General features: G+C 54.7%; 3 protein-coding genes and 1 non-coding gene across 4 annotated transcripts in view; 2 read left to right on the top strand and 2 right to left on the bottom strand.

Annotated features, from left to right (window-relative positions):
• Nucleotides 1–2802: 2802 nt before the first annotated feature.
• Nucleotides 2803–11924, top strand: NOP53 (NOP53 ribosome biogenesis factor). The gene is made up of 13 exons (XM_038381845.2): nucleotides 2803–3101; nucleotides 4226–4290; nucleotides 5082–5166; nucleotides 5549–5760; nucleotides 6673–6743; nucleotides 6852–6947; nucleotides 7264–7368; nucleotides 8076–8240; nucleotides 9035–9210; nucleotides 9662–9728; nucleotides 10981–11057; nucleotides 11534–11590; nucleotides 11855–11924. The coding sequence occupies exons 1-13, from the start codon at nucleotides 2818–2820 to the stop codon at nucleotides 11859–11861; spliced, it is 1467 nt and encodes a 488-aa protein (XP_038237773.2). The 5' UTR covers nucleotides 2803–2817; the 3' UTR covers nucleotides 11862–11924.
• Nucleotides 11925–15026: 3102 nt separating this feature from the next.
• On the bottom strand, nucleotides 15027–21363 carry LOC119847530 (gap junction delta-2 protein-like). The gene is made up of 2 exons (XM_038382400.2): nucleotides 20979–21363; nucleotides 15027–16248 (listed from the first exon to the last, which is right to left on the bottom strand). Exons 1-2 carry the CDS (start codon nucleotides 21047–21049, stop codon nucleotides 15429–15431), a joined length of 891 nt encoding a protein of 296 aa, XP_038238328.1. The 5' UTR covers nucleotides 21050–21363; the 3' UTR covers nucleotides 15027–15428.
• Nucleotides 21364–34626: 13263 nt separating this feature from the next.
• Nucleotides 34627–42344, bottom strand: LOC119846854 (thyroid transcription factor 1-like). Its single transcript, XM_038381050.2, has 2 exons — nucleotides 41444–42344; nucleotides 34627–36895 (listed from the first exon to the last, which is right to left on the bottom strand). Exons 1-2 carry the CDS (start codon nucleotides 41691–41693, stop codon nucleotides 36348–36350), a joined length of 798 nt encoding a protein of 265 aa, XP_038236978.1. The 5' UTR covers nucleotides 41694–42344; the 3' UTR covers nucleotides 34627–36347.
• Nucleotides 42345–48661: 6317 nt separating this feature from the next.
• Nucleotides 48662–55980, top strand: part of LOC119847390 — a 16397-nt gene continuing 9078 nt past the window's right edge. The window contains exons 1-6 of the transcript XR_006276713.1: nucleotides 48662–48805; nucleotides 50736–50760; nucleotides 51317–51370; nucleotides 52325–52399; nucleotides 53913–54032; nucleotides 55286–55980. The exon at nucleotides 55286–55980 is cut by the window's right edge and continues 110 nt beyond it. This is a non-coding gene — a transcript (uncharacterized LOC119847390). The remainder of the gene's footprint in view (nucleotides 48806–50735; nucleotides 50761–51316; nucleotides 51371–52324; nucleotides 52400–53912; nucleotides 54033–55285) is intronic.

The raw sequence follows: 55980 nt of genomic DNA, 5'->3' as shown, positions 1-55980 counted from the left end.
CCATCCACCCTGGTATCCTGCCTCCCCTCACTGGATCGGCCCATCAATCCGAACCCCCTGGCAGAACTAGACCTCCTGTGCCCTTAATGCCCAAAGCACCAGGCAGAGGGGGATGTGGGGGGGGGCAGGGGGTGGCTGCGCATTGTGGGCAGATTCTCAGCCCCCAGGTGGGGTCCCCAGGAGCCAGAGGGGGGTGGGAGTGGTAGGCTGCTCCCCGGCTCCCAATCTACCATCCACTGGGAGGTGTGTAGACCCCGGCCCATGCCTCTGGGAGGAGGCAGATCCCGGGTGGATCCTGAGCGGGACGAGGCTGGGCTGGGGGACGGACGAGCCTGCAGCCCCGATGGCTGGGAGCTGCCGCAGGAACAGACTGTCCCGCACAGCTAGTGCTCCCGGGGGGTATTCGACTCCCTCCTCACCTTTGCACCGCAGGGTGGAGCCAGCGTCTCTGGCCGGTGACTCACCCCCCTGGGTGGCTGCCAGGACCCCGGAGCCCTGGCCAAGGGAAACTTGCATTCCTCAGCGTGGCTTGGGAAAGATGGGAGGGCCGGGCCGGCAGGGAGTGCAGGGGTGTCCATGCAGTGGAAAGTGTGTGTGTGTGTGTGTGTGTGTGTGTGTGTGTGTGGTGGGGGGATTGGAAACCCTCTATCCCCACCCCAGGACCCTGGCAGCGACTCCCTTGGGTGCCAGTGGGGGATGGAGGCTGAAGCCAAGAGGCACCTCTGGTCCCTTTAGCCCCCCTGAGTTCCCTCCAGCATGGCCACGTTCCCAGCCTTGCTCAGTCAGGGCACTTCGCCCTCCCCCGGGATCTCAAAGCCCTGGGCACACACAGGTTGTGCCCCATGGGCCCTGAGCCCCAGATAAAGGGTGCCAGGTTGGAGGAGAAAATGAGACACAGAGAAAGGGAAGGGGGGGTCTTGTCCAAGGACCCACGGATAGAAGCAGAGCTGTGAAGGGAACCCAGGAATCTTGGCTCCCAGCCCCCCACCGCCGCCCTGCTCTAACCACTAGACATCATTCCCCTCCCTGAGCTGGGGATAGAGCCCAGGAGCCCTGTGCTTTAGCCACAGCTCCATCATTCTTTCCCTTCAGACCTGGTTCTCTGGATTTTCCACCCCAATATTTACAGTTTTCAAGAGCCCTGTGTGGATGTGAAACACAAGTGGGGGGGAGGAGGGCAGCCCTGCCCTTCCATGCCACCCACATGCACCCACCCCAGTGCTGGCAGATGCAGGCCCCAGTGGGGAGAAGGGCCCACCCTGGCTTTGGGAAACATCTGTGGGTGAAGCCAGGACAAGCGTCAGCTTGTTAAAGGAAGCTGTGGGGGGTGTGTGTGGATCCACTGCTTCTAACGAGGCTGAGCAGTGTGTGTGTAGGTGCGCATATGTGTTTTCTGTGTGTGTGTGTGTCTGTCCTTGTGCTGGGTTTTGCATGTGTATTTTGTGTGCTTGTGGTTTGTGTGTCTATATGCTGTTTTGCGTGTGCCTATTTTGTGTATGTGCATGTTTTTTGTGAATGTATGTTATGTATGTGTTTTGTGTTTGTATGTTGCATATGTGTGCATATGTTGTGTTTGTGTGTGCATGTTATGTTGTGTATATGCTTTGTGTGTGTGCATGTTGTGTGGGTGTGTGTGCATGTTCTGGCTGGACCAGCCGGAAGTAGTTTTGTGTGTGTGTGTGTGTGTGTGAGAGTGTGGGTGTGTGTGCATGTGTGTGTGTGTGCGTGTGTTTTCTGTTACTACCTGCAACCCTGACCCCATCGTGTGCAGCCAGGCGGTTCTGCGGGGGGACCCCCTTGTCTGGTTTTTACACACACCCCGCACATGCCCTCCAGCTCCCGGGCCCACGTAGCGTCACCCCACCCGCCTCACAACTACATGGCACACAGCGCCCGCTTGCCTTGCCAGAGACACGGCACCCGTCAGGCAGACGGGAATCGCCCCCCGGGGCTGCACTGGAGTTACACTGGGCTAGTGAGAAGGGAATCCGAGCCAGTGGCTCCAAGGGAGTGACTCTGGCTGCTTGACACCAGGGCGAGAGAAGAATCAGGCCTGACTCTGTGTGTTGGCGGCGTGGGGGGGAGGATCCTCCTCTTTTCATTTCCAAAAGTGGAAAATCTCCCATGAAAACGGTTCGACCATTAACGAGGGGCAGGAAAAATATGATCACAGCCCCTGGCAGGGCCCCACCCAAAGCCCAGCCCTGGGAGACCGGCACGAGTCGGGTGGTCCTGCCCCCTCGTGGCTGACCAGAGAGTCATTGTGAAGTTGTCCTGCATTTACACTGAGAACGGAACCCGGATTTACAACGGGAAATCTGTGCGCGGAGGTGGGGGGGTCTGGATTTGCACCCAGGAATCTGGGGTATTAATCTGGATTCCCACCAGGGAATCTGGGGGTGAATCTGAATTTACACCCGGGAATCTGGATGCTCACCGGGAAATGTAGGGAGGGGTGTGAAACTGGATTTATTCCCATGTAACTGGGAAGGGGATCAGGCTGGGAGGTGCAATGACAGACCCATTATTCCCCGCCCTAGTCCAGATGTTCCTAGCCCCAGCCCCACATCTGCCCCCTGCGCAGCCTGCCGGGTCTCTTGAGCGGCCCCAGAGGTGGGTTTGGGTGTCGAATCTGCTGATTCCAATACCACTCCAGCGACCAAAAAATTAATCGCCCCTTAGTCCGGGTGAGGGGGCGGTGGTGCCATGGGAGGCGGGGAGTTTTTTTTATTATTGATTGATTGATTGATTGACGGAGTGTGGAATCTGCTGATGAAACCCCCCCGCCGGCGCGCTCTCTCTTTCTCCTATACCAAGATGGCGGGGCCAGCGGGAAGTAATGTAACCGGCACTTCCGGCCCGGCGTTTCCTTCCTTTACCAAGATGGCGGCGCCCACGGAGCCTCGCGGCGGCGCGGCCGCCTCCGGCTTCCTGGGCTTCCGGGCTGGGTCCCGCGATCCCGGCGCCCCCGGCAAGCGGCGGGTCCGGGGCAGCCGCAACCGGAAGAAGAGCTGGAAGCGATGGCGGGGGCCCGAGGCCCAGCTGGGCCGGGAGCTGGGCGCCTTCCTGGAGGACGTGGGGCTGCAGCAGCGCGCGGCCGGGTGAGGGGCGATGGGGGGGCCGCCGGGGGGGAGCCCGGGGGGGCGATGGGAAGGGGCGGGCGTTATGGGGGTGGTGGGGAGGGACTTTGGAGGAAGCGGGGAGCGAGGGGGGTGGGAGTGAGGGACATGGGGGGGCTGGAGAAGGGGCTCGGAGGGGGAGTCGGGGGGGCTCGGAGGGGGGCTGGAGAAGGGGCTCGGAGGGGGAGTCGGGGGGGCTCGGAGGGGGGCTGGAGAAGGGGCTCGGAGGGGGAGTCGGGGGGGCTCGGAGGGGGGGCTGGAGAAGGGGCTCGGGGGGGCTCGGAGGGGGGGCTGGAGAAGGGGCTCGGAGGGGGAGTCGGGGGGGCTCGGAGGGGGGCTGGAGAAGGGACTCGGAGGGCTTGGGCAGGGCGGGGGTACTGGGAGAAAGCAGAGGAGGGGGGGCTGGAAAGGGGGCAGGTTGGGGGCATTGGGGCAGAGGCAGGAGGAAGTTGGGGCCCTGGGAAGGGAAGAGAATTGGTGGCCCCTGGTGGGGAGAGGGGCTGGAGGGAAACGGGGATGATGGGGGATGAGTATGTGGGGCATGGGGAGGCCTTGTTGGGGAGCTGGGGGGGTTCTGTAAGAGAGGGGATGATAAGGTGCTGGTGGGGGATGTGAGGGGACCCTGGGAAGGGTCATGGGATAGGAGGCTACATGGAGCGGGGAAGCCTGGGGGCTGGAGAACATCTCATAGGTTTGGGGGTTGGGGTGATGGAGAAACTGGGGGCAAAGGGGGGTGGGAGACCTCGAGGATCCTCATAGCTGCCCGGGGGGGCAGAGAGGACCTCATGGAGTGAATTTAGGGTGGGAGGCTGCTGGGTTAGGGCTGGAGGAGTGTCAAGCGGGTCCAGAAGTGGGGGGGTAGAACTGGGGAGGGCCTAGAGAGAGGAGTAGAATTTGGGGAGGAGAAAATGGGGGGCTGGCAAGGGAAAAGTTGATGGGGGACCCTTGGGAATCAGGTCTGAGGATGAGGAAGGGGAGCTGTGAGGTGGGTGGGCACCTACGGTTTGAACGGGGGGGGGCCCTGGACCTGCTGAGGGCATTGAGGCTCCCTTGGTCCCTCCCCCGTGTGTGAGAGTAATGGGGCGTCTCTCCCCTTCGCTCCCCAGGGGCCTGGTGGCCGAGAAGCCGGACGAGAGCCTCTTCTTCCTGGACACGGGGAGTGAGGAGAAAGGTGAGGGAGTGGGGGGGGGAGATAGCTTGTGCTGTGGGGGTCCCTGAGCTTTGGGGCAGAAGGGCAGCGCCCCCCCATCAGAGAACCAGTGTGGGGGACTCCCTTGGAGTCCAGTGGCTGCCTCAGCAGAGGGGCTTAGCTTCTGTTCTGCTGCTTTGGGGGGGTCCCTGCGGGACAAGGCTGAGTCCCACTTGGGTGGGGGGACCAGTCCTGGGCGGAGATGCAGCTTCTTTCCCTGGAGGCCTGGGGTTCAAGTCCCAGCTGGGCCACTGCCTGCTGGGGTAACCCTGAGCAGATCCCCGTGTCTGTGTGCCTCAGTTTCCCCATCTGTATCAGTCAGGGGCTGCATGCAGTGCCTGGCACTGATCTCCAATGAGATCTCTAGGTGCTACCGTAACCCTCCCCTCTAGCATGTGGCAGCAGCGGGCCGAGGCCTTCCGAAGCGACATGTGATTTCACGGGGTGCCTTAGAGGGAAGCTGAATTGCAGAGCTGGGGGGTTCAGCGCAGCCTGAATGTCAAGCCCCTTAAGACATCTGGAATCAGGGGGCCCCCCCAAATCACGAGCAGCTTCAGGAAGCCTTGCCGCGGGTCGGCAAGCCAGGCCAAACACCTGGGTTGGCACGTCCCATTCCTTGTGGACGTGGTGGGAGCCGCTTGCGGGCTTTGGCGACGCAATACCCAGGGGTGGGGGGGGGGGGGCAACCATCCCTTTTGGGGCATCCTTGCATCTCCGGGGTGCTGCAGAGCAAGTGGCCATACGTCCATCCGTGTCTCCCCTCCTCGCCCCAGACCGGAAGCTGAACCAAGGCAAAGAGAAGCCCTTGCGGATAGACCTCATCCTGCAGCCGGATTCCAAGGTGCCTGCTCCCAAAGAGTGAGTGTCCTGCCCGCAGCGGGGCTGGTGGGATCGTATCGGTGGCTCCCCGTCTCTCCCATGTGTGGACGGAAGCGCGCCAGGGAGCCGTCCCTGCTGGGATCGTGGGTGGTTCTCTGCCTGGGGGACCTTGGGCACGTCTCTGCCTCAGTTTCCCCATTGGTAAAACTGGGATAATAGCAATGCAGAAGTGGGGTGCTGGGTTTGGAAGAGGAGTGGAGTCCAGTGGATTAGAGCCGGGGGGCAGAAAGCCATGACGCCTGGGTTCTATCCCTGACAGTGGGAGGGGAGTGGGATGTAGATCTCTCACCGAGAGAGGCCAAGCCCCCCTGCTGGCCCAGAGGCCTGAGCCGCCCTCATCCTGTCTCCCTCCCCTTGGCAGCATTTTGGCCCACCAGGTCCCCAACGGGAAGAAGCTGAAGCGGAAGCAGCAGCTGCAGGAGAAACTGGCAGAGCGGGGTGTGGTGCCCCGAGAGCAGCGCCTCCTCCAGGCCCGGCTGCAGAAAGCACGGCCAGCAAGAGCAGAGGCTGCACACGGCCAGGGTGCGGGGGCCGAGCTGCCTGGGGGCTTCTACGACATCTGGTCAGATGCAAGTAAGCGGGGAACCTCTGTGGCAGGGGAGTAGGGTCTAGTGGTTAGAGCAGGGGGGGCTGGGAGCCAGGACTCCTGGGTTTCTCCCCAGCTCTGGGAGGGGAGTGGGGTCTAGTGGTTAGAACAGAGGGGTGGGAGCCAGGACTCCTGGGTTCTAGCCTGAAGTCAGCCCAGATTCATGGTTTCCCTTCTTTGGGGGTGACTTTGGCTAAGCTCAGCACAACCGCTGAGCTGTGAGATGTCCCCCGGCTGACTCTGGCCTGTGGCAGAGGGTGCAGCTGTGGGGTGGGGTTGGGGGGGGTTCTGTTCTGTACCCGGGGACCCTCCATTGTGCAGTGCTCCCACTGGGGCCCAGGCCTGGCTGCTGCAGGCACCTGCTTGCTGGGGGTTTGTCCGAGACCCAGGAAACTCACTGCACAAATGGAACCACCCCCCATACTTGGAGGGCTGCTGCTGATCTCCCTGAGTGGCCTAGACTCGTGTCCCTTGCCTGGCTGGAATGCTCCCCAGACCTCATCAGAGCTGTGAGTACCGCCAGAGGGGAACATGGGGGCCCCTCCCCAGGTGTCTCTGGATCTCCTTGAACTCAAAGCATGGTACAGACCCGGCTCCCCCTAGAGAAGGAGGTGTCACCCCAGCTGCCCCCTGCGTTAACTACTAGACTCCCCTCCCAGAGCTAGGATAGAACCCAGGCGTCCTGGCTCCCAGCCCCCACCACTGCTCTACCCTACTCCACTGCCATAGGCTGGGAGTAGAACCCTGGAGTCCTGGCGCTGTCCCCAGCCTCGCCTCTAACCACTAAACAACACAGAATCCAGGCGTCCTGATGCCCCCCACTCTGACCCCTAGGCCCCGCCATCTCCGTGGGTGGTACCGTTGTGGGGCTGGTGGTAACAGTGCCACTCTCCCTGCAGACCCGCTCGACCGGCCGCTGGCTGGGCAGGACGCTTGGTTCCTGGAGCAGACCAAGAAGCAGAGAGTGCGGGTGAGTGCTGGGTCCCTTCCGGGGGTGGGCACGGACCCCCTGGACACATGGCGTCGTGCACGGGGCGCCAGGCCCTTCCCTCCTGGCTCACCTGCGTTCTCTCCTCAGCGCCCCGCCAGGCTGGAGAAGAAGCCGTCGGAGCTGCCAGCCGTGGAAGTGATCCCTGCGGGGGGGTCCTACAACCCCACGTTCCAGGCACACCAGGTAGGGGGCAGGGGTGTGCCCTGGCTGAGCCCCCCCCCCCATGCCCCACACACACACCCCTGGCTCAGCCTGCTCTCGGAGCATTTGCAGCAGTGCATGCTGGGAATGGAGCGGCGGTGGGGGTGGGATTTGCGGCCCCACTCTGGACTGGGGGGCAGCTTTCCTGCCCCATGGTGATTAGGGCTGCGGGGAGGGCTATGTGGGGGGGTCCCAGAACTCTGCTGAGCTGGGGGTGCTTGGGGGGGGTGTCCCAGGGCCCTGCTGAGCTGGGGGTGAATGAGGGGCTGTTCCCGCTGACCCCTGTGTCTCCCCCCAGGCGCTGCTGCTCCAGGCCCACGAGGTGGAGCTCCGGCGGCAGAAGGCCGAGGAGAAGCTGGAGAGGCAGCTGCGTTTCCCCACGGTGGCCGAGGCCCCCACCCAGGTGAGAACCAGGCGGCCGGGAGCCCCTGGGGGGGCAGGCAATGCTGAGCGGGCTTGGGGGCCCCCCAGGCTGTGGGCGGAGAGGGGACATGACCTGGGAGTCGGGAGGCTCAGGGGCACGTGCCCTGCCCTCCCCCTGTCCTTGGCTGGCTGCTTCCCCGCCCCCACCCACCCGATCCCGCTATTTTTAGCCTGTAGGGAATCGCTTTAAGGGGATGGGCCGGCCCGCAGGACACTGTCAGTAATGCCACCCCTGCGCCAGGGAACCCCCAGGCTCTGCCCGGGGAGGGCGTGGGAGGGGCCCTGCCCTTCCCATCTCACTGCGGGTGGCCCCGGATGCCCTGCGGGCCCAGCAGTGCCAGTCGCTGAATGCCACATTCCCCACCCCCGTAATGCCCCCAGGGTCTAGCAGCCTTGGCAGCTCGGGATCAAGCGAATCCCCAACCCCTGCAAAGCTCTCTAGAGAACTCGGGTGTTTCAGCTCGTCCCCTTGCAGCAGTGGGGCACCTCACTCACTCACTCACACACACCCCGGGGTGGCTCCCATGTGATAGTGATGAATTTTCCCCAAATAGAACCCAGGAGTCCTGGCTCCTTCCCCCTCCCCAGCCCCACTCTAACCCCTAGGCCCTGCTCCCCTTCTGGCGATGGGGCCAGAGCCCTGTGTGTCTGTCCCTGTCTCACGGCCGTTGCTCGCTCTGCCTGCAGGAGACGGCCTTCCGGGAGCAGTGCGAGGGGCTGCTCGAGGAGTCGGCTGACGAGGGGGGTGACGAAGAGGCGCCCGATGAGCCCGGGGCCCCCCCACCTGTGGCCCCCCTGCGCGAGAAGAAAACTGAGCAGCAGCGCAGACGGGAGAAGGAAGCCAAATTCCTGGTGCCTAATTCCCCTTTGCTTGCGCGGGGGGATGGGTAATCCAGCCCAGTCAATAGCGACTGGCTGATGGCAGCTGGCCGGTGCCCTCTGGCCACAATCCCATGGGGCGGGGTGTCCAGGACGAGCCCCCCTGCCATTGTCTGGGGATATCCCGGGGCCCCCTTACCCTGTGCTGGGATCCCCCTGGGTTTGCAGATCGCCCTTGAGAAGCGGCGGGGTAGCAAGCAGCGTGTCTGCAGCCTCTTGGGCCCCGTGCCAGAGCGAGCTTCACTCGGTGCGGCAGCGCGGGGCCATCTGCTGCGCCCAGCCACCGCCATCTGCTCCCCGCGCTGGCTCAGCCCCAAAGCCAACGGGGGGGCTGGCTCCAACCCCCACGCTGGGGTCCCCCTCTCGGGGCGGGGGCCAGGGAATGAGTGCCCGGGAAGGGCAGCACTGGTGGCTGGAGGAGCCAGGACTCCTGCGTTCTCTCCTCAGCCTTGGGAGGGGAGCAGAGGGGCTGGGATCCAGAACTCCTGGGTTCTATCCCCAGCTCAGGGAAAGGAGTGGGGTCTAGTGGTTAGAGGGGGCGGGCTGGGGCCAGGACTCCTGGTTTCTATCCCCAGCTCCGGGAGGGGAGTGGGGTCTAGTGGTTAGAGGGGGAGGGCTGGGAGCCAGGACTCCCGGGTTCTCTTCCAGCTCAGGGAGGGGAGTGGGGCCCAGTGGTTAGAGCAGAGGGTAGGGCCAGGCTGTGGGGGCTGCTGCCAGGGGGTGAGGGGCAGCACCACGCCGGATCTGACCCACTTGGGTCCCTGCAGGAGGCCCGGCGGCTGGGCGAGAAGGCGGCGCGGTGCCGGCGGCAGGAGCTCTTCCAGCTCCGCTCCATCCGGCTGCAGGTGAAGCGGCGCGAGGCCGAGCTGCTGCGCCGGAGGCGGGCGCGGCTGGCGAAGAGACGGGCTGAGGCCACCAAGCCCCGGCGGCTGGGCAGGCTCAAGTGAGCAGCGAGGGGCCTGTCCCTCTGAGCGTGGCGGGCACTTAGGCACGACTCTGGGGGGGGCGACTTCCCGAGTGCTGGATCCCTGGGGACCCGGGAGGGGAGCAGGCTGTAATGGGGGGTGAAGGGATGGCTAAAGGGGGGTGCAGTACAGGGGTACAACAGGGAGCTGGGAGGGGTGGGAACTAGGGGTGCCGGTATAAAGGGAACCACGGGATGCAGGAAGCTGGAGGTGCTGGGCCCAGGGAGGAAGGAGGTGCTGGGAACCGGGGGTGCTGGGCAGGGTACGAAGAGGGTCCTGGGGTAAAGCGGGTGCAGGGAGCTGGCACATAAAGGGGACTCCGAGGGGGGCTGTTTCTGGGTGGGGGAGGCGTTCTGTTTTCAGGGTAAGCACATGGGGGGGCTGCTCCTCTTCTAACCTCCCCCCACCCCTGGGGTCTCTCTCCGGCAGGTATGAAGACCCCGACCTGGAGGTGCAACTGAGCACGGAGCTGGCCGAGTCCCTGCGGACGCTCAAGGTGGGTGCATGCACCAGCGGCCATCTCCCTGGTGCCAGGGCTGCTGTTGGTGCGGCCGGGGTTCGGTGTTTTGGGGGGCAGAGCTGACACTGGTGCCCCGTGATGAGACCCATCCTTGCGCTACGAGGATTCGCAGCAGTGCATGCTGGGAATGTGAAGGTCACCCGGGGTTTCCCGGGCCCTGCCCAGTGGGGAAGGACCTGGGGACTGAGGGCATCAGATGTAGCCCCCTTCTCGTCCTGTGCGCACCGACAGACAGGCCAGCCACCCAATCGGCAGCAGGTGCCGCCTCCCATCAGTTCGGTCCCAGCCTCCGACGGGCCAGTACCACGTGCCCCCCCCCAGTGGATTGCCCACAGAGGCAATTCCCGCCTGACCATCGTGGCTGGCAGCTGCCCCCTGCCCTGGAGCATGAGAGTTTATAGCCCGTGATCCAATGAGGGGTGCCCACGGATGCCCCCGTTAACATGGCAACAGCTCATCCCCCTCCCTCCCCTGGCCACATTCCCCCACTTTAATTCCATGTCTGTGTCGGCACCTGTGGGCCCCGGCGCAGATCCAGGGCTGGGATTTCACCCAGCTGGCACCGTGCCGAGGCCTGACACTGCTGGGTGAGTCTGGGAGCTGCTGCAGGGTCTAGAGACCTCTGTGGCACCCCATTCCCCCATCTCTGCACCCCCTCCTTGCTCTGTCTCTAGCACTGCCCTCCTACACAATACTTCTGCGACTGGGGGGGCCCTACCGATGCCCCCGGGGGCGCCCAGGGCACAGTGTCCCCTGCTCTTGTTCGCCAGGTGTAGCTCGGGGGACTCAGCTGATGGTGGGACAGGAACCAGCTTCCTCTCTGCCCTGTTGGGGCGCCCCCCCAATCTGGGGCAATGGGAGAGGGGGTGCAGCCTCCCAGCTGTGGGGTGGTCCCAGCTGCCCCCAGGGCAGGGATGGGGCTGATGGAGTGGCAGCTTAGCACTCTAATTCTTCCGCGGGGCCATCTGCTGCCTCTGTCCCCCCATCTGGCTGCTCTGAGGGTCCCCCCTGCCCCCCCAAGCGCTGCCTCTTGAAGCTCAGTGGGGGGGGGGTCTCTGCAGAGTTGGGGCCACGACGTCCTGGCCCAGCACTGAGATTCAGGGCCGAGCGCCTGAGGCCAGGGTGAGGGGCGGCTGGTAAATGGGAGCGAGTAGATTACCCTCCCCATAGCCAGAGCACCGACTGAACCCCCCCCGGCTCTGACCAGCTTTGCCCGTCTCTCGCTCAGCCCGAGGGCAGCGTCCTGCGTGACCGCTTCAAGAGCCTGCAGAAGAGAAACCTGATCGAGCCCAGGGAGCGAGCCAAGTGAGTGGGGGGGGGCGCCCCACGCAGGCCTGGGGGGCCCCACAGCCCCAGGCAGCAGCTCTGCCAGGGGGGAGGTTGGCAGGAGAATCCGAATCCAAGTGTGCCCTGGGTGGGGGGATCTCTGCCCGTTGGTTGGGGCAGGGCAGGGCAGGGCTGATGCTCTGGGACGGTTCGGGCAGCATGGGCGTTGCTAGCCGTGAGCAGTGCGTTGAGGTGCTGGACCCAGCACTGGGAGAGGGGGGCACAGGCTCCCCCAACCCATCCCCCTCCCCCATGGGTTTCCAAATCAGGCTCTGGCATGGGGCAGGGTGGGGGGTGTTTCAGGGTTCTGGGGAGCAGAGCGGGCAGGGGAGGATCAGGCAGGGCTCATCCTGAGTCCCTCCCCCTGGTTGGTGGGTTTATTTGAGGGGCCTGTACCCCATTCCTTGTGGCTGGGATCTAACCCCCCTTTCCCCATTGCCCCCCCCCCCCACCAGGTTCAAGAGGAAATACCGTTTGAAATACGTGGAGAAGAGGGCCTTCCGCGAAGTCACGTAAGTAGGGGGTTCCTGGGGGGACTCACGGGCTGGGGCAGTGGGGGATGGGGGCACTGGGTGGAGATGGGGGGTGGGTGGGGTGTGTCCAGTCTAGCAGGGTGCATGGGACCGGTGCTGGCTCCTCCCCCTGGGGTTACCCCCCATTCTGGGGATAAAGAGTTCGGTCTCTGGGATTTCACCAGCAGCAGATTCCCTGAATGCCCTGTTCCTGCCCCCCACCCCTGGCTGCACCCCATAACCGCCCTCTGCTTTGTGTTGCAGGTTGTAGCACTGACCCCAGTGCCGGCTGTTTGTACTGACAATCTTATTAAAGCCCTGGGCATCTCCTGTCGCTCCAGCTCTTCATTTCCTGCACGGGCCCCAGCACCCCCCATGTCCTGCCCCAAATCCCCTCCCCCCTGCGGGGCCTGGCCCTGCCCCGAACTCCCATTGCTGGGCACCTGCCAAGGGTTAGTGGCATAAGGCTGGGGTCTCGGCCCTCCCTTGGCCGTGTTAGAAGCAGTGTTACTCGGGGGGGGGGGGGGCAGGCTGCCTGGTTTTGGCGTGGCTGTGATCCAGGGCTGGACGGCGGCTGCCCGCTGGCACCACAGGGCTGGCAGTTGCAGGGCGCCAGCGCTGTGATTTGATGGGCATGGTTTAGCAACATCTGGCTTCTTTTCAGAATGGCGTCTTCCCCCCGTCCCCCTCCCAGCTGCTGGGGATGCCAGCTTGGCTCACAGTTTCCACCGCGGCATCTGCCAGCTCCTCTCTGCCCTTCCCAGCCAGCACCTCTGGGAAGGGAGTGGGGGCTGGGAGCCAGGACTCTGGGGTCCTCTCCCTGGCTCTGCCGCTGAGTGGACCCTTCTGGCCCAGCTCCAGCGCTGTAGGGACTCCCTTGAGAACCCAGGAGTCCTGGCTGTTAGGGAGCCCCCATCCTCACTGGCTTTCTGCCTCAGTTTCCCCTATCATGCTACCAGTCTGTTCCGTGGAGCTGGGGCCCTCCCCTGGCCAGGGGATGGTGGCTGAAGATTTCTAGCTTTGGTGGGTCTGTTGCTGCCAGGGGTGACCCTGCCCCCCCATGCTGCCCCCTGCACTGGTGAGGGACTCTGCCTGGCCAGCAGCTCCCCTCCCGGTGCCTGCTGCGGCTGGCTCTGGGGGATGTGCTGACTCAGCGTCGCGGCTCCCATGCATAATTCAGGCCACCTAATGCAGTTTCTCTGTCGTGGGCTGGGGCCTCCTCCCAACCGCCTCCGAAATCGAAACCGCCCCAGCCTGCTTTGGCTCTCAGCGGGCCTGGTGACCCTGGGTGCCAGGCCCTGCTCTGCCTCGAGGCCCATCTCACCCCACCCAGCGCTGGCTAGCCCCCATGCTCTGGGCAGGGGTCGGCGTGGCTGCAGGGTGGGGTCCCCTGGAGTCAGGGGACAGAGCCCCATGCACCAGTGCAGTGCCCAGGCAGCCTGGCAGGCTGGGGTCTCGTTTCTGCGTGGGGCAGCTCCCCCTGGGCTGAGGAGGGAGGACGTTCCCCTGCTGCTGGGGGGAGACTATGGGACACTCAGATGCCAGAGTGGGGCACGTGTCCTGGCCAAGTGCACAGATCAGAAAAGAGGTGATGGGAACTGAACTCAGGAATCCTGGCTCCTAGCCCCCCCCCCGCTCTAACCATTGGACCCCACTCCTCTCCCAGAGCTGGGGAACAGCCCAGGAGTCCTGGCTCCCAGCCCCTTCCCCGCTTCCTGGTGCCCTGCTCTTCCCATGCTCCATTAATAGAGGTGTGACTGGGAACTAGGTGTCGCCTCCTTGGTGCTAACGAACAAGGGGGGGAGGAGAGATGCTGTTGCCAGAGTGCCAGGTCCCTGCTCACGTGGCACTTCCCCCCCCCCCATGATCCCAGCACAAGGGGCACTGTGGGATCTCAATGGGGGGCAGGTGCTGGGACCACCCATCTGGCTGCATCTACCTCCCCCCCCCTTCTGGGCCTGGGAAGGGCTGTGGCCTGGTCACCCCTGCCCTTGCCCCCTTTCTGCCTCCAGTCCGCATGGGATTTATACCCTCTGCCCCCACCAGCTGTTCCTCCCACCACCAGGGCTCACCCATGTCTGTCCCTACTGGGGGCCAGGTGCTGACCATTGGGTGGGATCGTGGTTTGAATGGGGCCTGCCGGGAATGGGGCTCTGGGGTGTGACAGACCCCAGTGGGCACAGCCACAGCACACACAACCCGCCGACAACACCCCAGCGGGCACAACCCACCGACAACACCCCAGCGGGCACAGCCACGGCACGCACAACCCGACGACAACACCCCAGCGGGCACGGCCGTGCCACTATTCACAACCCAGCACCAGCCGACGGCAGCCCACGGGCTGTTCGGGTTTGGGGGGGAGGGAGCATGGGGCTGTCACGGGGCGGCTGGGCGTCAGTGCTGGGCTCACGTAGGAATCGCTAGGGGGTTGTTCCCCTTTGGGCCCCTTTCTCCCCCCCTCTCAGGCCGAGCCATGGGGGGTGTGGGTGGTGTTGTTTTGTTCAATAAGCCGGAGCTTCAGGGCAGCGAGGGGCTTAAGAGGTGAAAGTGCTGTGGGGGGGGGATGGGAGAGGATTACTAAAGGGAGGGCACAGAGCTGGGAGGGGGGACTGGGAGCTAAGACTGCCGGGTTCTGTCCCCAGCTCTGGGAGAGGAGTGGGGGCTAGTGGTTGGGGGGGCTGGGAGCCAGGACTCCTGGGTTCTGTCCCCAGCTCTGGGAGGGGAGGGATCTCTTAGGGTTGGGGGGCGGGGTGGGCAGGGAACTAGGACGCCTGGGTTCTATCCCTGGCCCTGCTAGGTGATCTTGACCATGTTTTGCCCCCAATCTGTGGCTCAGTTTCTCTCTCTGTAAACGGGAATGATGATAACGTGGCTGGGGGGGGGGACTGCAGCCTTCATGGTGCTTTGAGATCAGTGCTGGTGAAGGGGTGGGCCATTATCTACAGGGGCTGGTTCTCCCCCCCCCCCCCCCCAATGCAAAGTGCCCAGGGCCTGGGGCGGGGATGGGGGGATGTGGCCAGATGGTCACAGCCCAGAGCAGCTTAAGGGCTGAAATCCCAACGGGGCGGGGGGTTCCTGGGACCGGCAGCAGGTGCTGAGCCAGAACCAGCCTCCGGCACCTCTCCCAGCCAGCCAGGCATGGCCGATGGGATTTTTTTTGGGGGGACTACCCCCTTTGCAGTCCCATCTCCCAGCTACAATCCCCCTGTCTCTTAGCGGGGGGGGGGCTGGCAGTAGGGAGCCGTCCACCCAGGGACATTTTGCCCCATTTCTCTGCAGCCTGTCTGCCTCCCCCAAGTGAGACGGGCCAGGCCGGACTGCCAGGGGAGAGCCCCCGCTTGCTCCCTGCAGCCCCCACCCCATCTACCACCCAGCTTATTTCCAAATGATTAAAAATTGCATCTGCTCATCAGTTTCTTTTTTTATTTCCAGCCCAAGGGCTAAGAAAAAGCAGGGAGCCGTGATCTACCCCCCCGCCCCTACTCCCTGCAGAAACATAACCTGCCCCCCCATTTATTCCCCACCCCTGGCCTATCCCAGGGCTGGAAAAGGCTGATGGGGTGGGGGGTGAGTTCCAGGAACCCTCCCCCCTGTTTGCACCATGTTGGAAGACTCCAAAGAACAATAAATAACTTTCGTATTTTTAAAATGTCTTGGAGCTGGGAGCTCCTCCCTCCCCCCCCCCGCCCCAGGCTGGATCTGGGGGGTGGGAGGTCCATGTCTCCATTCAGCCCTTGGAGCAAACCTGCGGCGCCGCCCCCCCCCCGGTCCGGAGGGGGCACGGATCGCGACGCACCCGCTGGCGTTTGCATTGCAAAGCGGCCGCCCCCGGGGCTCAGACGTAGGCGGACTCGCTGGACTGGGTCCGCCCCAGCGGTGGCACCTGGGCCAGGGCCGAGAGGTCCTTCTTGCGCACCTCGCAGAGCGACTTGCGCCGGGCCTGCACGCCCCGCATGGCCGCCTTGATCTTGCGCCAGCCCAGGTGGTTGAGCTCGGCCAGGTTGAGCAGCACGCAGATCCCGCTCACGGCGAACATGAAGACCAGGAAGACGGTCTTCTCGGTGGGCCGGGAGACGTAGCACTCCACCTCCTTGACGCAGGGGTAGCGGTCGCACTCGAAGATGGCCGGCACGTTGAAGCCGTACAGGAAGTACTGGCCCGCCAGGAAGCCGATCTCCAGCGCGTTGCGGAAGACCACCTGGATGATGTAGAAGCGGGAGATGCCCTCCTGCCGCTTGACCTTGGCGCTCTTGGGCGGCCGCCGGGGGGTGCTGGGCAGCTCCTTGACCTCCAGGCAGTCGGGTTCCTCCTTGGCCGAGCCCTCGGGGTTGTGCACCAGGATCCCGTTGACGCTCCGCGCCTTCCGGGCGTCCTTCTCCAGCAGCGGGTAGAGGAAGGAGTAGCGCCGGTCCCGCTGCTTGGCCGACTGGTGGACCGAGTAGGTGATGAAGCAGAGGCTGGGCGTGCAGACCAGGATGATCTGGAAGACCCAGTAGCGGATGTGGGAGATGGGGAAGGCCTTGTCGTAGCAGGCCTGGTTGCAGCCGGGCTGCAGGGTGTTGCACATGAACATGGTCTGCTCGTCCTCGTACACCGTCTCGCCCACGATGGCCACGATCAGGATCCGGAAGATGACAACCACCGTCAGCAGGATCCTGCGGGGGGAGGAGAGGGGAGGGACCCAGCTGCGTGCGGCGAGGGGAGCAGGCCCCGCTCCGCCGGGAGCCCAGGGTGCGGGGGGGGGGGGTTTGTGGCAGGCAGGACACCTAGGTTCTTTCCCCAGTGCTGGGAAGGGAGTGGGGTCTAGTGGTTAGAGCGGGGGAGACTGAGAGTCAGGACTCCTGGGTTCTATCCCTGTCTCCAAAAGGGCACTGGTGGCTAGTGGTTAGAGAAGGGGGGATCTGGGCTCCAGGACTCCTGAGTCCTATTTCTAGCTCTGTCATTCTCTTGCTGTAAAATCTCAGGCCAAAGTCCTTTCTCCCCCCACGCCTCAGTTTCCCCATGTATAATGGGGTGCCTAATGCTTACTCATCTCCCATCCAGTGCATGAAATTCCCTCAGTATTTACACCCTCTGCCCGCCAGATCTCTTGCCCCAGAGGTGGGGGAGGCAGGGTCTCTATAATGCCTGGGGATAAACAGCTGGGGGTGACTGTCCAGGGCACCAGAAAGTTTAGCAGCGCTGGGTGATTAAAGCCAGCAGCCCGGCCTCCTCTACACAGCCCAGCTGTGCTAATGGGGGGCCCTGTTGCCCCCCACTGTGGAGCTGCTAGCCCTATGCCTGTCACATGGGGAGATGGGGCAGAACTCATGGGCAGGGGAGTGAATTGAAGTGGGCCCGAATTGCTGGGGGCAGGGGAGAATCAAGGGCTGGGTTGTGTGGGGGTGACAGCTCCAGCAGCAGGGTTCACAATCCCCCAACCCAATAAAGAGGATGAGGGGACAACACTAGCCCCCAACCCCCCCAGGGCTGGGCAGGGGGGCATTCAGCCATCACCAGTCAGACCCCAAGCTCCTGGCGGCATTTCAAAAATCTCTTCTGTTTTGGGGGGGTCTGAGAGAGGATTGCTGATCTTTGCAGGTTGGCAAGACTGTGGGAGCTGCATTCCGGGGGAAGGGAGTCAGGACCCCTGGGTTCTATCCCAGCTCGGGGAGCGGAGGGGAGTGGTGTCTAGTGGTTAGAGCAGGGGAATGCGGGGCGCTAGGACGCCTGGGGTTCTATCTATCCCAGCTTTAGCAGGGTGTTTGATGCACTTGACCTTTTGCCCAGCTGCCGGAGTGGGGAGAAGGGCCAGCACCTCTCGGTCCCTGATTCTCGGTGGCTTTCCCTGGGGCCTTTCACGCCCAACCCTACACCCTTAGAATGCAGCTATCTCTGGGGTGGAGCGCCTCAGCCAGCAAACCCCAGCAGGCGAGGGGTTAACTCCATCAGGAAGACAAAGCCCACCCCAGGCGGGGATCTGACTCTGTGGAGCCAGAGACACCCCCTCCACATGCCCACCAGCCGGGGGGGCAACGCATGCAAACCCCATAGGGCTGAAACCAGCATCCTCCTGGCCTTTAGGCGATGGGGCAGCAGCCTCGTCTGCGTCCCCTCCCTCGGCACCGCTCACGATCTCACCCGGGGGGCTGGCAATGAAACACCCGGTGTGCTCCACCAGAACCGGTCTCCCCTTGGGCCGGGCGCTGCCCAGACCCCGGCCAAGATCAGGGCCCCGTCAGGCCGGGCATCGCAGACCAAGCAGGAGACAGTCCCTGCCCCAAAGAGCTCACCATCTGAATAAAGGGCAGATCTGTCTCCCACATTACAGCTGGGGAAACTGAGGCCCAGAGCGAAGCAGGGACTTGCCCAAGAAATCAGGGCAGAGCAGGGATTAGAGCCCAGAGAATTAACCCCACGGTCGTGCCCTTCTGGGCCACTGACCTGCTGCTTTGGCAGCCAGGAGAGCTGGTCCACCATATCCCCACCGCCCCAGCTGCCTAGGGCCCTGCCTGGAATGAGAGCCTCATGCCTGTCAGGGGATCGATCCTCACAGCCCCTGAAAGACAAGCCTGCTAGACCCATAGTACAGACAGGGAAACTGAGTCAAGGATTTCCACAAGGCCACCCAGGAACATAGTCACAAGTTGGGGATAGAACCCAGGAGTCCTGGCTCTCAGCTTCCCTGCTCTAATCACTAGACTCCTCTCCCCCACAATACATCACCCCCAAGGACCCTTTAATGGAAGCTGATGAGTCAGATGATGGGCATATGCTTCCATGTGGGCCCCTCCCTCCCTGGAAGCCCCCAGGGCCTGCACCAGCCCAGTGACTTTGGGCAATGGGCCCCCACCGGGCCCCTGCCAGACGCCATGCGCTGGATTCTGCCCTGACGCAGGCTGGGGCCACCTGCTGCACCCCACTCCAACCAGCCCCGCACCTGCCCCCATGGCCCAGCCCTGGACCCAGTGGAGAGGAATTGAGTGCTGCCGAGAGCAGCGTTACTGGACGGCCGGGCATCAGGGCTGTGCCTGGTGGTGGGGAGGAGCGCAGGAGGCCTGGCTTCCATGCCCAGTGCTGCCACAGACCCCCCGAGTCACCTCAGGCGGCTCGCCCAAGCTCTGTGCCTCAGTTTCCCCAGCTGTAAAATGGGTATAAATCCCTCCTTGGTCTGCTTGGGTGGGGAGTGCTATGGGGCAGGGGGATGGGGCCTATGCCCCACACCGCCACTGAGAGGGTCCATTAGGAGGCGCCAGGGAGCAGGGATTGATTAATCAGCTACGAGGTGCAGCTGGGCCGGCGCCGGGAGGGGCCTGTATAAAGCCAGGGAGCTGGCAGCCGAAGGAGGCTGCAGGGAAGACCTGGGCTCCCCTGCCAGCGGGATTTTGATCTCCCCCGGGAAGGGGGAACCCCGGAGACAGCTGGCCAGAGGGCTGAGTCCCCAAGAGGAGGCTGCGGCTCCGGGAGCGAGGGGTCCACGGGGCGGCACGGGCTGCCCGATCAGAGCTAATCCCCAGAGCATGCAGGAGACAGCGTCACCTGCGGTGAGTGGACCCCGTGACGGGCAGGGCCTGTCTCGGCCGGGGGTCCGTGTGGCGTGACGGGGGGCCCCCCTGGTGTCAGCCAGGGGTCTGTGTGGCGCCCACCCCGATGCCCCGCAAGCTGGGATGACGGGTTGTTGCAGCACATGTCAGGGGACCCCCGGGCTGCTCATGCCCCCTTTGATCTGGAGGCCGTTTGTCCTGCCCTGAGGCCAAACCCGCCTGGCCGCCCGCGAGCATCAGCTGGGAACTGTAGGCTGGGGAGTGAGGCTGGGGTCCCACCCTGCTGTGTCCCGCTCAGGAACCCCTCCGCATCCGAACCCTCCTGCTCATCTCGGCCCCGATCCTGCTTCGCTCGGCCGAGGGGCCCTAAAACACAGTATGTGCCCAGCCCGGGTTCCCAGCCTGCCCACATGGTCCGGAACATGCAGCCAACCAGAGCCTGGGACCAGACCTGATAGTGTGATCCTGACACGGGGGTCAGTCCCTGCTGGGGAACGGCCCCCCCCCCGACATGAGATGGGTGCCCCCAGGAATCTCACAGCCTGGAGTCAGCGTCCCCCACCATCCGTCCATCCTCCCCTGTCCCTCTCTCTCCTCCCGTCCTGGAACTGAGCGCCCAGCTCCGCCCGTCCCCTCTGCCCCTTCCCCGTCCAGAGCCGCCCCCTCTTGGGGGCGGCCTCCTCCCGGCCCTACTGCCTTGGTGGCTTTGTGCCAGAGCTGGAGGTTGCTCCCCCCTCCCAGGCAGCCGGCCCCGTTTTCCCTGACTGACCTCTAGGGTCAGGCTGGTGCATCTGCCCCCAGGGCCTGCGGTTCTCCCCAGCTGTGCCGGCCTGTGCGGGAGGAGACGGGCAGGGAGGGGACAGCGAGCGCAAGCAGCTGGCTGGTTCCCCCAGCACTGATCCGCAGCCCCACGGGAGGGCAGCTACTGGCTCCTTCATTGCCACCTGGCGGAGGGGTTGCCGGGTCGGAACAGGGCCCCTGGAGCCCCCCCACAGATTGCCCCATATGCCCCCCCACACACACACACACACCCCACCGCAGTGCAGGATGGGTGCTGGGTTTGTTCTGCACATGGATAGCACCTCCCTCGGCCGGGATCCCACAGCACGCAGTCTGCCAACCTCCCATCCCGTAGATCCGGGGCTGAACCCGCATTCTACAGAGGGGGAAACTGAGGCAGAATGAGGGTATGGGACTTGCTAAAGATCACTTGGGAAGGCTGTGTCCGGAATAGAACCTGGATCTTGCCTCCAGTCCCTCAGCTCTAACCACTAGCCCTGCTCCCCTCCCAGAGCAGGGAGAGAACCCAGGAGTCCTGGCTCCCCTCCCACTCCAAAACTCCTGCATCCTGCTATAACCATCAGACCCACTGGGTAATTTGGGCACATTCCTGTCCTGCTGCTACAGCTGGCAACCCTGGCCCCAGCTCCTTGCAAGGGGCCAGTACCCCGCCCGCCCCCCCCGGCGGCCAGCCCCCAAAGCCGGAGGGAGCACAGGTGCTGGAACTCAGGGTGCTTCCACATGCCTTGGCTTGACCCGGTTTCCATAAAACAAAGGATTTACCGTTCGGTTCAATGGCTCTCAGCACCCCCACGACACAAACTGTTCCAGCCCCCCTGGGAGGGTGCATGTGCCCCCGGCTCCCCTGTGGCCAGCATCCGCTCCAGAGCTGGAGGGTGCACGGGACCAGCCCCCCGCCCCTCAGAGCTGGAGGGCGCACGGGGCCAGACCCCCCCACCAGAGCTGGAGGGCGCACGGGGCCAGCCCCCCCCACCGGAGCCGGAGGACGCACGGGGTCAGACCCCACCCCAGAGCTGGAGGGCGCACGGGGCCAGACCCCCGGGCCCCCCCGCCCCGCGCACCTGCCGATCATCGTCGAGTGCTGCTGCACAGCGGCCTCCAGCAACCTTTCCAGGATCGTCCACTCGCCCATCGCGGCGGGGCGCCGGGGGCTGCCCGCATCCAGCAGCGGGGAGACCCCGGGCCGCTCCCCGGCCCCGTCAGCTGCGGGGACCCCGGCGTCCGGGCCCGCGCCGGGCAGCCCAGGCCATGGGAGCGGGGCTGGGGCGAGCCCGGCGCCCGCTGCGCGCTGCCACCTGCGCCCCTTTCAAGGACGCCGGGCGGGAGGCGGCGGGATTAGCGCGCTGGCCCCCCCGCCCCCGGAGCGGGATGAGCGGGAGCCCCGGCGGGGGGGGCCCGGGGCGGCCGGCGGGCAAAGGAAAGTTTATTTATTTCCTTTCGGGGGAGCGACGTGTGAATGCGCCGAGGCACACACACGCTGCAACAATGCACAGATACCTACACCCAGAACACGTATGGCAACGACACACACACACACTGCAACAATGCACACATACACCCATAACACATATTGCAACAATGCCCAGATACATACATCCATAACACACATTGCAACAACACACACACACTGCAACAATGCACAGATACCTACACCCAGAACACGTTTGGCAACAACACACACACACACTGCAACAATGCACACATACACCCATAACACACATTGCAACAATGCACAGATACCTACACCCAGAACACGTATGGCAACGACACACACACACACTGCAACAATGCACACATACACCCATAACACATATTGCAACAATGCCCAGATACATATACCCATAACACACATTGCACACACACTGCAACAATGCACAGATACCTACACCCAGAACACGTTTGGCAACAACACACACACACACTGCAACAATGCACACATACACCCAGAACACATATTGCAACAATGCCCAGATACATATACCCATAACACACATTGCACACACGCTGCAACAATGCACAGATACCTACACCCAGAACACGTATGGCAACGACACACACACACACTGCAACAATGCACACATACACCCATAACACATATTGCAACAATGCCCAGATACATATACCCATAACACACATTGCAACAACACACACACACTGCAACAATGCACAGATACCTACACCCAGAACACGTATTGCAACAACACACATACACACTGCAACAATGCACACATACACCCATAACACACATTGCAACAATGCACAGATACCTACACCCAGAACACGTATGGCAACGACACACACACACACTGCAACAATGCACACATACACCCATAACACATATTGCAACAATGCCCAGATACATATACCCATAACACACATTGCACACACACTGCAACAATGCACAGATACCTACACCCAGAACACGTATGGCAACGACACACACACACACTGCAACAATGCACACATACACCCATAACACATATTGCAACAATGCCCAGATACATATACCCATAACACACATTGCACACACACTGCAACAATGCACAGATACCTACACCCAGAACACGTATGGCAACAACACACACACACACTGCAACAATGCACACATACACCCATAACACATATTGCAACAATGCCCAGATACATATACCCATAACACACATTGCACACACACTGCAACAATGCACAGATACCTACACCCAGAACACGTATGGCAACGACACACACACACACTGCAACAATGCACACATACACCCATAACACATATTGCAACAATGCCCAGATACATATACCCATAACACACATTGCACACACACTGCAACAATGCACAGATACCTACACCCAGAACACGTTTGGCAACGACACACACACACACTGCAACAATGCACACATACACCCATAACACATATTGCAACAATGCCCAGATACATATACCCATAACACACATTGCACACACACTGCAACAATGCACAGATACCTACACCCAGAACACGTTTGGCAACAACACACACACACACTGCAATAATGCACACATACACCCATAACACATATTGCAACAATGCCCAGATACATACATCCATAACACACATTGCAACAACACACACACACTGCAACAATGCACAGATACCTACACCCAGAACACGTATGGCAACAACACACACACACACTGCAACAATGCACACATACACCCATAACACATATTGCAACAATGCCCAGATACATATACCCATAACACACATTGCACACACACTGCAACAATGCACAGATACCTACACCCAGAACACGTTTGGCAACAACACACACACACTGCAACAATGCACACATACACCCATAACACATATTGCCACAATGCTCAGATACATACATCCATAACACACATTGCAACAACACACACACACTGCAACAATGCACAGATACCTACACCCAGAACACGTATGGCAACAACACACACACACACTGCAACAATGCACACATACACCCATAACACATATTGCAACAATGCCCAGATACATACATCCATAACACACATTGCAACAACACACACACTGCAACAATGCACAGATGCCTACACCCAGAACACGTATGGCAACAACACACACACACACTGCAACAATGCACACATACACCCATAACACATATTGCAACAATGCCCAGATACATATACCCATAACACACATTGCAACAACCACACACACTGCAACAATGCACAGATACATACACCCATAACACGTATTGCAACAACACACATACACACTGCAACAATGCATAAAGACACACACATTGCAACAACACACACATTGCAACAATGCATACAGACACCTACGCTGCAACAATGCACAGATACATACACCCATAATACATATTGCAACGGTGTATACAGACACACACACACATTGCAACAGCATGCACATATTGCAACAGTGCACAGACACACACATTACAATGTACACACGTTGCAACAATGCACACACATTGCAACAATGCCCAAAGACACACACATTACAACACACATACATTGGAACAGCACACACATTGCAACAATACAGATACATACAGCCATAACACACATTGCATCCACAATGCACACAGACACATGCACATTACAACAATGCACACATACACTGCAACAACATATACACATTACAACAATATACAGATACATTTGCCCATCACACACATTACAACAACACACACAAATGCACACATTGCAGCAACACACACATTGCAACAAATATTCACACATCACAACACACATAAACACAAATACACATCCCAACTATGTGCGCACACACATACACGCTCACAAATTGCAGCACTAAACACATGCCATAACAATGCGCACACACACACAAATCACAGTGCAACATACACATCACAACAATGCACCCACACCCAGCTGTGAAGAACTTTCCAGCATCAGATGATGAGCCTGGGTGAGGACAGATTTTGAGATTGGTTTGTTTTTTCCTATACACACACATTGCCGTGTTGCAGTATTTCCACAAACAGCCATGAACGGGAATGCATGGCAGGTTTGTGTATTGGTGTGTTGAAGTGTCTCTGCTGGCACACGCATACACACAGGTGTATTGCAGTATTTCAGTGCCGTCTCTCACACACACTCCCATGTGCTGCAGTGTTTCTGTGCCTGCACACACCTACTTTGCTGGGTTGCAATAGGCACACACACACTGGATGTGTTACAGTATCCCTTTACATACACATACACACACACACACACACACTTTTCTCTAATGCCCTAGTGCAAGGGCTGTTCTCAGCTCCCATTCCCCCTGAGGGTCAGTAGCAGGGGGCTGGGGGTCAGGTCTGAAGGGCACCAGCAGAGCTGGGGGTGGGAGGCAGGGCCTGTCAGCCAGGGAGCGGCTCCATGATGAGGGCAGAGAGGGAAACTGAGGCACAGGGCGGGACAGTGACTCGCCCGAAATAGAGCCCAGAAGTCCCTAGTCCTGGTCCGGCACTACACCGCACTGTCTGACGGACAGCTGTCTGTCAATCTGTGTGTCTGTCTCATGCTCATCCCACAAGGAGCCGGGATGGGGCATTTCTGTTCTAGGGGGAGGTTCATAGGATGAGCCCCCAGACTGGGGAGATGATTATTGGGGGGCCAGTTATTGGCGGTGGGGGGAGGGCTGTGGCTTCTGCTGATGCTGGCAGAGCCCCAGGCTCACGTCCCTTGCTGCCCCCACCGGCGACGTCTGTCCCCGGGCGATCCCAGCCTGTGCACCCCACGCCTCCCTCCGCCAGAGCCCCAAGGAGCCGCCCGCAGCAGTGGGACAAAGGCAGGGGCTGGCTAAGAGTAGGCACCCTTATATGCCCCCCCATAGTGATGCCCCAGCAGTGCAGAGCAGTGGGGTTCGGGGTGATCGAAGTGGGGGGTTGGTTTAGGTTCGGCTCTGACCTCCTGCATGTTTTTGGAGGGTAGATTTGCCCCTCCCCCCCCGCAGGGTTGGGTATTTTTGCAGCATCTACTACAAAGCAGCCCAGGGTAGGTTCAGGGTTGAGTGATAAGCACTTCCTCACCCCCACCTAATGGCCACACCGGGTATTGCAAGACCTGTCTCTAGCAGCTGGGAGTTGGTTAATTAAGCAGGTTCGCTAATTACCCCAGCGTGGTTGGTTATTGAACGGTGCTGGAGCTCCTGCAAACTGTCCCGGTTGGCACCGCACGGCCGTGGGCTGTGGCATGAATCTCCACCGTGCCAGACTGCCCTCCCCCGCGTGGTGCTTAGCATGGGGACAGGGCTTCCTGCAGCGCCCCACCCCCAGGTATGCAGGTGTGTACACGCGCACACCTGCACACGCAGGCGAGTCTCGACAGCCCCTGCCTCGGAGGTCAGGGCTCCTGGGTTCCATGTCCCCCTCTGCCGGGCAATGCCAGGCAAGCCGCTTCCCGGTTCCATGCCTCAGTTTCCCTTCCCACCCTTTGTCTGGTTAGACTGGCAGCTCTTTGGGGCAGGGACTGTCTCCCACTCTGTGTCTGTGCACACCCGGTACAATGGGGCCCTGTGCCTGGCCTGCGGTGGGGGCCCCGATCTCCATCGGGCTCTGTGCACCAGTCATACACCTAATAACTGTTTAACAGAGACAGGATACGATGCATTCTCCCTCCCTGGGGAGCTCTTTCCTCGGAGAGTTGCTTTGCTCAGCTTCAGGTGTCTGGGCTGGAACCAGGGACCCGGAGGGAAGTTCTCTGGACTGGCTTGTGCTGGGGGGAGGTCAGGTGCCCTTGCCTAGCGAGAGCCGCCCAGTGCCACGCTCGGCCCTTAAAAGACATGACCCCAATCACCCTCCCTATGCTGCCAGCCGCAGGGCATCGTTGGTTGACGATGATACAGGGCCTGCGTGCCCGCTCCCTGCCGTCTGCCGGTCCTGTCCCCGTGCAAAGAGCTCAGTGCCTGGGGGGTCGACGCCACGGGCAGGGAGTCCATTCGCTACCCCACCATCGCTTCCAGCTCATGGGCGGGAGGGGCTGGTGACGTGTCTGGTGTCTGACTGGAGGCTCAAGACGTAACATGCGGCACTGAGACGGGCCGGGCGCTGTACAGGGTCGAGATGGGTAAGCACGGGGCGGGGGGAGGGAGGTGGATGTTGGTTGCAGGGTGTCTGTGTAATGGGTATACTGTGTGTGTGTGTGTGTGTGTGTGTGCACACGCAGTGGATGTGTGTTGCATTGGGTGCAGCGTGCATGTGTAATGAGTGTGTGTTGGGCACGCAAGGTGTGGAATGAGCATGTGGGGGGTGTAATGAGCGTGAGCAGCGTATGTGGGTCATGTGTGGCCGTATGGGGCGTGTCATGAGCCCATGCGGGGCATGTAACATCCCCAGCCGCTCTGGCCCATGGCTGTGTCTAACCAGGGCCCTGCTGTGCCCTGGGCAGGCCGGGGGAGAAACAAGGGCTGGCAAAGCGCCACACTGCCTGACCACGTCCCCCTGCCCCGAGACAGCGGCGGGCAGGGAAAGGGGTTGTGTCCTAGGGGGACGTTTGGGGCTGGATTGTTAAGGGGGAAGAGCCCCCCTCTCTGCCCCAATGCACCACACTGGAAATGGGTGTTTGTGCCCCACAGATAAGAGCCTACTACTGCTGCCAGCTGGCAGAGCTGGTCCCGCAGCAGAGCCCCAAGCTCTGGGGACAAAGGCAGAGGTTCCAGTAGAGGCTCAGGCAGGCAGTGACAGGGGTTCGGTTCCTGGCACCAAGGCAGATTGTGTTTGCAACCTTGGGGCCAGTGCGGAAAAGGAGACAACGATGCTCCTCCAAGGAAGGAACATCTGTAAACGCTCCAGGAGCTTCTGGGTGCCCAGTGCGGGGCCGGCGCTCTGTAGGGGGCAGCTAGCTGGCTCTGAATGCAGCTCTCCGGGGGTGGCCAGCAAGGTTTATTGCAATGATCCGTTTCTCCTCCTCTAGGAGTGGAATATCCCTGCCGCAGTCCTGCCACCGGGTCCATCTCCAGCGCCCCTCCTAGCACGGAAGCTGCAGCGGAGATCAGAGCTGTTTGCTTTGCTGTGGTTACAGGGACGCACCAGCTGGCCTGATGGGCTGGAAATCCCACAGCCGCCCTAAGGTCACGCTTGCAAGAAAAAGGCCCCTCTAGCACTGGGTCCTCTCAGCCTCCAGAGGTAAGTTGGTATCGAGCACAGCGGCCTCCAGAGAGCTATTTATGTTGCTGTAACACTTGATCGAGATCAGGGCCCCGTCGCGTCGGGCACTGCCCAGACCCCAGCCAAGATCAGGGCCCCGTCGCGCCAGGCATTGCCCATACCCCAGCCGAGATCAGCGCCCGTCGTGCCGGGCTCTGCCCACACCCCGACTGAGATCAGGGCCCTGTTGCACCGGGAGCTGCCCAGACCCCGACCGAGATCAGGGTCCCACCATGCTGGGCGCTGCAGAGATACAGCTGGAGACAATTCAGCTGAGTGACCAGCGTGCTTAGCCCAGGGAGCCTACGATAACAAACCTGCTTGAGCAGTCCCAGTGCTCCCGAGAGACCCTACAATAACAAACCATGTGCATAGCTCCAGCACTCAGGAGTGACCCTACAATAACAAACTTCGCTTTCCCTGCCACTTCTTGAATTCCCCACTCCCTGGCCTCCCAAAGCTCTCCCGCTCGCTGGCTGGTGGGGGTGCGGGTGTTAAATCAACGGAGATGGGTCGGGGTCCCCCCCTCGCCTCCATGCATGAGGTGGGCTAGGAGTGCGAGAAAGTCATTGCCATGGCAACGCAAGGTGACAAGCGGGTTGGCGCGCTCGGCTGTGACCTCGTTAAAGCTGATCGGCGGGTGGGACTCGCTCCGTCGTTAGGCAACTTAGGGCTCAGCAGGGGATTTGTGTCCCACCCCACCTGGTGTCCTGGTTATCCCGGGGCCCTGCCAGGCCGCTGGCAAGAGCCACTGGCTGCCCGCTGACTAGGGGGCGCTGGGCACCCGTGTCATTGAGAGCTGTCCTTTTATCTTCGTTAATCGGAGCACGGAGCAGCTTGAGGGCCGGCAGCATCACTGGGGCAAAGGCCGCCCTGGACGCAGGGCAAGGGGCATGTAGCAGGCAGGGCCTGGGCATGGCTGGCTAGCAGTCCCGGACTCCTGGGTTCTATTTCCTGCTCGTGGAGGGAGCAGGGACAGTGCAGTGGGTGGGGACGGGACGAGGCGTCTATTCCCCACTCTGCCGTGGGACTGCAGGCAGCTCCCTTCACTCTCCGCAAGACAGTTTCCAGTTTTGCTTGCTTAGACTGGATGCTCTTTGGAGCAGGGATTGTACCTTGGAGTCTGGGTGGCGCCTGGCCCCATGGGGGCCCCAATCTGGGTCCTGAACAGAGACTCCCTGAGTCCCCAGTGCACAAACCCCTGGATTAATGGGAATTAGGAGCATCTGTTTCTTAGAGAGGTGGAGCTCAACCCTGCCCCTTTCCTCCGTATTTCACTCCTGGCTGATTTCAGTGGGAAAGACCCCTAGGGGTCTGTCCACACTGCGCACCAAGCCCTGGCTCTGACTCCGGTTTGAGCCCACACACAAATTCGTCTGACTCGGGTCAGCTCAGGAGCCAGGTCCAACTAAGGACCCATCCGTGGGGGTCTGAGCCCAAGCCCTGCTAAGACTCCGGTCCGAGCCCTGCTATCCTGCAGTGTGGACGCAGCTCCAGCCACAGCGCCGAGGCAGAAGGTCTGTGTCATGCAGCCTGGCTAGGAGACCTGGAGCGGGCAATTGCAAGCCCAATGCAGCGTGGACCCGAGTCCACCTGGGTCCCCCAGACCTGGTTTTACAAAGCAGTGTGGACATATTCTAACTCCTGCCAATGCACTGTACAGGAGCCTGAGCACCTGACGCCAGGCTGAGGGGCTCAATCACATGGCAGAGTGCCTGGGGTTAGCCGTTGCAGGTGGAGTTTAGCTCTCATGGGCTTTTGGAAACGCAACTCTCTGAGCCCTTCGGTGGGCTGTGGACGAGAGGAGAATCCTGTGGCAACTGCTTCTTCCGTCACAAAACAAGCTGAGTGCAAATTGCTACCAACCCACCAGCCTCGCCCTCCTAGCCACGTTGTCCTAGAGAGCTGAGCACGAACCTGCTCTCGTTACTGGGCAGCTGACATCTGGGTTATCTGCAGACCCAGGGCTGCTCCAGAGGGCAGACAGCTGTGTTGATGCTCTGGTTAACCAGAAACAGGTATGGTGGGCGGGCAACGGAAGATCAGTGTTGGAGTTAATGATGCATAAAGAAGCTAGCAGTGTGAGATGTCTCCTCCCAGCATTCAGAGACCGGGGGGGAAACCAGCTGGCCTGCTCTGTGCTAGCCCCCAGCTACCTGCATCACAAATCTAGGTGCATCTTTTTTTAGATCATGTGAGAGCAGCATGATTTGATCTAAGGGACTGGGCATGAGGCTCTGCGCCCGGCCCCCTGGGTTCCCCACTTTGAGAGCCCTAATAGTGCAAGGGGACTGGGAGTCAGGATGCCTGGGTTCTGTCTCCTGTTATGGGAGGGAGGGTCATCGAATAGTAAGAGGGGACCCAAAACCTGGAAAATCCCCCAAAATGAAACTTTTTTTTTCCTGAAAAAAACCCACAACCAGCAAAACAAAAAAAAAATAGTGTGTTTGGTGGGAAAGGACTGTTTTGGGTTGGAAACAAACAATAATGGAAACTCACTGCAGCCGACAGCCTCCCTCGGAAGGGTGGGGCCGGTGGGAGTGGTTTCTGCTCCATGTTTTGGCAGCAGGTAGCTCAGTAACAGGCCATGGCTTTTACCAGGGGGTCTCAAAGACCTTGACAAAGGAGCGCAGGATCGTTATACCCCTTCCACAGATGGGGAAACTGAGGCAGAGAGTTTGATAAGGTCACCCACAAGGCCAATACTCTCTTCACTAGGCCACACTGCTTTCCCTTTCAGGCCATATGTTATAACACCGAATGAGCTGATTCCTCACTTCCATGCTGGGGTACCCTGGGGATGGCACATGGGCATGGTGGGAAGGTTTCTCTGTTTCTGTCTGAGCCCTATCTGTCCTGTGGAAAGAAGACATTTGTCTCCAGAGCTGTCAGTCAGCAATAGATCCCCCGCTCCCAAATACAGGCTAGATCAAAGGGTCTTGAAGTGGGGGGGGTGCAATGCCTTTGAAACCTCCCTTGTCTTTGCTCTCCAAGGAAAGCCTGTTGACTCGAGCTCCTGGAATGTTAGTCCTCAGGGCCCAGCTGTTTATCTAGCAACTGAAGTGTGCAGGGGTTGGGGAGAAGGTGGGTTTTGCCAGCTGGCTTCGCTGTCTGAAATGTGCGCCCTATTGCCCTCGGTTTGGCACCTGTTTCCTGGGGAGTGGACACAGCAAATTATTAATGAACTCGGGGCAGGCAGGGCACTGGCCACTCCAGCAGTGAGTCATCCCTGAGCAACGGGATGAGCATGTGGCAAAAATCACCTGGAAGATGGGGGTTCAATTTCTAGCTTGGCCAAGGCCTCCCTGGGTGACCTTGGGTCTGCATCTCTCTGGGCCTCAGTTTCCCCAACTGTAAAATGGGTTCCTTTGTCTGATTAGATTGTAAGGTCTTTGGAGCAATGACTGTCTCTGGGTCAGGGCAGCACCCGGCCCGATGGGGGCGCTGATCTTGGTTGGGGTCTGTGCCACGCCCGGCCCAGTGGGGCCCTGATCCTGGCTGAGGTCTCTATGTGCTACCATATTAAAGTAAGATGTTTTGCCAAATCAAAAGCCCAGATCCAAACACTTCTCCCTAGCACTTGAGAAAGGCTTGAAGCTGGATCTGAACTTCCAGCAGGTCTATTCCCTCCCCTGAAATGAACCACAATCTCAGGTGTCAACACCTTGGAAGTCTGGATCAAACTTTAGCTGCTCGCACAGTCCAAAAGGAAATCCCAGCTCCTGACAGCCACGAATTTTGAGCCCAACATTCCTCTCTGACTCATCCCTAAATTAACTGGGGGCTTTTTGCGCTGAGAGTCCAGTGCAAAAAGCCCCCCCAGTTAATTTAGGGCTACATTTGCAGGAGGGGATGCGACAGAGAAATCAGCAGAGAAACCTGTCCTTTACTGAGCAGATTAAGCCCTTTAATTACCTTGATCAATCTGCCTGGCCAAACTCAGGATCAAACAGCTGCTTCTGCTAATCTCAGAAGCAGAGTCAACACGGCTTGTTTTCACTCCTGGCGCCACACGGGAGCCTGTCCCTGTCTCTGTCTCTCGAGGGGCTCCCAAGAAGCAAAGCAAACCACAGGCTGACTCACTGCGGGGTGGGCAGACAAGGAAGCTGATAAATCAATATTGACCCAAAGCACTCTTGGCACACAATAGATCTGCTATAGATGAGGTCATTACCTCTCCCAGAGTGCCGAGGTGGCTGGGGGTTTGAACCAGCCCCTCGGAAGAGGGAGGAAGCGCCCCGGCCCTCTTGGGAAAGATGAAGGAGGAAACCAAATAATGATCTTTTTGGTCAGCTTCCGCGGTTGGGGCAGCTGGGGCCATGGGGGCTGGGATCCGCCTAGATGGCGAGCACTAGGAACTCCAGGGAGGAGGGCTTGGGGGACGAGCTGGCTCAGGGGCATGGGGAAAGGGACACTGGGCCTTTCTCTTCTAGAGGGTTCTGGCTCTGGTCTGGCCCCAGATTGGGGGCATAGGCCGGCTCACGGAATAGGGGGTCTCTCCCCTCTGAGGTAGCAGTTTCAGTCTGACCCCAGGTCAGGAAGGGAGCAATTGGCATTGATCCTGCGGGGCGGGAGGGTTGCCTTCCTCTGCCACATGGGGCACAGGTTAGTTGCAGGTTTAAACTAGTGTAACTGGAGGATTCTCTGTCACTTGAAGTCTTTAAATCCTGATTTGAGGGTTTCAGTAACTCAGCCAGAGGTTAGGGGTGGGTGAGGTTCTGTGGCCTGCAGTTTGCAGGAGGGCAGGCTAGATCAGAGGTTCTCAAACTGGGAGTTGGGACCCCTCAGGTGGTCGCAGGGTTATTACATGGGGAGTCGCGAGCTGCCAGCCTTCACCCCAAACCCCGCTTCGCCTCCAGCATTTATAATGGTGTTATATATAAAAATTATGTGTAAGGGGGGTTGCACTCAGAGGCTTGCTGTGTGAAAGGGGTCACCTGTACAAAAGTTTGAGAACCACTGGGCTAAATGATCATGATGGTCCTTTCTGGCCTAGTTCACAGCTTCCAGGCCTAGTTCAGGATTGAGCATGGGGGTCTAGTGGCCAGCACAGGGGACTGGAAGCCAGGATTCCCGGGGTTCTCAATTCTATGTGTGACCACAGGCAAGTCACGTCCTCTCGCTGTACCTGGCTCCCACCACGTGTAAAACACTTACCTCAAGTGGCAGGACAATTTGTCTTAATATTAGGAAAGGGCTTGGAACTGTGCGCATAATCAAAGTGCTCTTGAGGTGCCGCCAGTTTCAGTGCAACACCCTTTTTCAGAAATTCAGCAAATCGGTAGTATCAGATCCCAAAACACGTGCTGGGGAGAAGAGATTGCTGACTGTTAAGTGCGTAATAATACACAAACCCTAGCCTAGGTACATATTTGCCTGCGAGAACAGAGTGATACATAACCTGCGTTATATTTATTTTAAAGCCATGAATAGTATTTACTCAACCCAGTAGCATGGCTTCTCCAGCATCCAGCAAATAACAGCAGGTCTTAACACAGAAACACACCAAAATATTTACCTGGCAGCAGAAATTGTCCTGATCTCTCAGCCAGGTAAGTTACAAGGACCTGGTCCCAAAGAGCAGCACTGCCAGCTTTCGTAAGTCTTGCTGCATTTTGTTGTTTTCAGATCCCCAGCTCTTGGAGTCACGTGACTGCTTAAGACTCTCCACTTTCTTTTTTTTTTTGTTAACCAAAGGTAATTGTCGAGTCCTCCGGGTTGCAGAGAAATGCTTAGAAATGCACCCCGAAAGGAACTGCAACAAATACAAAGATCCCAAAATTCATTTAAAAAAAAAATCTCTTGAGTTTTTTTATTTTTAAACCAGTCTCATAATCTTTGACCATTTGGAGTTGATCCTCTGGGGAAGCAAAGTCAGAGTGGAGTGTAAATTAGCAGGATTGCAAATGAACATCAGAACGGCCATAGTAGGTCAAACCAATGGTCCATCTAGCCCAGTATCCTGTTTTCAGACAGTGGCCAATGCCAGCTGCTTCAGAGGGAATGAACAAAACAGGGAAGTTATCAAGTGATCCTTTCCCTGTCGTCCACTCTCAGCTTCTGGCAGTCAGAGGTGTGGGGATGCCTAGAGCATGGGGTTGCGTCACTGACCATCGTGGCTAATAGCCATTGATGGACCTGTCCTCCAGGAACTTATCTAGTTCTTTCTTGAACCCTGTTATGCTTTGGGCCTTCACAACATCCCCTGGCAATGAGTTCCACAGGTGACTGTGCATTGGGTGTAGGAGTTTTCTTATGTTTGCTTTAAACCTGCTACTTATTAATTTCACCAGGTGACCCCTGGTTCTTGCGTTCTGTGAAGGGGGAAATAGTACGTCCCTAGTCACTTTCTCCACATCAATCATGATTTCATAGTCCTCGATCATACCCGCCCCACCCCTTAGATGTCTCTTTTCTAAGCACTGTCCAGCAGGGGTCAGAATTAGAGGGGTCAGGTTGGATTTACACTCCTATGGGTGAGAGGCCAGCATATTAGGTACCTATTTCCCACAGGGACAGATTTTACCCCAGGGTCCCTTGATTTGGATTGATTTGGATCAAAGGAAAATCAGACACTGAAAAATGACCATAGGGTCACCAGATTGGTGATGGGAGACGTAGCCCCAGCAGGGAGCCTGGCCTGGGGGTGAATTAGAACTCTCATTGTGCATCGTGGCGACATCTCAGAAGTGAGAGATTTTTATTTTCAATTTGTTTTACTGAAAACGTGAACATTTCCCTGAAACATTTTAATGAAAACAAAACAATGTGTGTGTGTGTGTTTTGTCTCAATTTTCCATGGAGGAAAAAAAACATTTTCCAACCAGTTTTAATGGTACAGCCAGACAGGACCACTGTGATCATTTGGTCTACTCCAACCCCCTGTATAATACAGGTGTTGATACTTATATGCCAGATCTTTGGTTTTGTTAATTCTACTAAACCCTTAGCTTCAATGAGATCCCGTGGCAATGAGTTTCAAAAGCTAATTATACCTGGTATGAAAACATATTTCCTATGGATGAATGGAGAAATACAACCAGAATAGTTTTCTTTTTTTAAGCAAGGTAGCAATATTTTATTTAACTCTTTACCTTTTTCCTGTCTCTAAAGAAGTTATAAAATATAAACACAGGTGTGATATTAAATATATATATATGAGTACACAGGGAGATTCCAACTGCAAGTGTTTAGACTGTCCCTGATTTTCAATATTATTCTAAGAAATTAAACTATCAAGTTAAAAAATAACCAACAGATTTTTCCAATTTCTATATTTTTCTTTAAAGGCGAATAAATAAATGGATTTGGAATGCATTATTAAGTACAATTAAAAGGATTATGTGATGATTGTGATCATATTAGAATTGTAATATCTAGTTCTGATGCAGTGCATTCCATCTGTAGATCTCCAAGCTACAGCCTGTTTAAAAAAAAATAAAAAAATATTTATTTTCCTAATAAAAATGGCTTTTAGACCAGAATGAACATCTGAATGGAGAATTTTCATTTAAACCAAAAATTTTTCTTTTTTTTTTTCCATAGATTCCATGGCTAGAAGGGACTGTTGTGATCATCTAGTCTGACCTGTAAAACAGAGGCCTAAGAACTTCCTTAAGATCATTCCTAGAGCAGATCTTTTAGAAAAACATCCAATCTTGATTTAAAAAGTGTCAAGTGATGGAGCATCCACCACAACCCTTAGATAAGTTGTTCCAGTGATTAATTACTGTCACTGTTAAAAATGTGCCTTATTTCCCGTCTGAATTTCTCTAACTTCATCTTCCAGCCACTGGAGAATGTTACACCTCTCTCTGCTAGATTAAATATTTGTTCCTCATGTAGATACTTATAGACTGTAATCCAATCATCCTTTCACCTTCTCTTTAAGTAAATAGATTGAGCTTGTTTGTTTCTTTGTTTGTTTGTTTTGTCAAAAAAAAAAACCCAAAACCCTGAAAATTTTTTAGCAAACATTGTCAGTTTTACGTTCAAATTTTTGTTTTTTGATTTTTTGAAACCCAACTATTTTTATCTAAAAAGTTTTTCAAATTAGACTTTTTCAGGATGAAAAAAATCCAGAAAAATTTGGCAGAGATTAAAAAAGAAAAAACTTGTTTTTTTCTTTTTTTTTTTTTCCAAAATGAGCAGTGAAAACTAACTGGCACTTTTAAGACCAACACAATACCCAGCATTTTACAAAGGAGGTAAGTGTCACTAGCCCCCGCTGTGCCCCGCTAACGCTGCCACGCAGTCACCGAACCAAACGTCTGTGCTAAAAAGAAATGCCTCATGGTTGTGTTCTTTGTACCCTGGAGAGGGCAGAGTGGAGTAAATGGGAGGTGTGTTGTGAACAGCCCCATTGGGGTCTTTATTCTCAACCTTTGCAATCAGGCACCATTAGCTATGTATGCCATGCCAGTTCTGAAGGCTCCCTCAAATGTTGGATGTAGCTATGGCCTAGCCCACTCCAAAGTACTACCCAAACCAGCAGGCGGGTAAGTTTAGGGAAAGAATGGTGAAGGCTAGAGACTTGGGTTCAATTCCTGCCTCTGTTGTTCCCCATGTGACCTTGGACAAGTCATTTCCGTCCTCAGATCCCCAGCTGTAAAATGGGGTGCATCAGGCCTTCTTAGAACTGGGAAAAACTGTTTTTTGGCTGAAACTTTTTTTGGTGGAAAAATGGAGATTTGGATCGTGTGAAACTTTCTGTGAACTTGTGTTGAATTTGTGGAATTATCTCGGTTCTGGAAAATAATCCCCCCCAAATGAAGCTACCACGACTTGCTAAACATGAGGCTTCTGTTGCTGGCCTTGGGCTGACAGTCTGCAGCAGTGTTGGGGCTCATGGCCAGGCCTTGGCCTCTGAGACCACCTTGCTCAAGTCCTGGGAGGTTGTAATGGGCCTCTGGAGCGGATTTATTCTCCAGCTCGGGATCTGCAAAGCCATAGTCAGCGTGGGAGGTGATGGGGCTGCTGGCACAGGTTTTGTGGAGCACTGAGATTGAGCTACGTGGCTGTTCCAGGTCCCGCTGCTTGGCTTGCCTCTTCATCTTGTAGCGGTGATTCTGGAACCAGATCTTCACCTGGTTGGGCGTCAGGTGGGTGACCTTAGCCAGATGCTCCCGCTCAGGAGCAGTCAGGTATTTCTGGAGCGCAAATCTCTTCTCCAACTCGTAAACCTGAGCCTGAGAGAACAGCACCCTCCTCTTCCGCCTGGACATGTTCTGGAGGAAGAGGGTAGATTTGGCCGCCTCGCCGATATAGCCCAGGCAACCAGTGCTGGGCATGTTAAATCCAGTTGGTCCCATGTACCTAGAGACTGGGAAAGGAACGAGAAAGTTGGGGTCACTTTGGTGCCGATTCTGTCAATGGGCCCCTGCTCCTAGGCAGATCCCCCAGTGAAATCGACAGCCTCCCTATAGGATTACGTCGGACTGGATGTGGGCAATGTGTGTCATCAAGTCTGCTCTCCTGGGTTCCATCCAGGCAGATCCGGAGCTAGGATTGGGCCCTTAGTTTTAGAAGTTCATGTAAAAACAGCTGGTGGCAACATCACTTTCAAATAGTAATCAGAATTATTTAGTATAATAATTAACCGCTCCCAGTAGCAAAGGAGCAAGGACAATGGGAAGCATCCCACCATTGGGTTCAGCCAGGGCTTAATTTGTGCCAGGGCTGAGCCCCAGCACCGCCAACCTCGGCAGTTCACAGTGCCAGTGCCTCGGGGCTTGGTGCGTCACTTATGAAAGTAAAAAAATTGCTGGAGCCCGGGAACCTCTTTCATTAGAAATTAAGCCCTGATTTCAATGGAGGATTCTGTTTAAAAATCCACCACCCAAGCGATACTTGGCAATTGCATAGGGTAACGCTTTTTATCCCAAGATCTCCGAGCACTTTACAAAGGTTACTCAGTGCCATTATCCCCATTTTACAGAGCGGGAAACTGAGGCGAGGGGATAAGTAGCATTAACTCCTGAAGTGAAACTAGCTTAAATGGACACAAACCAGATATTAGGAATGGCAATATAGAAAAACCTGTAGGAGAACACTTCAATCTCCCTGGACACACAATAGCAGATTTAAAGGTGGCCATCCTGCAGCAGAAAAACTTCAGGACCAGACTTCAAAGAGAAACTGCGGAGTTTTAGTTCATCTGCAAATTTGACCCCATCAGCTCAGGATTAAACAAAGACTGTGAATGGCTCGCCAGCTCCAAAAGCAGTTTCTCCCCCCTTGGTGTTCACACCTCAGCTGCTAGAAGAGGGCCTCATCCTCCCTGATTGAACTAGCCTTGTTATCCCTAGCCTGATTCTTGCTTGCATATTTATACCTGCTTCTGGAAATTTCCACTACATGCATCTGAAGAAGTGGGTGTTCACCCACGAAAGCTTATGCTTCAATACATCTGTTAGTCTGTAAGGTGCCACAGGACTCTTTGCCGCTTTCACAGATCCAGACTAACATGGCTACCCCTCTGATAGCTGACATGGTTACTTTCAATCTTGGGCTTTTTAAAGTCAAAAAGAACTGCTGGAATCACTATTCTAAACATACTGAATTTTAAAAAAAGCTTTGATGGTAACATTTTAAATATTAGGGTTTTAAGTTTGTTTGTTTTTTAATAATTGTTTTAAATCTGTTGAGCAGAAAGGATTTTAGAGCACTCAGAAAAACCGGCTGTTGAACAGCAAAGCTAGTTTAAACCTTAAACTATAGACGGGCCACTGCAACAACTTTGGTATCATTAGAGTTTTATTTTAAAGCAAAACATGTGCCTGCCATGCAAATAGATTCAATGTTACACTGGCCTATGTAGCTGTGTGAGAGGTGACTGGAAACGTAATTATAGGGTTGCATTTTGGGGAAGTAAGGAAATATACAAGCAAACGTGCTGAGTTATTATTTGACACAGTTTGTTCTCTTGGAGATTACAGTGGATTCATGATAGATTCCCAGGTCAGAAGCGGCTACTGCAATCATCCAGACTGACGTCCTGTTTTACACAGGCCAGAGATAAATAATAAATAATTCCCCAAAATAATTCTTGTTTGAACGGAGCGTATCTCATAGAGAAACAAGCTTTTATACTCTCCATCCAGTTTCTTCGGCCCACCACCAGAAGGAATGCTCTGAACTGCCTGGCAATTATTTTCAGGTAGCCAATTCAATTCCCTTTTTGAATGTTCCAGATCTGACAAGCAGATCTTAAGTATCAGTTTTAAATATAGAGCCATGATGGGTTTCTATTGGGAGGGGGGAATGAGTAACTGATTGTTCTTAGGTAAACAGCAATAGGTATTAGTTATTAGGTAAACCCTGAGTTACTTAGCCAGTGTCAAGGAGATTGGGGGCAGATTCCCAGCCCCACTGACTGTGATTTACACCAGCTGAGGATCTGACAGTTGCCCTTATTGGTTTCATGGGTGTAAAATACAACTTTGTTCTGTTGATCTCTTTGACGTTTGCTCCACAGTCACACGGCTGTGAAGGAGATTGGAATCTGACCAAAATATTAATTTCTAATTAATTTCCTGAATCAGCAAGAGACACACACAAACACATATGCCAAAATATCTCACCAGTGCCCTAGGAAGTCTGCACCGCTCAGCTAGGGAATAACTTGGTCACTTTCCTGTTTGAATGGCAGCTAGATTATAAACCACAGGGTTTAACCTTGATACGTGCCTTTTAAGCAACAGGATTTTAAAAGGTTTCAGAGTAGCAGCCGTGTTAGTCTGTATTCGCAAAAAGAAAAGGAGTACTTGTGGCACCTTAGAGACTAACAAATTTATTAGAGCATAAGCTTTCGTGAGAAATGCATCCGATGAAGTGAGCTGTAGCTCACGAAAACTTATGCTCTAATAAATTTGTTAGTCTCTAAGGTGCCACAAGTACTCCTTTTCTTTTTAGGATTTTAAAAGAATGAGAATCCAAACTGTGCATCAGCTGATCTTAAATTGTGGCTTCTGTTTTGAAGGGAACACACAATTCTATGGCATGTGTTATACAGGTCAGACTACATGACTACAAAGGTCCCTTCTGGCCTTGGAATCTATGAATTATATAAATCCTAGTGATGAACTTAACAGAGCAGCATATGATTAAAATCAGTTTCCTGGGGATCAGATAAATGGGGGAACATTCGGACAGGAAAAATTCAAAATATTCTAACTGGGTAGAATACAAGCTGCTTTGCTGCTGCGTCTTTCTTTATTTCTCAACATCCGTTTCCCTTAAAGTTTAATATGATCACTGAATATCAATTTAATAATTTACAGGTTGTATTAATTGTGTTTCTATATCTGATTGCTACATATTGCTGGGGGTTTGCTTTATGAATGTATATGTTAACATGCCACTTTAATAATAATGATTAATAATAAAACCTAGCTCTTGTATAGATTCATAGATTCCCAGGCCAGAATGAACCACTATGATCTAGTCTGACCTCAGGCCAGAGAACTTCCCCAAAATGATTCCCAGAGCAGATCTTTTAGAAGAACATCCCGTCTTGATTTAAAAATTGTCAGTGACGGAGAATCTGCCACAACCCTTGGTCAGTTGTTCCAATGGTTAATTACTCGCCTTGTTAAAATTAATATAGCGCTTTTCATCAGTAGATTTCTGCTAATCAAAATGCTAATGTTTGAGCTAGTTTTCCTCTTGAAAGAGCACTTGTTAAAATCTCTTTTCTTCAACCAAGTGAGATCTTCAGTTTTATGATGTAATGTTAAAGTGCATATGCTAATTTTAATTAAGATTTTGCAGAAACTGGGTCAGGTAATTAAAATTATACATGAATTAGTGATCATAGTGGATTGAATTGGAGAAATCTCACTTAACAGCTAATTGTTTGGAATTTTCTTTTTAAAAAACGACTGGGATAAAGTCATTTACAATCTAACCATTAGAGACGGGACTTTGGAGTTTTAGGAACAATCCTGCAAACTATCCGATACCCAGCATAACACTTACTGCTCAATAAATTTATTAATGCCAACGTCCAGATCTCTAACTGCTGTAAATCAAAGTCAAGGCAGCTGTCTTGACTTATGCTAGCCAAGGATCTTGGTTAGGAAGCTTGATTCTCTGCTCATATTGGTGTAAATCACAAGGAACTCCATTTAAACCTTTGGTATAAGTGAGCAGCCTATTGGCTTTAGTGGTGCATTTCCTTTTTGTAGCTAGCCTGACCATATAGGGCTGAAGTTTGTTTAGGGGTAGCAGCACATATGGGGTGTTCTTAAAAACTGGAGGACCAAATCCTGACACCTCTACTCAGGGCAAAACTCGCATTGACCTGAAGGAGTATTTCGCTAAATTTAGTCAATCCAGGGTCTTATATTTCTTCATTTGTATTTTTTTCACATGCCACATGAGGACTCACAATTAGGTACATCCGAGATCTCTCTGTCTCTTTAGCTATCTCTCTATCCATCCCCATACACTGTATCTGTCCTAATGCACACACTTGTCTAATCTCTCTGTCCCCATATACTGCCTCTATCTATCTATCTAATCTGAATTATAAAATCAATGTGCGTTTTTTAGAGGCAGGTGAATCAGAAGTCCTTTTTTTTTTTTAAACCAGAGGAGTTTACTTTGCCTTCTTGATCAAGCAAAAATCAATGCTATGGGGCCATATCATGCAATTTAAATCAATAGCCACAGTGCAACAAGGGTTCAGTGAGGATTAAGGCTAACAAATAAGAGAGTTCTGAGTTCCAGAGCCAAATTGTGTTCACCTCAGCTCCGATGAGTGGCTCCATTGAAGCCAAGTCGTCTGGGGAAGGTGAGCTGATATTGATCTGGTATTGCTAATGGACCAGAGGCTGTAGCATCTATAATCTGTGTTTCTTTCACTTACTTGGTGGGTATGGTCCGTCCTGCGTCTGCCCATACCAGTCTCCGCTGGCGACCCCATTGCGGTAATTGTCTTGGTGGTAGGCTGGTAGGTCAGCAGGGCCTGGGAACGTCCCAGTACAGTAACCTCTCATGGAGCTTTGAGAAACGCAGTGAGTGACGGAGAAGCCAGAAGGTCCCAGCGCAGGCTGAAGACAAGGCTGGTGAGTGACCTGCATGAACTGTCCGAACCCTTCCATGCATGAGGTTTCCATGGCTAAGAAAACCTTTTCGGCTCCGCTGTGGAACTTGGCTTGGTAACTAAGTTAAACTGGCTGGTCCCAAGAGCTCATGTGAAACTTGCCGGTCCTGAGACCTCAGAGGTGACTTTTTCTTTTTCTTTTTCTTTGCTTTGGTGACTGTCATAAACCCCAGACTTTTGCTGGAGGTTTCAGGGTAAACCCAGCTTCTCAGCTTTCATCTTGTGCACACACCTTATCAGGGCTTATAGGCAGCAGACGCCACAAGGAGAGGAGGGAGAGGGAGGAGGAGCCTTCCTCTTCAGAGCTTCAAACAATAGGGGTGAATATGCCATGAGCCGAAGTTAATTGCAACTCTGATCAGTTTAAAACTATGTGCAAGGCAGTGGGTGGGGGAGTGATGAAAAGCAAGGTTATCCAACGTCCAATGGAGTGAAATTGTGGCTCAAGGCAAGAGGAATCAGAGAAATCCTCATTTAGGATCCTGGTGCCAGATCCTCAGCCGGTATAAATTGTCGTAACTCCATGCAAGTGAAGTGAGTGGCGCTGGGGATCCGGCTCATTGATTGCAATGGAGGGACCCCAGTTTGCAACAGGTGGGGATCTACCCCATTAGGGTGATCAGATGTCCCGATTTTTATAGGGACAGTCCTGATATTCAGGCCTTTTTCTTATACAGTCGTCTCTTACCCCACCCCCCCGCCCCCCACTCCCTGTCCCGATTTTTTCTCACTTGCTATCTGGTCATGCTTGGCCCCATTGACTCCACTGCTGCGATCCTAATTTACCCCTGTTGGGGATCTGGCCACATTGACAGAAAACATGAGAAGGGAAAGATCGTGTAATCAATGCACTCCCTCTTCGATGAGAGGCGGGAGTATGGAGATCACTTGTTCAGCGCAGAGGCATTTGTCATGACATTTGTCTCCTTGAAAATGCTGCACCTTCGGGCTGTTCTATGCTGAAAACTGGCGTCAGCCTAGCTATTTTGCTCAGGGGTGTGGAAAACCCACGAGAGCCAGAGCTATGCCAGCCTAACTTCCGGGAGCCAGCCCAGTTGTTCTGTCTCGGGGGGGGGATTACCACCCATCACTGTAGCGAGGGTCTACACTGAAGTGCTACACCAGCGCAGCTGTAGTGTTTTAATTGTAGACAAGGCCTTTGATGGGTTTTGTGATTTTTTTCGGTGTAAGGTAAAAATAAAAAGAGGGATTAAAAGTTGGCTAAAGTTTCCATAGAAAGGGAAGACCTTAATTTTTCACAACTCAGGACTGAATCGGTCTTGTACACTCTGTGCATAAGAGAGCTTGTGTGTGTGAATCTGTTGTGTGATGTGTGTGCGTGAGAGAGACAGTGTGTGAATCTGTTTTGTAGCGCACGCAATGGTAAAATGTGAGTCTGTGTGTGCCTAAATCTATTTTGTAGGGTATATATACCTATGGAGTGTGTGTGTGTGTGTGTGTGTGTGTGTGTGTGAATTGTACCAGAAGCCACATGCAAAATGTGGATCAATTAACATGTGAATATAGGTTTCAGAGTAGCAGCCGTGTTAGTCTGTATTCACAAAAAGAAAAGGAGTACTTGTGGCACCTTAGAGACTAACAAATTTATTTGAGCATAAACTTTCGTGAGCTACAGCTCACTTCATCGGATGAAAATAGACACTCTTTGGAGAGTCATAGAGTAAATGATTGAAGTGAGAACACTTTTTCCCTGGATGTGCGTGAAACACCCCGTGATCGTGCTTTTGACATACACCATAAAAAGTGGCTGTGAACGATAACAAATGATTGACCAGGTGACTCGTTTGGTAACATCATCCCTTGAGTTGCACCCTGGCTCTGGGATGACGTCACTGCGTGGGAAGACAATCCTAAATTCTTGTTTGATCTCATCAGAATGGTCTTTAAGGGGCAGCTCTCCCTCCCGGACTGGGTTTGTATTTTTAACAATATGCAAATGGAAGTATTTAGTAGTTATAGACGCATAAGGCTGTGCCTACAAACCTTTCATTTGCTAAAGAAGCCCGTGTTGGATGGGTGTTCAGGTTATCAGGGCTCAGATCATGCAACTGATCACAACTGTTTGTGCACTGTTGTTGTTTGTTGCAATCTTGCTAAGACAAAAACTCTGCTTGTGTATTTAGGCCTTGGCTCAAGACAGCACTTTAGCTCTTGCATAAAGTCAAGCTTTGACTTAATGGGGATGCTAACCAGATTCACACTCTACTTTGTCACTACATTTAGTGACTTTTTGGTTTGCCTGGCGAGAAAATAAGTGTCAAACAAAGTGACCAGTGACAAATCTAGTGACTTTCACTGCCAATCACAGAGACATTCAGAGAAAGAAGTCACCAATATGTATAGTCACAAAATCATCCACAAGCAGCTCAATAGTGTTAGTAAAAAAGAAAAGGAGGACTTGTGGCACCTTAGAGACTAACAAATTTATTTAATAACAAATTTATTTATTTATTTAATGCTCAAATAAACTTGTTAGTCTCTAAGGTGCCACAAGTCCTCCTTTTCATTTTTGCAAATACAGACTAACACGGCTGCTACTCTGAATAGTGTTAGTAAAATCCATTCCATGCTCTTCTTACTACTTTCTTTTGCACATCAAGTCAATGTCATTGCCGCTCAATTGAGCATGTCCTCGGAGGAATCACATTCCAGGGCTTCTTGGGCTGAGATCACTATAATCTGCAGGTGAGGAAAAAAGTTTGTGGAGGCTAATTAAATACTTTGCTAAAGCCAGATGCATGTTGGAGAGAGCAGCACATTAGCCAGCTTGTTTTTAGCCAAATGTTCTTTCTCACCCCTCCATAGTAGATAGCACACCCTGTGATGCAGGGAAAGCTGGCTAATGAAGTGAGCAGGGTGGGGGAGGCAGGCTAGCCAGCGAGGAGAGCTGCACAGATGGAAAGTGGAGTGGGATGAGACAGAGCCATGTGCCCCAATGGGGCAGGGGGCACCATGCCTGCAGGAAGGAAGCCCTTACTACAGGATCAAAGATGGAGCTAGCTTGATTTTGGCACCCCTTTACTCCTTCCCCTGGCTTGGCCTGGGGTTAGCTGCCCAGCTGTTTTCAGAAATCAAACCCTGGAAGCGCGAGGAACGGGTCCGGCTAGTGGATTTTTGTTTTTAAATCTACTTTCTTGGCTCCTTGCAGTGCCGAGCTCAGGTCAGCGAATGCCCTCTTCCCCAGGCTCTGGGCTCTCCCTTTCACTAACCTGTTGGCTCAAATCCAGGCTGGCAATCTTGCTCATTGTAAGTATTTGTATGAGCTTTTGAGTTATCAGATACCTAGAAAGTGGTGAATTGGATATGGGAATTGTTCTTTGCTTTCTGAGATTTCATGAGATTACTTTTAAAATAGTAATAAATATTGAGCTCTACTTCATCTTCCGCTTTCATCCCTTTTTGCTCCCGTGGTGGTCATGTTTCCAAGCTCTTCTCTTCTACCATGAGAGCTAGAAACTTTTATTATTAGTAGTAGTCATGAGCTCAGATTCTCCTGACTCCAGAAGCTGGGGCTTTCTTCAGAACACCAGCTGTCCCAAGCCTCATGACCAAAGGGTAAGAGCTGGCAATGCTGATGTAGGATGGTGTAATTTACACCTCCCTACAATGGCAACTGCAAAATAAAAAGGGGACTTGACTGTTTCTTCTGGCTTATATTTGCCCAGCGCTTTGAGGATTCAGAAGGGGCCACGTGGGCATGAAGTGTTATATCAGGTTGAGTTTAAAAGGGGAGGAAATGAATTATTCTCCACAGTTCCACTAGGAGGGGGTAGAACCTCTGGGTTGTTTTATGGTCACTGTTACAGGTCACTGCAGATGATGAGGCTATTCTGCTCTGGGGCTTGCCACCCTCATAATTGATTCAGCAACCCAGGGCATCCCTTGGGGCAAACAGGGCCCTGTGAAAATTCCCACCGGACCTGTACCTTCAAAGTCGTTCTGCAGCCAGCGGGTGGTTTGATCTCATGATGCCGTGAATAAAAGGTGCTCTGATTTAGCATAGGACATGGCTGAGTCAGATTTACCCAAGCCCCCTCTCCACCCAGAGTTGCAAGCTAATCTTGTGACAACAGGGACACGGATGCCACCTATCTCCTGTTCTGTGTCTGCTTGGTGGGTGATATTCAGGTGGCCTGCTCAAAGCCTAATGAGGTGGGGTCCGTGGGCTTTGGGAATGTGAAACCCATCACCCTCCCCACCAACCCTGGTGCCAGGACTTCAATGCCCCTCTCCCAAGAGGACCCCTGCTCCAGATGTAGGACTGTAGCCAATGTTCCTTCTAATTTTTGACAGGCTGGGTATGCAAACAATTTCTTCTGTGCAAACTTTTGACAAGCTGTGTGTGCAAAACATTTCTTCCGTGCAAATTATTGTGCTTCTGTGCAAATTTTTGTGCGCGCTGTGTTTTGCCGTGTGCGCGGGGTTTAGGATCTGTGTGCACGCGCACATGTGCACAGCTTAGAGGGAACAGTGGCTGTAGCCCCAGCTTCTCTGCAGTACTGGGGCCATAGGTTTCCCTGTTCTTCTTGCTAAAGCCTTCCGTAGGGTGGGGGATTGCTTGACTGATCTGCCTAGTCATCCTTGTCCCCAAATTCACCTGCCTTGTCCCCAAATCTTGCTTTGTGCTACTGCCCACCAGATTGCAGGCCCTGGCAATGGCCTGCCTGCCCCTGGGCAGAGAGGAAGGGTGGCCTAATGGTTTGGCTGATCACCTGGGACTAGGGTGAATCCCCTGCTTTGCACAGCCTCCCTGTGTGACTGTGGATAAGTCTCTTAGCCCAGATCCTCAAAGGTATTTAAGTGCCTGACTCCCATGGGCTATATAAGTATCCTCTGACACAGGAATGGCATTGGATCTGCCCATGGAGTGTGGGGCAGTGTTTGTATAGCACCCAAGAGCATGCTGGGAGCTCAAATATGGTCCAGGCCCCAGACAACCTGCAATCAAAACTGCAGCTGCAACGCAGAGGGGAGAAGGCTTGTCTTGTACCTAAGGCATTGGGTTAGGACTCTGGTGATTGAAGTTCAATCAGAGGCTCTGCCATGAACTTGGCATGCCTGAGCGGGGACTAATGTCAGTTGTTGGGTTTAGTAGGCAGGTGGTGTTGGTGGCATGTGATACGCAGGAGGTCAGACCAGATGATCTGGTGGTCCCTTCCGGCCTTGAACTCTGTGACAAATGCGGCTTTATGCCACATTTCCATCTGCTTGATCCTGCAGCCAGTTCATTTCCCTCAGTAATGTGGAGCAGCCTAAGGGCTGCTCTCAAATCTGCTGGCTTGTAGTGGCCAGCTAGGGCTCATCCTAGTCCCCTTGATACGCCCTCTCCCTCACGAGAAAGGTAGAAGGAGGGAGTGGGAGAGAGACAGTTATAGGATTCCCTTGCCCTCAATGGATAGGGGGATTTGTGGGGTCAAAGCAGGACAGTCAAGCCAAACCCAGGACTGGTGGAAGGTCTGCATGTGCCCATTGAACGGTACCCATGCCCTGGCCCAGGAATTCTGCTTTTGCACAAGTCTGACCTTGACAGCCGTGTGGGGAAGCAGCAGGTGTTGTGGGGAATTCATTTTCGAAACCCTGAGTTTAAGGATCTGTAAGTCCGGAAAGCTTTTTTTCCCTTGCAAAGAAATGCCCTAGCCTCTGGCTTGTATAGTCTCCTCTCTACAACGCTTTCGTTATGGGACTGGACCTTTGTTCATATGTTCAGGGCAAAGTCCTAGCTCTGGGTAGGGGAGGGAGAAACTTCTTTCCTAAAGTAATTGCGCGTTATTAAAACGACTGTTCTGGAAACACCAACGAATTTCTCCGCCTCCCCTTTGTTAATTACAGCTGGCAGCATGCAGCGACGCGGCGAGCCTGGGGCCAGAGCACTGCAGCGAAGGAGAAAGGGGGAGTCTTATGTGCCATTACCAGGCCGCTGCAATCAGTTCTACACCCCGTTTCCCACGCAACACAACCCTAGTTGTATCGATCCCAGTTTTTTGCGGGGGGGGGAGGAGGGAACAGCTAAGGGGACTAGATTTAACGTGCGGAGGAACAAAGGTGCTGTAAACAGTCCCCTCCCCTCCTTTGCTCCCTGCCAGTGGACTCGTCGGCGTTAAAAGCAGCCGCGTTGCAAGTTAGGGCGCCGGCGGGGGTAAGGTCCCCGGCTGTCCCGGGCTCCTGCGGCAGCCGCTGTCATGGCTCTCGAGGTCCGGGTGGTTTATTGGTAAGCGGGGGCGGGGAGCAGCTGCGTGGGTGGCCGCAGCACCCGGCGCCGTGGGCGCTGGCCGGTTCCGCCCCGCAGCCCCCGGGAGAGCAGGGAACCCGGTTCGCGTTGCTGTTTGGCTCCGGCGTGCGCGGAGCAGGCCGGAGGAAGAGAGGGCCCCCGTCGGTTGTTCTCTTGCTGCCTTTCAGCTGAACGGGGGGGCTCTGGCTGAGCGGCGAGGAACCGGCTCTCTTGCTGGCGTTAAGCGCTTTAACGGGGGCCAGAGGGGGATGCAAGGCTAAAAGCGCCGGAGGGGCCTCGCCCGGGCAAAGCTCGAGGAAGAAGAAAGGCTGCGCGTGCGGCTGGAAATCGCACCAGACGTCCGGCCGCTGTCCCGCGGCAGGTTTTGTTGGCCGGTTGCCTTCTCCAGAGGCTTGTGCCTCTCGCCCCCAGGAGTTGGTCCCATAAAACTTCATCACCGCCCCCACCAGCGCGGCTTTCTGGCAGAGCAGAGAGCGGAGTCCCGCTTTCCGAGGAGCGATGGCTCTGGTTACAGTGTGCGGGGAACAGCCGCGGTTTCATGTTTTCCACCGCAGGCATCCCATGAAGTGAGCGGCAGCTCACGAAAGCTTGTGCGCAAATAAATGGGTTAGTCTCTAAGGGGCCACAAGTCCTCCTGTTCTTTTTGCGGATACAGACTCGCACGGCTGCTGCTCTGAAACAATCTGCGAGCCCTGCGTTGGCCGGGCTGGGGTATTTCAGCAGGAGCCAGGGAGGAAACGTGCTGATCTAGCAGAGTATCCATTAAAAGCAGCGAGACTGGATAACTGGCGCTTCTTGCCCCAGCTGCTTAGTGGTCCTGACCCAAAGCCCCTTGAAGGCAGCGGGAGGCTCTCTGTTGACTTCCGGCCCTTCGGGTAAATCCTTGTACCCTGTTGCTGGCCAGGCCACAGGACAAACTGTGGGGAATGACCCTGTGCTGCCCTCTCAGGACCGGTCTGGCTGGGGGCCGGTTTCACGCCCCCTTGAGATCAGTTGACTGGGCTGAAGGGTAACTGGGTTCATACCGTGGCTGTTTGGGGCTTAAATTGAGAGCTCTTTAAGAAACCTGCACAGGTGTTGTAGGGGATTAAGCTCCTTCTGTCCCGCAGGGCGAATGAAGCTGCTTACAGCCTAGCACGCACTGGCTGAATGGTAGGTGGACTAATGCCACCTCTGTGCCGTCAGGCGAGTCCTCGTTTATATTTGGCACTTCTGCTGCAAAGTGGCAGCTTACGCGCCCCCTCTGCCCGCATTCAGGCAGCCAGAGCTTGAAATGGATATTGTCACCCTGGAATAGACCGGCATCTATCTTGCTTAGTGCCAGACACCTTAATCCTGACCTGCTGCAGCCTTTGCTAAGCGAATCCTCTGCCAGGGTGCCTCTGTGCTGATCTGCACCTCCTCCTTCTGCCAGAGTAACCATGGCCTCCCATATACACAACTCATGCCCCCAAGCATGACCCACAGCCCTCCATGTACCTATAGGTCCGGACTCCCCAGGCACAGCTCCCCAATATCTCCTGCTACTTTGACCTGAGCTGCCTCACTTTTTGGTCCATAGACTTCAACTTTCTAACTCGCCTCTTGCAGCTTCACCTGTCTTCAAGAACGTGCGTCGTCCTGGTAGCTGTGTATCCTCTGGTTATCTTGGCGTAATGAAAGCGCCAGAGCAATACTGAGTCTTGTGTGCTGTGGAAGTGGAGGGGTTATTCCGTGCCCAGGGGGCAGCAGTGAGAAGTGACTGCTGAAGCTGGGGTGGAGTTTAAGGGGGAGGGGAAAAAAAGGGGGGGGTAGGAATCTCGCCTCCTTGCTAATAAAATGGTTTTATCCTGCACAGCTAGTTGCTGTGACTCTAGGGTTTAGCCAGCTCTGTAACAGTATTACAGAACAGCATTCAACGTCTAAGAGGTTTCTGTTCCTGGGAAAAAGCACCCTCCTACTTTACGTTCCCATGCCTACTAGAATGACTTCTGGAAGCGCTCTCCTCTGCTGTGTGTGCATCTAAAATAGACACAGGAAGGGTTGGTATGACTTCTCTCTCTAAAAGCGCTTTCTCGGCAGCCAGTTGCACTCTTGCACCTCTGATAGAAGGTGGTTGGGGGCCAGTTTCTGCCAGCACCAGCAGGTGTGAGCGCAAAGTTCACGTGCGCCTTATTCCAAATAATAGCAATTAGCATCTGCAGATAAAGTCAGCAGTTGTCTGTTTCTTGACACAATCTAAATGCAATGAAAGTAACCGCATGGCAAGAAGGCTCAACTTCAGTCTTAAGTTTCTAATGAAAACAACTAGCAACAATCAGCATTGTTGGTGGGGTTTTACCCTCCCAGTGACTTGTAATTATCACTTTCTGTGGACCAACATCGAAGCTCAAAACCCAGTGAGATGTCCTCAAAAAGGGTGTCATGTTGCCATCTACTGTCTTGTCCCACAGAGAAGACAACAGCCTACTACTTCTGGAGGCAGCATGGCCTTGTGGACAGAGCACTGGACAGGGTTTTGGGATTCCCAGCTCTGCCACTAACTTGCTTGAGTGTCCTTGGACACGTTCCTTTCCCTTTGTAAAATGGAGCTACTTGATGCTCCTTTGCAAGGCACTTTGAGATCGGTTGATGGAAAGCGCTATAGAAGAGCTAGGTGGTGGTATTATTTTCAACCTAATGTTGTTCCGCTTCATCTCAAATAGCAGGAGTCCAGGTGGGATTAAAGGAAGCTAGGTTTGTTCAGCTCCTGTTTGAATTTCAGCCTTTGTCCCTTCTTTGGTTAGTGTCTAGATGCTGAAATAATTTTTCTTTGTCTCCCTGCAGCGGGGCCTGAGGCTACCGTCCCAAGGTAAGCGACCAGCTTCCTCGGTTCAGTTTCAGTTATAACTCTGGCGGTGGTAGGTGAACTGGACTGATGTGCTCTAGGATCCCATTCCTGTTCCCAGCACTTGGTCCAAGTTACTGGCCATCTGCAAGGAGAGGAAGTTCTCCAGAGAAAGTTGGGCCGTAGCATGTCATTGGATCTGCTCCTGGAGCGTCCCCAACCCTTTGCCCCAGCCTGACCCAACGAGAACTGCTGGGCTTTTCCTCCCCCTTTGGTCCCCAATTGGCTGCCTGGGCTGTCTGAACCTGTGCATGAGGAGGTATAAATGGAGTTGCACTGGTGAGAAAATTGGTGCGAAGGGAAGCAGGCAGTTGGGGTAGAAAGGGCTCCTGTACCCACAGCAGGCCACGTGGCCTGGCTGCCTGAGGCTTGGCTCACTAGCTGGCATTGTTGCTGGCTGTCTTTTGTTTTTTAGGTGTGTGAAGTAACAGCAGAGCAAAGATTCAGCTGGGGCAAGTCCTGACGAAGACTTATCAGGCATTAACTCTGGGTTTTGCCTTTTCCCCTCTCTCCTTTCTAGTATCAACAGCTCAAGAAGGAACTTGAAAAACAGTTTCCAGGCAAGCTGGAGATCGTGAGTATCCCAGGACTGTCCAGTTTGTCCAGAGCACTTAGCTTTTGTGTCTGTCTGACTCCTAATCAGTGAATATGCACAGCCAAGGAATGGCCGTGTCCTCTAAACCTCCGGTTCTGTACTCTCAAAACTCCTGTTGTCTTCAGTGGGAATCTGCGATGCAGGAGGCTCTAAATAAGTCCCTCCTCATCTGGTGGGACCTGACTAAAGAACTGTCGGACTAAGAGCATGTCATGTCCAGCATAAATCTGCAACATAGTTGTCAGATCCATGGTTTGTCTAGTCTAGTATCTTGTCTCTGAAAGTGGCCAGTGCCACATGCTTCAGGGGAAGCGGTTAAACCTCTCAGATGGCCAAACAGGCACAAATGTAACCATGGGGAAAGCTTTGACCTGATCCTGGGCTGCTGCTGGTTGGCTTACAAAGCATGCCCCGTGTGGTAGAGGGAAGGGAAGCCTTGATCAAGGAAGTGTGGAGAGTGGCGTTAAGGCGGAAGGAGGACAGTCCTGCAGGACTGAAGATGTTTGGACAATCTAGTATCATGTCCTGGCTTCCTTGTGCGCTTCAATCTATATATACTCTTCTAGATTATAAACCGTTTGGGATAGGGATTCTTTGATATATTCAGCACCTGGCACAATGGGATCCTGGCTTCTAGAATACAAATTAACTTAATAGATTCTAAGGCCAGAGAAGGGTCCATTATGATCATCTAGTCTGACCTCCTGTATGACTCCAGACCAGAGAATCCCACCCTATCATTTCTGCATCAAGCTCATAACAACTGTTTGCAGATGTATTCTCCTCTCTGGTGAGAACTGTAGGGAGCACTCCTGTTGAATTGGGAATCTTCAGAAGAAACTAACATGAAGGGGAGAGCTTGCTGCTTAAAATAGCCCAGACCCCCTCGGGGCTCTTCATTCTCAAGGTGACTGACTCCTCTTCTCCGCTTAGAGTGGCGAAGGGACCCCTCAGGTCACAGGATGGTTTGAAGTGACAATCGCAGGCAAACTGGTGCATTCAAAAATGGTGAGTGGTCTCTTCCTCCCCTCCCATCTAATTTCTAACCGAACTGCTCAGCTGATAGTCACCAAGGCGGGCGATGCGCATGATCCAGGAAGACTCCTTCCTAGAGATATGTTGTGAGCACAAGGCTGGGAGCCTTGTCTGGGCTAACATCTGTAGCCAGAGTCTGCTGTTGAAGCTGGAGTAGTAGTCCTGTCTGCAGCTGTACCAGCTTGTACAATGATCCCCTTAGAATCTGCATGCTGAACAGGGATCGGGGGGGGGGACTTCTAAGGAGCACTCACTGTGAGTCAGCAGGTTGGTACTCTTCCTTCAGTGCTTTTGGAGACGAGACCTAAAACACATAACAGCCACTAACTCCTACTAGCCCACTCACTGGTCTTGCACGTGTTGACTCAATGCCCTGTTCATGTTGCAATAGGAGTAACTTATCTTGACTCTCTAAACTTTCTCTGCAGTTGCAGTAGGATACAGGCTGTGGTTTTTTATTCTCTCTCCTTCTCCCGCCCCTTCCCCTAAAAGCTGGCATTTTCCACCTCAAAGATGGTTGCATTTCAGTGATTGATGAAACCTGCATCCTTTATCTCCAAGGATGGCAAATTGAAATGTCTTATTAGCAGCCACTGCTGCTGACTTTCACAGGAGGGAAAATACAGCTCCTTAGAAAACCTCTTTGATGCTAAAATAGCCTTTGGCTCTTGCAGCTGCTGGTGTTGCAGGTCCGGGAGGGTGGGGGGATTAGAGCTGTTGGTCCTACATTAAAAGTTCTTCCACTGTCAAGTGTCTCTTTGCGGTGGCAGGACTGTTGAGCTCTGTGTCCTTAAGGACGTTCCAGGAGCCTGCTGAACTTCAGCTGTCCTGTATGGGACACCTTCTAGAAGCGGTTGTTTGCCCATATTTCTTGGTGGGGGGGGGAAGGGGCTGTAAGTTTCATCTGTGCTTTTTTTTTTTTTTCTTTTTTTTAAAGCTAATATTTTGTTTGAGATCTTTGTGATCCAGCAGCAGAAACAAGCTTTCTGTGCTCGCTGCTGTAGCCAGGGAGTAGCTGTGAGGTTTTTCCGAGGCCGCTTTTCAAACACTGCATTGTCCCTCCGGTCCTGGTGCTGCTGTCCTGTCACAGCTTCTTGGCAGTGATACGAGTGCCCAAGTAGAAGGCATCTTGCTGAGGAATACTCTTAAATAGGAGTGGAACTCTCCAGGGGCATAACTCTGGACACAATCAGTGGCTGTGTTACCCTGGAGAACTAAAGAAGCCTTAAAACATAAAAACGGCCATAGTGGGTAATACCAAAGGTCCATCTAGCCCTGTATCCTGTCTTCTGACAGTGGCCAATGCCAGGTGCCCCAGAGGGAATGAACAGAACCGGGAATTACCAAGTGATCCATCCCCTGTCACCTATTCCCAGCTTCTGGCAAACAGCCTTCTCATGCTCTGACTTCTTTGAGCCTTATGGGCATGCTGGGGTGGGTGGAGGGGGTTCAGCTGTCCCCTTGCTAACTGGCTGCTCTCTGGTAGAACGGGGATGGATTTGTGGATAATGGCACCAAGCTTTCCAAGATTGTGGCAGCCATTAAAGAGGCGTTGGCTTTGGGATAGGAACAGAAGAATGCATCAGTGGCTCCATACGTAGCACAGGTAAGTTTTGTGGGTCTGGCTATCCCAGTAGCGCTGTCTCAGCCCTTCCTCCTTGGATAAACGGAGCCTTGCTGCATGTGACTTTCTCAGAGACCTTTAACCAAGGTCCTATCCCCCTCGGCATGGGTATTATAAATATGATGGGGCACCCGAAAGAGCAAGGACTTGCCACGTTATGGTTGGTTAGAACTTCATCTCCCCCCCCCCCCGCTATTATGCTGACTGCTGGGGCAGCTGTTGTGCTTCACCCCAGAGGTGGCTGCATTCCAGCTTATATACATAGACAAGGAAACACTTGGGAAAGCTCTGTGTTAAAATGCTCTAATGCTGCAAATCCTAAATCCTCCCAGCCACTCTGGTTATGCTGGCTACCACCAGCAGGGCAGAGCATTCATGGGAGGCAAAAAGATTGGCAAAAGGGCTCAGAAAATGAGCATGGCTCTGGTTGGCAGAGGTGCTGTGAATCCAGGTGGTGATGAAAGCAGACTTGCCCCCTTGGTAAATCGTGCATGCAACCCCCAGAACTAAAGCTAGAATCAAGGCTAGAACCCTGGTCTGTTGGATCCTAAAATGCACCCTTTGTGCTGCCCCCCACCCCCCTGCCGGACTCCCTTAAGTAGTCCTAGGAGGTCTCTTGTCCTCTGGGGGGGACTGTTATCTTGGGTTTGTCTACAGTGCTTTTATTTAAACAGTAGAGGGCACCGTTACACTTACGTGCTGTATTGCAGCATGCAGGGTTAAGAGCAGTAGCTGCTGCTTCCGGTATGTCGGACTGGAAGGGCCTTTTCTGATCCTTCAGTCCGCTGCTCTCACAGACGCTCCAGCACAGAATTCTGTACGTAAATTTATCAGTCTCCATCTTCAAACTAGCTCGTCCCCACTGCTCAGTTTCCGAGGCTGTTCCAGACCTTTGGTTCCTAACCTCAGAGGAGCTTCTCATTTCCAGCCTAAACGTATTCATGATCAATCTGTAGCCGTTTGTTCTTGTGCCAATAATGTCCTTGAGCTTCAGTAGCTCTTCTAGTGGTTTTCCCCACCACACCCTGGCCTATTTAGAGAGAGCAATCAGATTTTTTTCCCCCTCTCAGCCTTCACTTGGCTAGGCTAAACAAGCCAAGCTCTTTCCATCTCCTCTCCTAGGACGGGCTCTCCAGCCTCCTGATCATCCTAGTAGCCCTTCTTTACACCTAGTCCAGGTTTTTTTTTTTTTTTTAAATTTCAAGTTTAACTATATATGTTCCTTCTTTGTCTAGCTTGATGAGCATTTGCTTCGTTCAGCTCGGCCGAGCGCTTGATGACGGGAGTTGCCGAAATGTCCTCTGGCACATGGCCATTCCCAGAAGTTTTTGCACAGGGTGCTGGCTTGAACGAAGGCAGATGAGAATCCAGCTCTGTGCTTTGGCATGCTTTGTATCTGTATGCAACGCCTGTCTAGAGTTGAAACGGCCCCTCTAATGTGCCCTGTTAACACACTGTGCCATTAAGGTGCCTCTAATTTTGAGTAATTCTTGAGTGAGTTTAATTGTTCAACTTTACAGAGAAATCTGTCTTAGTGCTGATATAGCAACAGCAAGCTTTGTCTGGGGTTGCTGGGATGAAGGCTGTCAAGTAAGGGAGGGTCGCCATCTGGGAATCCCATCAGTGTGGGAAGAGGAATTAGCTGCTCATTGTCAGGTATGGGGGAAAACTGGGAGGGAAATGATGATGTTTTAAGGAATGACTCAATAGTCTGTTTATAAAACTCCTGAGTTTTAATTTAAACTCCCAATGTTTTCTTAAACTGGTGTCAAAACAGTTTTTCCCTCTTCTGCAGAACCTTGATACAGTCCTGACAAATCATATTGAGATGTCCCAGCTAGACAGTGGAGCTTGCTCATGAAACGTAACCTCTAAATCTTGGCATTTCTGAATTGTGATAGTGCACTTCCCCCTTCCAGGGTCACCCAGT

Source organism: Dermochelys coriacea, chromosome 23, assembly GCF_009764565.3.
Source record: "Dermochelys coriacea isolate rDerCor1 chromosome 23, rDerCor1.pri.v4, whole genome shotgun sequence".
Taxonomy (NCBI): Eukaryota; Metazoa; Chordata; order Testudines; family Dermochelyidae; genus Dermochelys; species Dermochelys coriacea.
Note: the sequence above shows the minus strand (reverse complement) of the source record. Positions and strands in the feature narration are given on the sequence as shown.

What these genes read in the sequence shown, in the direction of transcription:
- LOC119846854 (XM_038381050.2), bottom strand. Translation starts at nt 41,693, where the DNA reads ATGGAAACCTCATGCATGGAAGGGTTCGGACAGTTCATGCAGGTCACT. An exon ending in GGACGGACCATACCCACCAA is followed by an intron (nt 36,896 to 41,443) that starts GTAAGTGAAAGA and finishes TTCCTTTCCCAG; the next exon opens with TCTCTAGGTACATGGGACCA.
- LOC119847530 (XM_038382400.2), bottom strand. Translation starts at nt 21,049, where the DNA reads ATGGGCGAGTGGACGATCCTGGAAAGGTTGCTGGAGGCCGCTGTGCAG. An exon ending in CACTCGACGATGATCGGCAG is followed by an intron (nt 16,249 to 20,978) that starts GTGCGCGGGGCG and finishes CTCCCCCCGCAG; the next exon opens with GATCCTGCTGACGGTGGTTG.
- NOP53 (XM_038381845.2), top strand. Translation starts at nt 2,818, where the DNA reads ATGGCGGGGCCAGCGGGAAGTAATGTAACCGGCACTTCCGGCCCGGCG. An exon ending in CACGGGGAGTGAGGAGAAAG is followed by an intron (nt 4,291 to 5,081) that starts GTGAGGGAGTGG and finishes TCCTCGCCCCAG; the next exon opens with ACCGGAAGCTGAACCAAGGC. An exon ending in CCAAGAAGCAGAGAGTGCGG is followed by an intron (nt 6,744 to 6,851) that starts GTGAGTGCTGGG and finishes TTCTCTCCTCAG; the next exon opens with CGCCCCGCCAGGCTGGAGAA.